Source organism: Ambystoma mexicanum, chromosome 4p, assembly GCF_040938575.1.
Source record: "Ambystoma mexicanum isolate Mex_15411 chromosome 4p, UKY_AmexF1_1, whole genome shotgun sequence".
Classification (NCBI taxonomy): Eukaryota; Metazoa; Chordata; class Amphibia; order Caudata; family Ambystomatidae; genus Ambystoma; species Ambystoma mexicanum.
This window is the reverse complement of record NC_090927.1, coordinates 147294944-147367032: the sequence shown is the minus strand read 5'-3', so window position 1 is coordinate 147367032 and position 72089 is coordinate 147294944.

Genomic DNA, 72089 nt, shown 5'->3' with positions numbered 1-72089 from the left:
ATACTCCTAATTGTAAAGGGTTAGCTTCTGCAGCAGCATGAGGCGCACATCACTCGTGTCAAGTCATTCCTGCAGTGGCCTCGGATTATTCAATGTATGCAAATATAATGCACTTCTGAGAAAGATTGACGTGCCTTTCTGATGCTTCTTAAACACTTCGGTTCTCTTGAAACATGGCAGCTTGTACCTCTAGAAATTTTAACATATAAACTTAGTTCACAAACCCACAATAGTAAATATTAGAAATCCTGTGTATTACAGCGATCCAAGGTGCCTAAAACAAATTGCATAGTCAGAAATGAGGCTTATTCATGGGAACACATTTCATGTATACTCAAGGGCAGTTTGGTACCCAGCAATTATAGACATGGAACTGTATCTGGCCCACTACTGTTAAATCTTGTCCTCCATTCAGTTTGTGTGGATAGTTTTTGTTCTTCCTTTAATACGGAAGAAATGAGGAAGCAAGAGAAGATAAGAGCTCCTATGACCTCAATTCAGCTGCAGCGCTGCTATATTGTCCACACATCTTTTACACTAGAGTAAGCTTCTGTCCATGTTGGGATTGTCGCACAAGTTTAGTTGGAATGTAGCATACGATTGGACAAATGTACATTTGAAGTTTTCACCCACAGGTAGCCTGGTTTCTGCTGACATGTGCCAGATCAGACACTGAGTTTGCCCTGATTATGGATGCAGAATCATGAGTTGCAGAATAATCAGATCACAAAATATAGGTACCGTTTAATAAACCAACTGACATCTCTTGGATTGTTTTACTTCCTCGCCGGTAGAAGAAATGCAAAATAAATCATTGAGTTGCAAACTGTTGATGTCCCTCTTGTTTTTCAGCATCTGTGGCCTTCGTAGAAATCTTGAAACCACTAGATGATTGTTTGAAACATGTATAAATGCACAGAGAGCAAATGTAAGTATCACCTGTGACGTGACAAATTAAAAATAATGAGATCATGTAATACCATATGCCTTCAAACTGTTTCTTGGCACAGTCACTAATCAAGCATTGCCTGGAAATATTGTATTTTTATTTCAGGTAGCTAAATATGAGGTTACATTCTCTTCAAGAGTTCAGAGAAAATTCTGTTTCTTGTTGATCTGCCATCTTGTTCTCTTCGACTACAGCAAATGTTCTGCCATCTTCGGTCTGATTGTTTTCTTTCCAGTAATTCATGAACTTGGAAAGTGAGACATGTATCAACATGGACCAGTGTGCCCTGGGGAACTCCAGTAGAGATGTTGGGATTTTTCAAGTATCTTTTGCTAAATGGTCACCACGAAAATAATGAACAATGATCATCTATTTATACTCGCAAGAAGGTGTTTGGCCAAGCTAGGTTTCTTCAGGTGCTTTAGAAGCAAAATTGCTTCCAAATAATACAAAACCTGTAACTGTTGCTGAGATGTCATGTCCTTGTTTCTGCTCACGTTTCCCATCACGTGGACACAATCTTTCTGCGCTACCCTCGGAATCATGGCACGTTCATTAGGACTCCTTTCTTCAGGTCTGGATCTTTTGTAGCCAGAGTATTAAACATCAATTATCAAATTAAATATGTCAAATACATTGCTAATATACTCCAGTTATGAACAGCATCATCCATATACCAAGAAAGTATTGCACAGCTAGATTTGACCAGGTCATATATTAAAATGATTCTGCCATAGTTCAGGTTATATTTACATATGTGAAGATATATATGTGTTGTTGCAGTAATAACCTAGGGGTGTTGCAGCTCATTACAATGATCATTGCCTTCTTCCCCCGCGTTTTCCGTTCCTTCATTAGTAGCCTGTCAATTCTGAAATAAAGAAATATATTTAAATTAAAGATTAAAGCAAGTAGGGATCAACAATAATCTTGCCATTGACAAACAGCCATCTGATTCAAGAAACAGACGCCAGACTCAATTGTTGGGTACACATTGTAACATTCTGAAATGTCTTGTAGAAATAGAAAAAAGTAATGTCACCAAATCTTTTGCTTACGTTTTGAAGGAGCTGTTCAGGGTTCCCAGGAATGAATAAACATCCAGCCGAGTCCAGCATATCTATAACTTACATTCTGTTCTCTTCATCAAACAGCATATTCAGGTTCTCATATGTGTAGACCCTCCCATGCAGAAGATGGGACATCATCCATTCCTCGTCATCCTTCACCACTTCACGGATTTGCTCTGCTAAGCTGCCCTTCATGCATGCTCTCATCACGTGTGCAGGCAGCCGGGAAGTATTTTTCAAGCACACTTTGCAGACAAGAGGAGTAGGTATGTACCTGGAAAAGAAGGTGCAAAGAATCGCGTTCATATTCGGAAGTAATCTAGTAGGTTCTTTTTTTTAAAAAGATCCTACAAAACAAGACTATCATGTGAAAATATGCTATTGGGAATATTGTTATGCTTGTAATTATGCAGATGGCACTAACATTGAAAAATCATCAGTGAAGCATATCGTGCACCATTTCAGCATTACTGGAGAGAAATGGCCTACTTTGTATAAGTCTACAATGCTTTTATTTTAATAAGACAGTCTTACAATTTGGGGATGAAGTGAAACATATTAACGGGTTTGTATTGTTCTCAGTAGTATGCAAATGACACTAACATAAAAATGCTCAAATTCAAAGAAATGTTAGACCTATGTTCTTCATGTAAATATCAGGCCAAAATAAAGTACTCGGTGGTGTGACAAACCTTGTTTGATAATGGCGCTGGCTTTTGGTTGTTGACCAATTGTAATCTTCCATTCGTTGGCTAGTCAGCATTTGTAGAATTAATGCAAAGGAGACTCCTGATTGGTTATCATCAGTACACATGTTAATGTTGTAACAAATATGGATCACATGTTTAGCAATATATGCTACGTGAAGGTGAAACAAAAGCCGACATGTGTTTTGATTGTGCTCTTTATCGAGGCTGTGATGGGTGAAGTGTGGGGTGATGGTTGTGAAAACTTTGACGCAGTGGTAGTGATCATCGATAATGAACTTTACAAATAGACAAGGAAATAATATATTTTCGCATTCATATTGTCATATGTCACATAGGGGTGATGTGTGGTGAATTGTGGTGGTGATGAAAATAGAAGGGCAATTGCAAAAGCAGCATTTGTGTGCAGAAAGGCAGATACATTTTGGCATTTGTAGATTTGGGCAGCACATGTGTGCAGAAAGCCAGATGCATATTAGCATTAACACATTGAGGCAGAAGCACATAAGCAGTTTGCATGAAAAACAAGAAGTACCAAGGAAGATAAACGGGAGGGGGAGGGAAGGAAAGCAAAAAGGAACAGTTTAGAATTGAGGTGAGGGTGTAGAAAAAGCTATGGTGGTGGGGATGTTGTAGTGCTTACCAGACAATTGGTAGTGGTCCTGAATTGGGAGTAGAGGCCTGGGGAGCCTCCCGCTTGGGTACTGGCATTATGTTGGATAGCCAATCGGAAGTAGGAAGGTAAAGCCAACTAGCTGTAACCTGGCGGTCCGAATGATCTACCTTAGTGGTAAAGCAGAGTGGCCGAAGGACGTGGGGATGTAGGCGTGACCTAGTTGGGTGGGAAGTGGTTATTTGCTAGCCAGTCCCCATGGCGTGCTAGTAAAATTTAATGCGTGACCATTGCGTGCTAAGCAAATTGAAGCGCTAAGGCGCTGTGATTCAGCTAATGCGGGCAACCTGTTGGTAGGGATGCCGGCGGTATCTGGCGTCTAGAAAACATGATGGAAGCGGTGAGGGGCCGTGCTGTTGCTGCGTTGAAGGCGGTCGGGGTGCCACCTGTGTCTAGAGGGAGACCCGGCCGTCAGTATGAGGTGATAGCCCCAAGTGAGGCAAAGAGCTGAGCATGGGCCCATGTTAGAGTCAGAAGGGTGCATGCAATCCACGCTTTCTGATGTTGAATTGGTATCTGTGGATGTGCGCCTGCAGTGTGATGGTCCAGTGGGGTGCGATTGGGTGTGGGGGGGCCAGGGCTATAAAAGGTCCCAACCTGGCATGAATTGGAGGCAGGTGGGGACAGTAATGAGATACAGGGTGTGAAGTTGCGAAATCGCTAGTCCCGGATCCCGGGGGATTTATGGGGGACTTCTGTGTCATTCGAGGTATGTCGGGCTCGAAGGGGGCCAGGTCGGTGACTGGAGGTCCGTAATAATTAATAGCGGGCAGCCAAGGAGAGTAACGGACGGCCCAGGAGGGGCTGGGGGAGCAAGAGACGTGAGGGCCGGTCGTGTTGGTGACTAGCGGCACCTCAGTGAGGCCCCAGAGGTACTGAACCGTACGTGCGGCTGGTGTGGCAGCCGCAGGGGCAAGGCAAGAGGTTCTTACCTGAGAACAATGTGGAGGCGCTCGACGGTGTGGTGATACAAAAGGACTGTCGAATGCAGCAGGTTCAATAACCTGCGTTCTCTGATTGGTTGAAGTAATCAACGTGCTGATAGGATCCTGATGGCGTGTCAATCAATAATGGGACTCGACAGTGGGGCGTAAAGCTTTTACGGTTGGTGAGAAGTTCAGAGCAAGGGCAATGCCAAGTTACGATGCTGGAATAAAAAAATATAATTCTATACCAGTGGAAAGTTCACCATGTGAAATAGCACAAGGTGATTCACCTGCCTGTGGGGGCTGTAAGTCAAGCAGGTTTTGTACGACTCTGCCGTGACGCAGAAGAGGGTCTCAAATCAGCTCTTATGTCAATGTGGCACAATGGAAATTAAGGTGCGGGGGTAGATATTTACATTTGGAACTAGTTTGATGGTCCACGTTAAGTGGGGGCAAGGTACATGGCCAAGGCATACATTGTGGAAGTGAGATGGCAAGGTACTAGGCTGTAGGGGGTCTCTAATGAAGTGTGGGCAAGGTAAGTAACCCAGTCGATGGGGGGGGGGGACGGGCGTGACAACCACACAGTTGTGAAGGCAGCGCTGATTGGGACGCAAGTTGCTCATCTGTGTGCTGCCAACGTAGTTTCGGTCACATATGGCATACATAACAAATTTTGATTTACAGTTGATATATTGTTTTATTCCATGTTTGCTAGTGCCATTAAAGGTGAGTGTTTTCGTGTTCCTGGCATGCTTGCACATGGAGCATGCCCCACATTTGTAGAAACTCAATGGTTTGGTACTGGTGAGCCAATTATCAGTGCCATGTAGGATGGGCTAAGGATCGCCCTGAGAGTTTTGGCCTTGGTGTAGGTCAATGCGGGCTTGTTTGGCAACCATCTCCTGATGTCTTCATCTATTTCAAGAATGTGCCAGTGTCTATTCAGAATTTTCTGAACATTATGGCTGTCGCTGCAGTACTTTGTGATGTATCTAATCTTGTCGTCCTATTCAGGGGTTCTTCTGGATCTTTCTCTTGGCATCAGTGTTGTGCGTTTTCTTTTCCGTGCCATGTCGATGGCTGAGTTAATTGCTTGCTGTGGGTAGCCGAAAATCTCTTCAAGTATGGAACATTCCTTTTTGAACTCTGCTTGCGTGCTACAATTGCGTTTTGCTCAAATGAATTCCCCCTTGGGAATGTTGACAGATTTTTGATGACAACCGGTGGCATGGAACAACTTCCGTTGGCTTTCTGTAGGTTGTGGTGATCGGCTCAGTTCCAACCAGGCTGATTGTGATGTCCAAAAAGTCAATCGAAGTTTGGCTTGATGTGCCAGTTAGCTGTAACCCAAATTTGTCATTGAGGTAGTCTTGGAAATGCCCCAGTTATTCCATTGAACCAGTCCAGATCATCAGGATATCATCGATGTAGCTGAACCATTTATGCACATGTTTGCAAAACTCATGGTTGGAGAAGGCATGTACCTGTTCATATTGGTGCATGAAGAGATTTGCTATGGACGGTGGTAGGTCGTTCCCATAGATATTCGTTTGGTTTGTCACAGGGTTTGTCAGAGAGAACTCCAGGACTTCCTTGGTTAGTTCAAGGTGTGAGCAGAAAGATGCTGATGCTGTAGCGAAGGCAAAAATCTATGGCCATAAGGGCAAGTCTGTGGTCCATGGCCGTATACAGGGCCATAACATTGAGAGTCAGTAGTATATAGTTGGTTTGCCATGTGATATCATGTAGAAGTAGTAGCGTATGCAAGGTGTCCCCTCGAAATTTTGAGATTTTTGGAGCCTCCCGAGCAAGTACATTATTGATGTATTTGCTGAAAGTTTGTTATGCATCCAATACTGCTTACAATCGGACTCCCTTCTGGGATCTTGTTGAGAAGGGGTGTAAGCACTTCAGACAGTCTATTCATGACCATTACATTCACTACACCTGATCTAAATGCAAGCCTGACCTGTAGTCCCCTAAAGGCAGTTTACATATATCCCCATTACTGTGTTTTGCAGGTGTAGGGATGTTACTCCCAAAGCCCCCGCACTGCAGATAAAGGCATGGCTTGGAAGTCATTTCCCATAAAAAGATTGGCAAAAAACTCACTAAAATGAATTGCAAGAGGAATCCAATAAACATGAAAAGAATGGTGTTCCCATTAACAATGGGAACTCCCGTCCCCTGCACACCTCTGGGTATTGGATAACAAGATCCAAACAAAATATACTTTTTTGTTGATTTTTAGCATTGCAAAGTATCAATTAAGCCACTCTTTTGTACAAATATTACATATGAGAACATGCAATGATTTGTTTCAATATACACAAGTTTCAAAAGGTCTTTATGAAGGCATGATAGTATTTTAGTACCAAATACATAATAATTGTTCGAGTTCGATTCACTCAAAAAGAATATACAATAATTCAAGAAAAAAGGAAGGAAAAGCCTTCCTAATTCAGAGCTCTACGCGCTTCGAGAGTGTGCCTCTCTTCTTCAGGAGCAATAACTTTTCAGTTTAGACACAATGTTTCTTGTCCTGTTATTAATTCACAGTCAACAAATAAATTCAAAGTACATCCATTTCATTTTTCTTTCATTTTTCTCTGTCTTTAGAACTTCAAGCATCCCTTCTTGTTGTGGAATGGTGAAAACGTCATCTAGTGAAGTAGCAATATGATGTGCTGTAAATGACAATAATATGTATATTAGCTAGTGATTTAAACGGGTAATTAAATGAATATAAACCCGTGTGGGAAACGGTATTCCTACCTGTGTTTCTTGTTCATATCCTGTGTGTTTCTCAATTCAAAGATGACCACTGTTAATGGCTGGCATCTGTGGCTTCTAATCAGCCTTCGTTCTGTCACAAATAATAATTTAATAATTTCTATCAGAATGTAGTCGCACATTATACTTTCGTATGATTCCTTAACTTAAATTCAAAAAATGACCTCAATGCCCTGTTGGTAGTGTTTGTTGTCGTGCTGAGCCCCTCGTGGTCCCGTCCCCAACTTTTCAAAAGTAACCTACGCGAAAAACATTGTGTCAATGTATGTAACTTTTCCCATTTCACTAATAGATGTTAGAACATCTCTCATTTCTTTCATACCTTATTAGTGATGTTCCTCCACTCCAACACAAAATCTGCAATCTCTGCCCGAGCCGCGCGTGTTTTCGATCCTCTCTCCCTATTCATTGTCATGTGACTTGAGGTCGTATGTCTGTGTAGATCATGTGATCGGATTAGCATTCTGGGAGTCGTAGTGTTGATTGCAAAAGCATGCTGACCGTGTGTATTTAGTTTTAATAGCCATTACCCTGTGAGATCTATTGCTTATCTGTGTGTGTCGTTTTACACTGATTACCAGACTGAAATAAAGTGTTTCCTTATTGACAACAAGCTAAATCTAGCCCCAGTGTTATGGGGGAGTTGTAGTGTCAATTTAGATAATACACAATATGTGTTTAGTGTTCAAATGGGTTCTCCAGTTCATATATCTTTATTTACCCCACTCTCGAGTGAATGTGACTTTCACCCCACTCATTAGTAAAAACGGCCACTTGACAATGCCAGGTCAACTTATAGGAGTTGTAGTCCTAGTACTGCTATTCTCAGAAATTGAGCAGCTCACTACGCTAATTCTATAGTGATGTGGTCAGGTAGGTTTTATACCAATGGTAATGTCAATTATATATGCCTATGCGTGATTTCTTGGTGATGGCTCAGCTAGATCCATGTTTAGAGTCCAGGACATAATCTATAGATTGTCTTTTCCTCATTCCACATTGGTAAGTGGGAGATAGGTTGTCAATTATATATGCCTATGCGTGATTTCTTGGTGATGGCTCAGCTAGATCCATGTTTAGAGTCCAGGACATAATCTATAGATTGTCTTTTCCTCATTCCACATTGGTAAGTGGGAGATAGGTATACATTACAATAACAACTCCAGAAATTTCTCAAGTGTGTATCGCTATATGCATGTGACAGTAGTAGAACAAAGAGATTATGAAGGCAGTTGACAATTTGTACAGGGAACATTAACATCATTATTTTTTCTTTTTTCTTTTCTTTTCACAAGAATACATCCAGGCAATACTCCTCGTTCATACCTCTAGGCTCGAGAGAGTCCAATTTGTGCACCAAAAACATCTCTCTACGAGATAGAATTTGCTGTAAATTGCCCCCTCTGGCTGGTCGTGTAATTGTTTCCAAAACTACAAATCTAAGCTGTGAGATTGTGTGTTATGCTCCCTAAAGTGACTGGTGACTTTAGGTTTCCTGTTCTTATATTAGACTTGTGTTCTGAGATACGATCCTTTACACGTCTCGATGTTTGGCCCACAAAGTATTTACCACACGGACATATAAATCCATAAATTACACATTAATTGTCACAAGTGGCAACATTTTGTAAATTAATTTTCTGGCCTGTATATGGATGTCTGATTGTTGGTCCTTTCTGAACATTATTACAATGACTGCAGTTCAAACAGGGAAATGTACCTTTCTTTGTTTTAAACAAGAATGGTTGTTGTGCCGTGTTTACCCTCTCTGCCTTGACCAGTGAGTCCCGTAGGTTTCTCACTCTGGTATAGGCCATTAATGGTGGTTTTGGGAATAAACTACTGAGTTTTGTGTCCAACCTGGTAATTTTCCAATTCTTATACAAAATCCTTTTGATTTGTGTGCTTTTGGTAGAGTTCTGTGATAAATAGATCAGCGGAGGATTGTCCTTATCCTTTATGGTCTTTTGAATTAACAGGTCTGATCTTGTCTTTTGATGGCATTTTTCTTTTGCTTCTGTAAGAATGTTTTGAGGCAATCCTCTCTCCTCAAATCGTGACATAAGATCTTTTTCTGCTTCCAAGAAAGTGTCCTCTTTTGAGACTATCCATTTGATTCTTTGTAATTGGCTCAAAGGCAAGTTATTTTTCAAGTGTTGAGGATGGTGACTCGTAAAAAATAAGCTGTTCACATCTTTGGGCTTCCTGTAAACTGTCTTCCATTTTCAGAATACATTTTTGTGTCTAAAAAGTGCACAGCTGGTGTTCCAATTTCTAATGAGAATTTGATCCGGTCATTACATGAGTTTAGATATACATGAAAGTTTTCCAGTTCTTCTTTTGTGCCACACCATATGCCAAGCACGTCATCAATGTAACGTTTCCACATCTTTAACTTCTCTGACCATCTTGGGTTGTCTAGGATGTACTGAGTTTCAAAATAAAACATAAATGTGTTGGCATATACTGGGGCCATGGCTGCCCCCATTGAAGTTCCTGCAATTTGTAAATAATATTGACCTTGAAATCTGAAATAATTATTGTAAAGGATCATTTTAGCAAGTTGGATGACAAACGTTTTGTTAGATAGAAAGAGTTCCTGTTGGAGTAACAGCCACTCTAAGGCCTCCAGTCCTTCCTCATGGGGAATTGAGGTATGCAAGGATTGTACGTCAAGTCTAAATAGTATCCAATTATCTTCTACTTCACAAAACGTGTTCAGTATATTAAGTAAGTGGGTCGTGTCTCTTAGATACGTTGATGTAGATTGGATAATGGGCTGAAGAAGTTTGTCTAAATATTTGGACAACGGGTCAAAGACACTTTCAGTTGCTGCAACTATTGGTCTGAAAGGGGGATTTCTTAAATTTTTGTGTACTTTCGGTAGTCCATAGAATACTGGGAGAATTGTATTTTTATTTAGTAGGAATTCCTTAGTTTTCTCTGTTATCCAGTCTTCTTCTGCTGCTTTGTTCACCACTTCTTCGATCATCTGTTGGGTCTCTCTTGTCGGATCATGTTGTAGAGTCATGTATGTATTGGTGTCTTCGAGTAAAGACAGACATCCTTGTTTGTACAAATTTGCATCCATAATTACAATGGCACCCCCTTTATCCGCTGGTTTGATCTCAATTGTTCTATCATTTGCTAACTCTTTGAGTATTTTGTATTGGTGTTTCCGGAGATTTTGTTGTCTCATGTCGGCAAATTTCATTGTGCGTAGATCTTTCTTCATTTTCATTTCAAACAAATCTAATGTTGAATTCTTAACATTAGGAGTAAACATACTTTTTGACTTCATTTCAAGTGATTCAAATGTTGTTGATCTTTCTTGTATTGCAGGTATGGAATCAAAAAATAGTTTTAATTTCATTTTCCTTACCAGTTTGAATAAGTTCACTTCTTCTGAAAATAGATTTGTTTGGTTTGTTGGTACAAAAGATAGGCCTAGACTCAGTAGGTCCAATTGTTGTTTATTAAGGATTTTGGTCGAAATATTGATGATCAAGTTTGAGTTTTCTTCTTGCTCCTTAGGTTTCTTCCTCCCTCTTCGCGCTCGCCGTCTTCTAAAAAATCAGGTGCGTCTAGTAAACCTTCTTCGTTCTGAGCACTTGGGATTAATCCTGTGGGTACAGTCCCTGATGTTGGTTGTTGTGTAGGAGCTAGATCTCTCCCCTCACTCGATGCGTCACTTAATGGCTCTGTGCTCTTGCTTCCTCTTCTCGGTGTTTTCTGTTGTGGCGTTCTTTGTTTTGAATTCTGGAAATGTTGATTTTGCTGCTGGTAGTACTCTTGCCACGTCTCTTGAGTAGTCCAATGTGTCACGACGGTATTTTCGAATCTTTCTCTGTTCTATGTCCTTTTTGTATGAATCAAGTTTCTCATTTGTGAAGGCCAAGATGTTTTTTAATTCATCTACTGAGGTTAGCGAGACAAGTTGCTCTTTTAATTCTGTTATTTCCGTGTCCAATTTAGATAATGATGCAGCTAATTCTTCAATCGTCAACAGAATAAGATCTAATGAACATTTGTTTAGAATTCGTTCCCACCTAGCCACAAATTCAATATTGTCCTTACAGAGTGTAGGTTTTAAATAAATTCGAAGTCCTCTGGGTATTTTTTGTGACTTGTAATATTCAGTTAGGGTTGTAGCATGCAATTTCTGTGCGATGCCTGTAGCTGCTACATTTTTTTTATTGTTATATGGCTAAAAACAACCTTTAACAATTCATGGTTAATACATATTGCACAAAACAAATCAGTCCAAAAAAGACAAGGGCATTAGTTTACATTAATAAAATCTTTCAGTCATTACAAGGATGAAAACCTAGATCAAAATTCATTGGACAAAAAAATCGTGAAAGACAAGTATAATAATTAAAAAAGTTAATTGGCAAAAGGTAAAAGACCACTTATCAGTGTGGGATAAAGAGGATAGAATGTAAATCCAATTTTTAAAATTTCACAAATCTGGTCACTGCTATCAAGTTAGGCGTCCGGCCAGTCAACATGGCCAGACTGATTCGACATCCCCCGAGGGTCAGAAAATCTTTTGAAAAAACGTCAAACCCCCCCCCACCCCCCTTCGAGGACCGTTCCACAAGATGTAAAAAGGTACTTAATGGTTTCAATCTGTCCTTGTACATTACAGAAATGGCAATTGGTAGATTCGGGTCGAAGATGACCATATTTAACCAACACTTCCCATGTGTAAAGTAAATTCAGTCTACAACGCAAAACAAATCTAACATTCCTATCAGGGTAGATTGAGAAATATGGAGCGAGTACCCCAACTCATTTATGATCACCACCCAGATGATTTAGTGATTTGTAAGTATGCATTTAGTCAACAGTAGCAAACAAATCTTGCCTGAATAACTGTAGTTTGACTTTCACGGGATTGAAGAGTCAAATCCTCCACAGATTAATTCCATTAAGCAGATAGATACAAAAATAATTACAGAACTTGGCAATAAAACTATCACATATTTTATCCTTGATAGTTTGAATATCAACAAATAGTGAATCCTTTTATGGGCATCCAATGTTCCCTAGATAATAATGCCGGTAAGCCGGCCGGATTCATATCGTACCACCGATAAGGGACTACTACTAGGAATACTTCACCAAATTAGGCTAATACCTCTAAACTATCCACAACATCTATCGGTAGGATTTCAATCTCATATAACAGTTTAGGGTGACCTTAGCTTGATAACAATTTGAAATGGGGATTAGGCTGGTCTTGCCATGTTTGGAATAAATTCTAAGTGTCTGATTCAAGAGCACAATAGTGCATGTTCTGAGCCAATCTTTCAATTGGGTCATTTGGAATTTAGCATAAATGGGGAATCCCAAATAAACAAAGTTAGTGACTTGGCAATCTCTTCACAACCCACTCGCCAAATACGATTCACTACCTTCCGCTGGTTGGTGCAATACATAACTTTTGTTTTGGCAGAATTAACGTTCAAGTGGTGAGTTGTGGCAAATTCAGAAAAGCAGTATTCCGTCTATGAAGGCCCAACCAAGAATAATCAAAAAGAAAACCATGAGCATATGCCAACCACATTGCATTTCTATTGCTGATTTTCGGTGAGGTAACTGCAGATGGCATCAAAGATTCCTCAACATACTGTCCTGCCAGTTCTCTAGATGACCCAACAGCAAGGCTGCAAAGACCTTACTGTCAGCATCCAAGATTGCTATTGGGCAATAATTTTGCAGATTCAGCCTGCGCTTAACCCTAGGGGTTTACCGAATAGTTAATTTACTAATCGGCTGAATACCGAGTAGTTGGTCCAACTATTCAGTCAGGGCCGAATAGTGAGCAGAATAGTTTTTTTTTTTTAGGCAAATATGTTATAGGGCATAATAAGCAGTATTCTTCTTCTTCTTCTTCTTCTTCAAATTATCGAATGCGTGGACGGACCACGCAGGCACTTCCCCATCCAAAAGGATGATGTGCACCTACCCCACCAATCTTACACACAGCCCTCACATTCTCATAACTCCGCCCACCGCCCGTCTGCCCCACAAACTCCAGCAGCACATTGCTCCTCTCCCTGCCTCTCACCTCGACTCCTCCCAGCAAAGCCTTCCCACTCAGTTCAGCCACTCCCAGCGCAGACAACTGAACCCTCATCAACTCTCTCTCTCTCCTCAACATGCCTCTCACACGCAAGCAGAAAATGTCCCACAGTCTCAGGCACCCCACACACCACACAGTCCTCGACTCACGCTTCCCCACTCGAAACAGACTATCATTCAGCCCCACATACCCTATCCTCAACCGGTTCAGCATCACCTCCTCCCTCCTCCTCCATTCCAGTTTCCCTGCATCCACCTTCACAGACACTTTCTCACGAACACCAAACATCCACCTGCCCTTCACCCCACTCTCCCACCTCTCCTGTCACTCATCCATAACCCGCTTCACCACCACAGCCTTTACCTCATCCACACTCAAAGGTATCCTCACATCAACCGCTCCTCTCCTCATACCCGCACCCGCCGCCAAATCCACCAAGTCATTACCCAAAATGCCACTGTGACTGGGGACCCACACCAACTCCAGATCCATCCCCCCACGCACACACCGATCAATCTTCCTCCTGATGTCCGAAATCACATCCTTCCCATCACCATCCCCTGCCACAATCGCCTGGAACCCACTCAATGAATCCGAAAACACCACCACCTTCTCAAACCCCAACTCGTACACCCTATCAATCGCCAATGCAATCGCCACCAACTCGGCCGTACAAATCGACACGTCATTCGTCAGTCGCCCCACTTTATACTCCCCAGTGCTTTCCAGATAACTCGCCATACCCAATCTCCCAGACACAGGATCCTTCGAACCATCCGTGAATACCTTATACCCTTCCTTCCATGCCACATACGCCTGACCCAAAGCCTTGATCTCACCCGCAAACCCCGCTTCTTCGACACCACACTCGACAACTCCAAACACACCTTTGGAGACCCCATCATCCACATCGGCCATCTCACCAAATCCGTACCCGTCACAGCCAATAACTCGCTCACACCCCACTGCACCCCCTTCTCCCACATGTGAAACCCCAAAGTGCCCCCCCTTCCTCCTCCACCGGTCCCTATAATAGTCAAACCTCCAATTATACAGCAAACATTCACGCACCGGATGAGCCATACTCTTCGCACTGCACTTCACCCACCACCTCATATTCAACGCATCCCTCCTCAACCCCAGCGGCATCTCCCCCACAAGCACCTGAACCGCATTCACTGGAGAGGACCTCATCACACCCGAACACACCCTCAATGCCCTTGCCTGCACCCTATCCAACCGCAGCTTCTGACTCGCCGTGAAACCCACTGCCGCCTGAAATCCAAAATCCATCACACTCAAAATCAACCCCTTATACAACATTCGTAAACGCTTCTGCTGCGCACCCCACTCTTTCCCAGACACCGCCCGCAACAAATTCAGCCTACGTTTACACTTATCCACCACACCACCCACCAGCAAATTCCAGTTCAACTTCCTATCCAAAATCACCCCCAAGTACCGAAACTCTTCCACGCTCTTCACCCTCACACCTTTCAAAACCAAGTCCAACTCCTGCTGCACTCTTCTCCTTGAGAAAACCATACTCACACTTTTATCCACAGACACCGAAAAGCCCCATTTTCCACACCACTCCTCCATATGCACTATCACAGCTTGCAGCCGACTCTGCACCAACAACAAACTCCGCCCTCTTACCCATACCACACCATCATCTGCGAAGAAATCCACCTGACACCCGATACCCGCCAAAGCCCGAATCAACCCATCCACCATCACATTAAACAGCATCGTACTAATCACACTTCCCTGCGGTGTCCCATTCTCCATCTTCCAAACCTCAGACATCACCCCCCTCACTCTCACCTGAAAGGTCCTATCAGCCAAAAACGCCCTAATGCACCGAAACATCCTCCCCTTCACACCCATCTCCAACAGTCTCATCAACAACCCACTCCTCCACACCATATCATATGCCTTCTCCAAATCCAAAAAGAACGCCCCCACCAGTTCCCCATCACACAACGCCTCCGCCACACTAGTCACCAACGGATCTGCCACCGACCGATTCCTCCTGAACCCACTCTGAAAATCACTCAAACACCCATTCGACTCCAAATAAAACCCCAACCACCATCCATTCCATAACCTTACACAGCACAACAGTCAGCGCAATCGGCCGATACGATTTACACTCTGTAGGGACTTTGCCACCCTTCAAAATCGCCACCACAATCGCTCTCTTCCACAACCTCGGCAAAACTCCACTCTTCCAGATCTCATTGAACAGTGCCAACACCTCCAACTTACATTCCACTGGCAACTTCTCCAAAAATACATACATGACCCCATCCACCCCTGGACTAGACCACTTCCCCTTCCGATCGCCCCATCCAACTCCACCATAGAAAACGGGACCTCATACTGCTCTTCCCAAGGCCCAACATCCGCCAACAACTCCCGCATCTCCTCCTCAACCACACCCATACCTAGCCTCACCACCTCTGGGAAGTTCCCTGAACTGTGCAACCCCGCAAAATATTCCCCCAACAAATTCGCCTTCTCACCATCCTCACTGACCACCTCCACCCCTTTCAACAACACAGACATACCACCCTGCAGCCTCATCAACCCGGACATCCGCTTAAACTGCTTCCAAACCTCACCCACACCAGAATTACTCCCCAAGGACCCACAATAGCCCCTCCAATATCCACGCTTCCTTTCCCTAATCACCCTCTGCACCACCGCCTTAGCCTTCTTATATGCCAACAAATCCTCCAACATTCCCGATCTCACTGCCCTGGCCCTAGCCTTCTTACGCGCCGCCACAGCCCGTGAACATTCCACCGACCACCAAGGAACCTCGACCTTCCCACCCTTCCCCTTCACAATCTCCGGAACTGCCGCCACTGACGCCGCTCTCATTCCCTGCACCAGATGCTCATTCCATTCATCCGCCCCCCCATCCCTACGCCGAGGAACAATCAATTCCTGACACAATCCCTTATACAACTCCCAATCAGCCTTCCTATAATTCAACCGACTCCCAAGCATCCGGGATCTGACCCCTACATCCCTCAGTCACCAAAATGCCAGAATGATCGCTCCCCATATCCCCATCCTCACGCACCTCCCAATCACATTCACCCGCAATCGCAGCTGACACCCAGGTCCGGTCCAAAAACGACAACTTCCCAGTCCTCCCATCCAACCGCGTGCCCAAACCATCATTCAGCAAAAACACACAATTCATCCGCCATGCCCTCCAACAGTTCCCCATTCGCATCCGTCCGGTCACTACCCCACAACATATTGGCACTGTTGAAATCACCACACAAAACGCAAGGTCCCACATGTCCCCTTATCACTCCAGACAGCACACCCACCTCCACCACCTCACACGGATTATAATAATTCAACACCAATACTTCCGATCCCCCTACCCGAATCCCTGCCCCGATAGCCTCCACTGCTCCATCCACCACAATCTCCCTTGCAACCAACCCCTTCCGCACTGCCAGAGCCACACCCCCCTCTCACCCCCCCAGGCTATCCTTACAAAACAACTCAAAACCCGGATTCACAAACCTCGGATCACCCCTTAACCACGTCTCCTGGATACAAACCACATCAACATTCAATTCCCCACACAACACCGTTTTCAACTCCTGCCCATTCCTCAACAAACTCCTTGCGTTCCACTGCAAAATCCTCAGGCCGACACCCCACTCTGCTTCCGTACTTTAGCAACCATCCTGAACACATCCTGTTCTAACACATCCACAACACTCAAAAACCTCCTCCCCGCTTCCACCACTCCTTTCGTAAGATCTGACACACTGACAGACAAATTCCCCTGAACCAGCTCCAACACGCTCACCATAAAGCGCACAAACTCAGTTTTCGGGACAACCACCATTTCTACTTGAAGTAAAGCAATGTCCATGCTTGAGTTAGATTGCTTATAAGTAATTTTACTTCCAGTTCTTCAGTTACATATCACAGGACATAAAGACATAAGATAGATACTAAGATAGATCACCGGCACCCATCACCCAGGGAGGGAGGGACCAACTGACCCATAAACAGAACACTCAGCACAGCCTTCTCTCACTCATACATCAACATTCCACTTGGTACTTGCATGACATCACAGTACCAAGTGGCTAGCTCAGCTGGCTCAGGCAGTGCCTGAAGTGTGACATAACACTACTCCTTTCACCTCACCCACCAAACTCTTCCTTTCCACAGCCTCATCCACCACCGGCTCTCTCCCACACACCTCACTCACTACCTGTACCGGTTTCACCTTTGTCACAGCCTCCGCATAAGATAAACCTTCCGCCGCCCTCACCTGCACCACCTCTCTCACCCCCCCTAAACGCAGTAGAGTGCCTCCCCCCCCCCACAATCCACACACTTCTCCGGGGTCTCCATCTTGCATTCCTTAATATCGTGATCTCCACCACACCTCCCACAGTGCCTCTCATTCCTGCATACTCTCGCCACATGTCCAAACTGCTGACACTTATAACACCTCAAAGGCAATGCTACATAAACTTTCACACGGAACCTCTGGTAACCCAACTCCACCACCTCTGGGCACGCCGCCCTCGCAAACCTCACTGCCACAGTCGTAGACACCACATCCCCTGTGCATCTCTCCTCCGCAACCTCCACGCCTCCACCACCCCCACTTCCGCCAGCTGCTCCTCCACCTCAGACATATTCACAGACACCGGCACTCCATACAGCACCCCCTTACACGACACACCACTTTGATCAAACACTCGCACTGCATGCCTACCCAGACAATGCACCTCCAAAATGTTAGCCTTACTACCAGCATCTGTCCCCTCCACCAACAACCGGCCCCCAGCCACCACTAGCACCCGAGTGACATCCCCCACAGCCGCCTTCACCCATCCAGCAATCACCATTGGATTCTCCCCCAGAAACGTCTTCACACGACTTTCAGGCTTCAACACCACCTTCCACACACTGTCGCACTGCATCTGCTCCACCCCAGACACACCGCTCTCTGAGGCCCCCAGCCCCTCCAAAACGCACTTTTCCTGGGTCTCTGACCCAGTGTTGCCCCGGTCCAGCCCCCCTCCATCATCCCTCTGTGTAGACCTGTTGCGATGCCGTCCCTCACTTCCCTCCGCCCCCCCCCCCACAGATGTAGATTTCACAGCCGAATAGTGAGCCGAATAGTTTTTTTAGGCAAATATGTTATAGGGCATAATAAACAGTATTTCAATGAATAAACTAAGGAGGCATTCTATTGCATGGGTATTCATATTTATTAATTGGACACATCTCTGTAAGCTTATGACAAAGAAAAAAATAAATACAAAACAGATCTGGGAAAAGCCCTCACTCCTAGCAAGAGTAACCTGTAAGGGGAAGGTTATATTTTAGGAAAACCAGCCGTTCAACAATTTCGGCTAAGAGGCTACTTCTGTGTTCAGAATAAATATCTCCAGCTGTACTGAACACTCTCTCCCTGTCCACACTGGTAGGAGGAGTTGGCAAGTATACATGCGCAACTTTTGCCAACCCTGGAAACCGAACACTGTTCACGTCCCACCACTCCAGTGGGTCTGCCATTTTAGGGAGCAAGGGCTCCCTCAAAAAGATAGTGAGCTCAGTGTCCAGAGAACTTATTGATTGACTCTCACCAGCCGTGGACTGCTGAACAACACTGTCCAAGAATGCCCATATGCCACATGGTGGAACACTCTTCTTGGGTGGTGGCTCGTCCCCTTGCAGAACTAGCGATTATAATTGCTTCAAACAAGCCCCCTACATCTGTGTATATGGGGTATCTGAGTCTGGATAATCAGTCCAGCACTACTTAGGACCTACTCCTAAGCCCCACACTCTGTACCCCCACACTCTGTACCCCCACACTCTGTACCCCCACACTCTGTACCCCCACACTCTGTACCCCCACACTCTGTACCCCCACACTCTGTACCCCCACACTCTGTACCCCCACACTCTGTACCCCCACACTCTGTACCCCCACACTCTGTACCCCCGCGGCCTCACCGTGCTGAAGGGGCGGGGATGGCCTGAGCAAATTTCGAAGCCGCCGGGGTGGACCAAGTGCCCCGGCAGCCTCGTGAGTCTGGGGGCCACTCCTGCACAGTGGAGTGGCCCCCGATTTATGGCAATGATGTCGGGCCACTGGCTTTGCACCGGTGGCCCGACCGACATTAATAACATTTTGGTGAGGCCGCTGAGGTTCAGGGAACCCCTGCGGCCTCACCGTGCTGAAGGGGTGGGCATGGCCTGAGCAAATTTCTAGGCCGCCAGGGAGGACAAAGTGCCCCAGCGGCCACGTGAGTCTGGGGGGGGGCTGCTCCCGGAGAGTAGAGTGGCCCCCAAAATGTTCAATAGTGGGCACTTACCTGGGGCTGATGGTGGTACTGGCATCTGCTGCACCGGACACCGTTGGCATAGGAAGCGAGGGAAGGAAGAACTGTTCTCTTCACTCACTTCCTATTTCAGCGCGTGCTGAGGCTGTTTCCTCTTTGGTCAAGCTGCAGAAGCCAATAAGCAAACAGCTTATTTGGCTTCTGCAGCCTGGACACTGTAATACTTTCTATGATTGGCTGTCATCTCCCAAACAGGGAGAAGGCGGCTAATCATAGAAAGTGGACTTCGGCTTCGAGTCACTACGCAGAAACTATTCTGCCGAAGCCGGGTAGCTGTATTTCAGCCGAAGTTTAGTACACCCCTACTTAACCCTCACAGCATCCAAATTTAAACTCTAGGACAGGGAGAAGACTACAGTGAGCTTGCAAGTCCTCCTGGACCACTAAATTCAGAGCAGACATTGGACAGATGCTGTCTGCCTGGTGGATGCTGGGCCTCAGCTCTAGCAATTCATGGCTTGGATCACCAGTGGTCCCTGCTACTCCTCCCAAGGCTCACAGTATTTGCCATTGGATAGCACAGACAACTTGCATTAGTGGTTGTAGTTATTGGGCCTGAGCAATGACAAACCTGGGCCTGTAAGGAATCCTGAACATCTAAAACGTGTCCAGTTAATGTGTGGCTGCCCATGGCATTTGGGAATGCTCTTGGGGATCATTGAACACTGCCCTGGATATGGGCATAACACTTGGGTTGGTGGAAGTAATTCAGGACCAAGGGAGCCAACATGACCCTTTAGAGCTCTAAATCAGACCATACATAACGTATGTATCCATTAGTGAGTAGGACTCCTCCCGAACAAATGGAATGCAGCTCTGGGCCCATGCTGCTACCATATAATGGTATATGGATCACTGGGCCAGGAGAATAACACAACTGGGCCTGTGTGGCTTTGTGGAGGTCAACACCAGCAAAGTACCGACAAGTACTGTTTTCTGTAGACTGTGTTCTGCTGTTGGACTCGTGATTGGAGTGCCGTGGAGTTCTGTGCTGCACTGTCCCATACTTTCCGCAGCGGCTTGGTGCATTGTGACTGTATTAGCAGCCGGAGGACGTCTGATCCTGTTACACCAAGCCTGCCTGGCTCTGACTGCCGGAAGGAGGAGGTTGCATTTTCGAAGGAGGCTCCGCCCATTCTTGTCCTGAGACGCCCCTTCTGCCTCTACTTAATCCCATTTCCCGGCGCACGTGCACCAGCAAAGTACCGACAAGTACTGTTTGCTGTAGACTGTGTTCTGCTGTTGGACTCGTGATTGGAGTGCCGTGGAGTTACGTGTTGCACTGTCCCATACTCTCTGCAGCGGCTCTTGGTGCATTGTGACTGTATTAGCAGCCGGAGGACATCTGATCCTGTTACACCAAGCCTGCCTGGCTCTGACCGCCGGAAGGCGGAGATGACTTTTTGCCCCCATTGAAGAGTTGTGCCCCCATTGGTAGCCTATATTAGTGCTATTTTGCAGGCGGTGTGCTTAACACTCCGAAAATTTCTTCTTTTACTTTTTTATTTTTAAGGTTGCATTTTCGAAGGAGGCTCTGCCCATTCTTTTCCTGAGATGCCCCTTCTGCCTCTACTTAATCCCATTTCCCGGCGCACCCGCGCCACGCACCAGCAAAGTACCGACAAGTACTGTTTGCTGTTCGCGGGTCGCCGGGTGCTTTGCTATAACTTGCTGGGTGGTTGTCTCGCTCTCCTAGCGCGTAAGTGGGGTAGTGTGGACCATTTGTTTAGTTTATTTTGAATTTATAGGTTTTTGGTGGTAATTGACGAATTTATTTACTTGTTTATTTATCTATTTGTTTATTTGTGTACTTATCTAATTGTTTATTTACTTTAATGTATTATTGCACTAAGCCACCTGCTGAATGATACACTACACCCTGACCACCAGTATGCCACCCATCTCAGAGTTACGAGCAAAACTGGATGGTCCGGGTCATAACACATCTAGAAAAGCACTCCTTCAGAGTCGGCTTACGACCCTATTACCAAGTGTTGGTCGCACAACTTCTGAGCGCTCAGTTTCAGTGTCTGATGACATTAGATTATGCCCATGCGTGAGAACAGTTCCCGAGAGTGAGAGCAATGTCGATCAGGTGTTTCATACTATCCAATCTGTCCCTTTGTTGGCAAGTATAGCAGTTCAGCCGCCTTGCATCAGTAATTCTGACCCCTCAGTCAATTGCCCCTGGTCCTACTAATATTGAAAGCAGTCTGAATGGTGCCCCAACAGACACCACGATAATGGCCGCCTGTCTTTCTGAAGACACGCGTACCTTATCATTTGATTTACCAGGTGACAAGATGCCTCAACCTGTATTATGCTCTGTTCTGGCACAACAAAAACTGAGGCAAGCTCATGCGCACTTGACCATGATAGGAGAAATTGAAGAGGAGGACATTGAACTCATGAACCTCACAAATAAAACCGATGAAGAATCTAATGAAGTGTTATATATTTGCTCGAACACTGGTGACCTAATTCAACTAGAACCAGGTAACAAAAGTTGCTCCAGTGCTAATATTGAAGCCTTATCGCCCGTACTCTCCCAGGGTGAAAAGCATGCAGTGGAGCCGATAACTTCACCCACAAATGATGCAAACCCCCCCCCCATTGAATCTATTGATGAATCAGTCTCGTTCATAGCCCCCACGCCGAGGCAACCATGCTTTGATCAGGGCGCACGGGTCTCCGACTTTTTTTTTAACCCCGTTTACAAAGATAGATGTTCTTTTCCGGAGGCCCCGGCCCTGAATAATAACCTTGCGGCCATGAATGCAGCTTTACTGGCCGTTGCGAAACTATGAGGTCCTGGACCTGAAAGTTTCTAAACAGACAGCCAATATTGAACAACTACTCTTAATACATTCAAAGATTGAATTTCAATCCAAGTCGGCCCCACAAGCTCCTAAGCCGCACAGTGACGAACTTTTAAAATCAGCTTTCACGCAAACATCTGAGACCGATTGCATTACCTCCTTGCCCATGCAGCCGAACATTAGGCCTAATAAGCACAGTTTATCGGCTGTAGAGCAAAGTACTAACATCACAGGGGAGGCCAACGCAATTGCTAATTCTCCTAAAATACCAGAGGCCATAGCCTCCGCCTCTGTAGTGGCCCCAACTTGTTCTATAGTTGTCGCTACTCCTGCGGCTACGGTGCAGTCTAAGAAAGACCGGCTCCTTCAAGCCCCCAGCTCCCACAAATATATTTGATGTATTTAGTACAGTACCTGACAAATCCAGCAACTCACAACCAAGTAAAAAACGAAAAGTGTTAGTGGCTAAATCTCAGATACCTAGCTTAAAACTACCCATCGGATCTAAACGGAAGAATTTAATGGACTCGCACCCAGATCAGTTGTGTGCAATTTCTTCTGAGTCTAAAACCAATGCTCAGGATATAGAACAGAGGGTTGTCACAACGTTGCAATACAAACCATTAGATGAGCTGACGCAGATGGTGGCAAGCATTGAAAATCAGCGAGTATCTCAGAAAATATTGTCAGAGGCAATTGCACCAATGTCCTCTGCCCCATGAACAAGAATCCATTGCTCAGGGCATACCTATCTTGGCAGCGATTCAGAACCAAAACCAAAGTTCGATTGAATCATATTTAAAGCTTCGTCCAAGTCAGTCATCACAGATGCCAATGGATGAGCAATGTGGCTCCCAACAACCAATGACTTCAGTTTTTCGGGCCTCATCCCAGAACTCAAAATCTAATACTGTGCAAAATACACATATTAATGATCTCACAGTGCAGAGCGCAGCAAACACACGAAGCTCCTCAGAAAGTAGACTGCCCTACAAATAATTTACAGGATGAGATTAGAGCTTTGGTGGAGGCCTATTTGGCACTAAATTCAAAAGTTAATCCAGCTGAAATTCATATACAACACCCGTTGTCATTGCTCCCGGCTCCAACTCCAAATCTGGTGCCAGTCTCACGACGAGATACGGGATGAAATTAAAGCGTCTATTGAAGCCTATGTCCAGCAGTCAAAGGCTATTAACCAAAATGTTGTGACGGAAAAAGGGTTCCCTTCACTCAAGCCCTTTTTAAAGGGGCCTCAACCAGCCTCATCTAGTTATCAGGAGAGGTGGGCACGGTCTCCAGTAAGATTGTCAAATCAGATAAGAGAACGATCTGCTCAGAACAAGGAAAAGAAAGATCAAACTCACCATCGCTTCATTATTAAGTGCCGAGATACGCCATTTAAAACATATGATTTAAATCGATCCAGTGTACTTAACATCTGTGCGGAAATTCCGGCCTTATCCGCTATATCATCAGTGGATATTGAGCAAATTGAATTTATAAATCACACTGATTTGTCCTCGGCCCGGTTATACATCCGCTCATCCTTGGTGGCTGAGACATTGTGGCAGGCCAGAATGTTCTTATTTGATTTGGGGTTCAGTTTAACACAAGAAACCTTAACTGATCCTCCTATGTTGCAAGGCCATATGTCCCGAATCTTCACATCGACTCGTAATAGTCTACCCCAGCAAGGTTTTTCAGATCAAGCAAGGCCTGCATAACTATGCACAGATATGAAAACCTTAAGTGTGGTTTCCTGGCACACCAGAGGGCACCGTCACCTTAATTCCACCTCCACTGGGGAACTGACTGACATCGATATCATTGCCCTCCAGGAAACTTGGCTTTTATTGCCACCTATTTGGGACTCGCATGTTATTTTGTTAACACCAGCAGAAAAAGGTTTTCTAGGTAAACCTAAGGGAGGTTTATTATTAGCGGTCAAAAAAAAGTGGTTTCCAATTGAAAATCTGTCAGTCTGCTTTGCCATCATTTCAAGTGGTTAAATTATCTACCAGTCATGTTAATGTTACTGTTATGTTAATGTTAAAGGACATTTGTACTGCGCACTATCACCACCGGAGTGGTCCTCTGGCGGCTCTGAAAGAGGAGGGGAGGTTGAGTTAGAGGGAGGAAGCAGGAAAAGTGCAAGGAAGCAGTGATGTGCTGTGGGCGGCCTCAGCCCGGAGGGTCCGTTGGCTGGGCCTGGGGTGTTTGCGGCCGGTAGTCGTCGTGTACTGTTGTGCAAGACTGTGTGTGTTTTTGTTTTGTTGTTGCGATGTAGTGAAGTTTGTGTGCTTTGTTGTGCTGTAGGTTTTGGTTGTGTTTGGGTTGGAGTTTGAGAGGTGTATGCAGAGAGGGAAGTTGTTACTAGGGTTGGTTAATTTGCGTCTCTATCCTGAATTGAGGCGCTCGGCTTGCGTGGCTTCCCCTGATGCGGCTCTGTCCTGATCTGGGTCCGACTGGTATATAAGTTTCCTTACTCCTCTGGCCCCCACCTCTAACATGCTCTCTAATAGCTCCCCTTATCCTCCCTTCATACTCCTGTGGCCAGTGCAATTGCCAATGTCAACCTTTCAGGTCATGTGGTGATTGCCAATATCTCGACAAATTCCACATCACTGTGGTGCCTGGCGGTGACTACCACATGAAACCACTTGTCATCATAAAATAGCAATTGAAAATATTTATTGGTGCTCGAACACGTTAAAATCTGAGGACTTTTTCGACCAGCTTGTGAAAATATTAGATTTCTTATCCCTAGAGGTCGGATTGATGTATATTGTAATATTAGGTGATCTTAACCTTCATCTCATTCCAGATGAGGATGTGGAATTAAAAGGTGATGAGATGATTTGGTCTACAATAATGGCAGAGTGCAACTTTCTTATGTTAAACGGCAATGTTGGGGGTGATACCCCCGCCCAGGCAACTTGTCAGAGGTGCGCTCAGCATGCTATAATAGATTATGTATACATCAATGCAAAAGTATTTAACTGCGTGCAAAAGCTGGAGGTTATACAGACTGACCTAAGTGACCATAACAAAATAAAGCTATCATTGCAGAGTAGAAAACCCCATTCAATGCTGTGGATTAATGCAAACATATCAGATGTTGTAGTTAACAACGGGGGCAATAGATTGAGATGGATTTGAGAAAAATTACAAAGCCTGGACCATAATCTTGAAAAAATGTATCAAAGCTCTGGGTTGGTGGAAAAAGATTATACACTTGCCATGCAGATGTTTAAACGAATTGACAGTGGTAACGGTTTAATTAAGCAGAAACATATTCATTTCTTTGATTCGGATATTAAGTACCAAAGAGCTGAGCTAAGTCGTGAAATTAGGCAGTTAATAAAGTCGAATGAGGTAGACTCTGAAATTAGATCTTTAAAGCAGAATTATAAAAAATGGCTTAAAACGAGAAGAGCTAAGCAATATGAATTGGATGGGGTGGCCATGCTGAAGCAGCTTGTAACAAAATCTAAGCTGGCATTTGGGCCCTGCTTAATCACACCTCTGATAAACCCCAAATCGTTACCCAAACTAATTCGATATCGGCTGAGACATGGCGGATGTATTTTCAAAATGTATATCTTTCACCCTTCCCTGACATGCGACTAAGTCTCCATTTGGACACAATAGCTCGTGGGTTCCTATTTGACATTGATGACATAAAACTCTGCATCACAAAATTGAGTTCTTCCCAAGCTGTGGGTCCTAATGGCCTACATAATGCTATGCTAAAAATGCATGTCTGCGAGTGGGCTGGCATTCTGTATCGTATCTTTGCTCAAGTCTTTAAATCTGGCTTCATTCCCGAGACTTGGAAAAAGTCCATCATCCTTCCTATTTTTAAAAAGGGTGATAGAGAGAATCCCAGGTCCTATAGACCAATAGCACTATTGGACTGCCCGGGTAAATTGTTTGCCAGGCTGCTCTTAAAGGTATTTAATACTTGGTTAAATGGTAAGAATCTCCGAGATCCATTCCAGACAGGATTCTTGCAGGGGACAGGCACTGCAATCACTATTACTCTTTCAAGCATCATTCAGAGAGCCTATCAGCAGAAACAGCCTTTGTATTTTGCATTTATTGATTTTAAAATGGCTTTTGATGCTGTCCCCAGAGAGCTCCTGTACAAAAAACTGGCTGATGCTAACTGCCCATGGGAAATTCTGAAATGGATCATTCAATTGCATACAAACACTACGATCCAGGTCAGATTGACTAAGGGCGGACTGTTAACTGCCCCAATTGAAACTGCTAGAGGCCTGAAACAGGGATGTTTACTGGCATCAGCCTTATTTAATTTCTTTATTTCAGATGTTCATCAAACCTTCACCAATCTGATCACCGATTCTCCAAAAATCATGAGGGTTCAAATTCAATGGCTACTATACGCCGACGATATGGTGTTAATGTCACACACCCTCAAAGGTTTACGGAACTTATTGGGTGCCTTGGATCAATATACCAAAGCAAATGGCATAACCATTAATATTGCTAAGACAAACATAATCCAATTTGGTACAAGAAAACAAGTCTTTCCCGGCTCCACTGGCCGTTGCAAAATTGTCAAATCACTGTTACCAATGTTTATGTGTACCTGGGCATGATTATATCGAATCAGTGTGCGCATGACCAGTATAATAAACAAGGGCTGCATAAATTGCAAATGTCTATCTCACAAGCCCGCATTATTAAAGCCAGATACTGTAAATTCTCTATCTCACCGATAATTACTTATTTCAAACTAAAAGTTCTTCCTGTTATTCTGTATGGTGCAGAGACCCAGAAAATAATGTCCTATTCTTATCGGGCCCTGAGGGAAGGTCGATTCTGGAGGCAGGTTTTAAATTTGCCGAATTCTCAACCACTGCCACTCTTAAGATATTAACTGGGCTTAATTTCGGTTTATGCAATTTATAAATGGAAATTATGTGCACTATATCGCAAATGTCTATTGAACCAATTGACAAAAGGAATTACCAACATTATTTCTACCTACTTACTGAGTTCCCTGGATAACTTTCCAAAAGCATGGCGTTTAAAAATTCAGTCTATTTTGGAAAAGGCACAGGTAGATGCAATCTTGTTAATGGAGAACCCAAATAGAGCGAAAACAAAAATCTGGGAAGCTGACTGGATATATACTCGTAAGGCTTGTGCCAATTACAAAACCTTTTTGGAATATCCGTTTGAATTGAAACGGTACAAGAGTGTGGCAGATTATATGGTGAGGTCACCCAGCCCCAGCCATCGAGATGGCTTTATGAGATTTAGGCCGAATCTATGGTTGACAAATGATGTACTGAATAGACGTAGCAATGATGGTATTGTTTTGCATTGTAGTTTCTGTAAACAATATGCAGAAACTCTTAAACATTTATGTTCTGAATGTGATGAATTGCTATTAGTCCGTTGTGTTCATTTTAAGCCTCTAGTTATGGAATAACAGGTCTTGACATCAGAGAAATTATGGGATCTGTTATTTTATACCAAAAGAAAGGCAGTGAGATACGCTGTTGTAAATTACCTTCATCAATTGAAACTAGCAAAGTATGTAACGTTGGAATGATTGTATAGAGCCCTGCTCAATTTTCAAGGTGGACACGTGGAAAATCATGATTGTTTTAGCTTTCCTTTTCTATTGATTTTATTTTTTTTCAAATTTTTTTTTTGCTTGGCTTATGGTTATTCATGACTGTATAACTGATGTCCTAATATCTTGATGATCTGGTATTCGATTTTAATTTTATAAGATTAATGTGGTTTCTTTTATTATCTTTTCTTCATTGCAATATTCTTTTTTGTGTGTATTGTCAAGTTGAAAGGTCTCGAGTTTCTCGTGACCAAAACAACTAATAAAAAGAAAAAAAAATAACAGAGATTGGATCCCTAATAATGTTGGGACATACCACTTGGCTCACTAGGCACTGCCCAGGATAGGAACAGACACTTCTTAGTGATGGCTAAAACTGTTCATCCTAGCTCAGAAAAACCTGACTTTGAATGGTTGTAGGAGGTTGTCATTTCTATTGGTTGTAAAGGAACTCTTTTCAGGGTAAGAGATGGAGCCTGGTGTGGTTGGTGGAGGTATGGGGACAGATCAATGTGCACCTGTGGCCCCACTTAAGCTTTAACTTGGAAAGGTTATAGTTTGGCTAACCAGAGGAGCCTGGGACTCCTCATAGGTACACAGAACATTACTCTGGGTAGTGACAGGCACCCTGTGTCAGCACCTTGAGCATCAGAACATGGGCAGCAAAGCAAGTGCACATGCAGGGGCCTGCACTAGCTCTAACCCTGATTAGAGCCTTGAAGCTGGGGCACAGTGTCACTTCTCCCCAAACTCCACTTTCTCTGGGGAGGTGCTCCTGAGGGGTGACCACAGCAAACAAGAGCTAGGGAGGAACCACTTAACAGTGAAGTAAGGAGGCACTAACACCCACATTCAGTAAAGAGAAGGATGTTTATTGGGCTTATTTTTTTTTTGTTCTTTCTTTCTTTCTCTTTCTTTCTCTCTTTCTTTCTCTTTCTTTGTTTCTTTCTTTCTTTCCCTGCTAATGCAGCTTCCAAGATGTTTGTAGCTGCTATCGTCCAGTGAGTTTTTCTTCCACTTAACAGGCGGCACCACCAGACATCCTCCTTTCTCAGTACAGAGGATTCGAAAGAGCGGTGTTAGATATGCTTTCCTTAGGGTGGCTGTTTCTGGGCATGTCATCAGAAAATGTCTTACTGATTCAGTTTCAGAGCTATTTTTACACAGGCGGCACAGTTTAGTTGTTGATAGGCCTCTTAGTGCTCTTATTTCATTTGTGTGGAGAAGATTAAGCCTGGCCCTTAAAGGTTTGTCTTCTGCGTCTGTCAGGAAAGCAGGTGAAGACTTGATCAATTTCGTTAAATGTTTTGATTTGTGTTGGTAAGTGGGCCAATAGTTTGTTTGCAGAGGCCTTGTTTAGTGTTTCTTTCCAGTCGAGTTTAAGTTTTTTCTTCACTCGTGTTGGATTTTGGATAAGGTCCTCCTCGTTGCATCCAATTTGCTTCAGTTGAGTTTTCTGCTTGAGAGCTCAAGTTGAAAGCATTTTGCGTTTTCCAGCAATTGTTTCTTCTTTTAACATTTTGTATTGCGGAGCTGTGTCTGTCATGGTAATTTTTCTGAAGAGGGCCATTTCGTTCCAGTCGACTGAAGCTTTTAGCGACAACAGGCCCAATTCCCTCCCAATTGCCGGTAGTGATGTTGCCTTTGGAAGTTGGAGTAGTTCTCGCCAGAAGTAGGCCTCGAGTTTGTGCCAAAGGGATGAGGGAATATTCGGCATGCCTTCTCCTCCGTAAGTCAGGGACGGAACAACTTTCCCTTTATAGTATTTTATCACGGGCATCGGGGAGAAGCGGCTGAATTTCCTGTCCAGGGCCTTTGCCTGTGAGGTAATTTTCCGGGTTTTTTTTCCCAGAAGTTTGTCTGCATGCTTGTTTCGTTTGCAGAACTGTCGATCATGACCCCTAAGTATTTGAATTCTGTTACTTGGTCGATTTTTGTAGTCTATTGTCCATTGATTTGGTTTTCTTTTTGTTTTTTTGGTTTCTCGAGAACCAGAATTTTGGTTTTTTCCTTGTTGAGCTCGAAGTTGTTTTCTGTTATGTACGTGTCCAGATTGTCCAGTTGCCGTTGAAGTCCAATCGGTGTCTGGTCAATCAAGATGTCATCTGCGTATAAAAGCCTTGGGATTTCAGTTCCTCCTAGTTTCGGTGGAAATGTTCTTAGGGATTCTCCAGAATCTTTGAAATTGCCAAGAAAATCTGTGAAGAGTGCCGGTGCCAGGGGGCAGCCCTGCTTCACTCCTCTATTTGTCGGAATTTCTTCTGACAGGGTGCCTTTTTGATTGAGTTTTATTCTATTTGATGTTTTTGAATGTAGAGGAATAATTGGTTCTAGAGTCTGCTCGGGGCATTGCCATGGTTCAGTTTTGACCATAGAAGGTCTCGGTCAATTTTGTCGAACCATTGGGTCAGGTCGACAACGGCCAGATAGACCTTTTTTCCTTGTTCTCTTGTGAGGCTTTTCATTCTGCTCAAGAGCATGATGTTCGTTGTCGTCCCAACCTTCTTAGTAAAGCCTGCTTGCAGTGGGTCGTTGCACGGCGAATGTTTGGCCCATTGTTGAAAGCTTTCGAGCAGGCAGGAGCCATAGATTTTTCCTATTGTGTCTAAGAGGGCTATCGGGCGGTAATTTGACGGGTCGGATCTTTCGACTTTCTTAAAGATTGCCACCACCGTTGCTGAGGTCCAGGAGCTAGGAATTTACTTTGAAAGACTGATTTCCTTGAATATGGTGCTGATGAATGATGCCCATGAGGCTTGATGGTTTTTCAGGTCAATGTTCGTTATCCTGTCTGCGCCTGGCGCTCTCGATTTTAAGGATCTGTATTGCTCTTTCTATATCTGCTTTATTGGAGTAATCTTTCCATGGTGTAACGCTCCGTGAGTAGGTGTGCTCAGGTTTTTCAGATGGCTTCAGAAATAGTGTTAGTGTTTTATCCAACTTTCCTCGCTCACAGCGTTAGTTGTGGAAGGACTTGTGGATTTTCCTGACCCTTTTACAAGGCTCCAGAATTCTCAGGAGTTTTTTCCGTTGACCTTTTTTAGCATCATCTCCGAGTCTTGTTGGTATAGAGTGGCTCGGTAGAATTTTAGTCAATCAGTGTATCTCTTGGCCTCCTCTTGGTAATGCCTCTTGATTGTTGGTGAGTTTGATTTGTTTGCTTGCCGTTTGAGTTTCCTGAGGCCCTGGCGTTTCTCTACCAGAAGTCTATTGTAGTGATGCCCGCACAGTGCTCTCCGTTACTAAATGGGGGCCTGCTGCTGCGTGCGTCCTTGTGCTGGATTTAGAAGCCCTTCTGAGTATCCTGAACCTTGGTTGTGCTGTGCATATTGCTTCCTCTATGTGCATGCCTCAGCACTTTTCATTGAAGCGACGTAGCTCTGGCACACGTTGTAGTGTAATACCTGGCTTGCTCATGAGTTGTCACCGAAGGCATACAGAGAAAAGTGCCTGTATCTGCTGGGCTCTCCCTTCTACCCTCCCCATGGCATCTATCAGTGTAAATGAGCCACGTTTCGATAAGAGTGAATAGTTAAGGAGAGGAGATTGAGAAAGGTAGTACATTCCTTCCCACTACATGCCCAGAGGGAACCCCACAGACATCAGATGCACCCGTAAGAGTAACTTAAACATTGAAGGTGGGCTGACTGACAGTGTTGCCTGCTGTAGGGAGATTGCAGAGTCGGGACCCGGATCTGCACTGCTATCCCCCATGATCATGGTGGTCCACCAGAGTGAAAAGCGGAGACCACCAGCATGGAATATTCTCCCTCTACCCTTTTCATCCTGGCTTTCCCCTATCCCTATACCCGCCTATCCGCCCCTGTCCCCCCCGAATGTGATTTCGCTCTGTAGTCCTGTTGAAATAACAGGGCGGATCCACATAAAAGGAACGAGGTATTTGGGTTCATACACTTCCCATGGCAACATGGGCCTTGACACACTGCTACATATGATGATCCGTTCTTGTATGAAATGTCACAATACAGTGATAGCGTAACCATATTTTTCTGAGTGTACTGATGGATAATGCTTTGTGATGCCACTTCCTGCGATGTCATGTGGGGGCGTGATCAAATGACATCACTTCCTGTGATGTCACTCTTGGGGGCATGGGAATTGTGATGTCACTTCCGCTACCTCTGGCATTTTGGTGAAATGACGTCCCTGGTAGTCTGCAACAATACTCTTCTGTGACCAAGTGCAATCTTTTTTTGTTGCCGTCTCATACACTTTCCTGGCTGGTTACAGATGGTAAATTGAACCTACAAGAATTTTTATCACACATAAATGACTTTCTCATACTATGACGAATACATTGTGTTGTAATGTCATATGGCTCATGTTGTAATGTCATATGACTCATTCATTTGGTGCTAAACTTACAGGTACAGTAGACTGCCAAACAGTGACATACATAAAGTGTTAATGATCCTGATGTGAACACACCCCATTTTAACCAGTGACATTTAGAGATCAAAGTGAAATGTGGAGGCTTGGTGAGAGCCACAATATATGGGTTTCCAGTCAACTCATGCAACCAATTCAGAAGTCCACCTGGAACTTATGATTGCTGTCACTCCAAACAAAAGGTGGGAGAAAAACATGGATGCTGGTCTATCTTTTAAGGTGCTGCCACATATTGACCATATACATACAGACCTCACATGCCTGAACTGGGGGTACTCAAATACAAGAGATTCTAATATTGCTACTTACCGCTCATGAAACCAGCTGTGATCATTTGATGGATTGTAGAATGCTTCACCCGTTGATGAAATGAAAAATGTCTCTCTTGAAACACAATCTAATGCTGCTTTTTTTCTCCATCATTATTGGTCTTACTTTCAGGAAATGTTCCTGAAACCACTGAAAAAATTAAAGATGACTCCATTATATCCCTTTCAAATCCCATCAACCATGTCTAACAATATTCAGAGGCCTTTGAACTGCCTGGTGCCCATCTCTTTAAATCTAGGAGAGCTGATGCTGTTTATGGTGGCTTTTGCAAACACACGTTTGTTTATACGTACATGCTATTCTTAAGAACTATGACAAAATTGCGCCATCTGTTGTGTTGCAGTTTTGTGCTCATTCACAGCAACAATTGCAAACTATGTGCCATCTTCATCATGATGAGCTCTTCGTTCCATTGAGTCTTCAGTCTGCAAAAGTCAGATATGTGAAAAGTTTACATGCATTGTTTCATTTCTGTGTGCACCTTGTTCTTTGAGACACATTTCTGTATCTTAGAGTCCAGATGAGAGTAAGGCATTAAGTGTCCAGACTTACTGCCATTTTGATCCTGAGCCTTCTCGTCGCATCACTTCTTTTAAACATATACAACATATATACTTGAGAGGTTCTTCACAACACCTGGTCTCTCTGAATGTCTAAGAAGCAAAATTGCCTCCCAGTAATACAACACCACGAACTGCTCCTGATAAGACAAGCCCACGTTGTTGGATATTTTCAATCGCACCCAGTAAATCGTGCTTCGCTTATTCAAAAAGGCGATACATTCACCGGGGTGGTCTTCTCTTCTTTAAATTCTTTATACCTTACAAATATTGCAAAATAACATGCTATGAAACAGCAGGGGGTCATTCCGTGGTTGGAGGTAAGGGAAAAACGATGCCGGTAAATGATTACTGGTATCGCTTACCGCTACGGGCTATTCTGACCAACCAGACCGTTATTTACGGCACCATAAAGTACGATGCCGTAAATGGCGGTCTAGGGGCACGCACGCGACACACCATGCCAATATTTGCGGCATGCCGTAAACCGGAGCTGATCCCAAGTAATGCGGACATGCAAATAACGGCCGCCTTGAGCCCGAAAATTACCTTACCGGCATGGAGTAAATACCGGCATCTCTGAGAAGGTGTTAAGAACCCTGAGCAGTGTTTCCAAGAGCCACAGGTGCACACAATCAGCACAGGTGGAGGCAATGGAGCCTGCCACAGCACAAAAGCACACCCACACACCACACCCCCTCCCTCACCAAGATGATACCAATAGTAGTAGCATTACTGGAGCTGGAGGTCCTGCTTGCAAGGCAGCAACAACAACCACAGCCCCCACCAGAGGATACACAGGAGGAGAAGGAGGGTGAGACAGGCCCAGCATGCCCCACCAGTGCAGCCACTGTTATCACGCTGGCAGCCCCCAATCCCTCGCATCAGAGCCACCCCCTTCAACCAAACACCAGAGCAGATCCACACCCCGTACCGGCTTGACCGTGACACCATATCCACCATAGTGGACCTGATACGTGACGACATAGTGAGCCTCATAGAAATATGCACCGACATCCCCCCTCCACTGAAGGTAGTGTCTGTGCTGCACTTCCTTGCAACAGGCACCTACCAGCACAGTGGGGCACATGCATGGCATATCACAACCCTTATTTACCCAGATACTGAACCAAGTGCAGGATGCCCTCCTAAAGCACACAAGGGACTACATATCCCTACCACGGATTCCCCAGGAGACAATCGACACAAGTGGCCTTCCATGCACTGGCAGGCATGCCAAATTGTATGTGCCCTTGACTGCACCCACGTGGATTTGGTGGTCCCATATGCCATGGAGGTGGTGTATCGCAACCGCAAGCAATACCACTCCATCAACGTGCAGATGTTATGCAATCCAAGCAAGATCATCACACATTGCTGTGCCCGAAATCCAGGTTAAACTCATGACTCTTTGGTCCTGCGGAACTCCACACTACCACGCTATATGGAGCGACATGCTGGACGACGTGCCTGGCTGCTTGGTGAGTTGCCTGACTGGGCCATGGCAGTGCATTAGGGTTGTGAGGTGTGTGCCTGCATACTCCACGTGGGGGGTGGGGGAGATGCATACTCCACTTGGGTTGAAATCTTGACGCCAGTGCACGATGTGCACCTCACCGAACACTGCCCCAGAGCCAGTGAAACGGCACATGACTACCAAATTCCACAGTGATGAAGTAAGGCCGACACTTAACACTACATGACTAACAGGTGACCAGGCCACATCCCACAACACATGCACCACTCATCGGCGGACCTCACACACCGTAAGGGCATCTAGCACTATGCACTGCATAGCACTGTCGCTTCCTCAAGCATATCACCACACCGGAGAGTCATCCCTGGGAGTGCATTGAACTGAGCCTAACAGGGATACCACAGCGTGGTACGAACATGCTACTGACAACAGCCAACACTCCCTACTACCAAATCTCACAGAACACAACACATGAATGATTTCACTCCAGCACTGATGCATTCATATACGATGCACAAGCAACAAGATGTGAGTGCACACCATAACCCATACTGAGGATGCTACCCACTCCATCACATTGCACAGGACACATAGCGGGGTCAGAAATGGGGCCAATGCATTCAGAGACATGTGTGTATGGGCAGAAATTACCTGCTGCCATGTAAGACTAGTACAGTTGTCCGCCATGGATGTACAAACACTTACCTTCATTCCCCTCTCATGCAGGTGATGGTGACTATCCCTTGAAGCAGTGGCTCATGACCCCTGTCCGAAACCAAGAGGAAAAATGAGGACTACAATTGTTCCCATACCCCTACACGTGTGGTGATTGAGCAGACCTTTGGCCTGTTGAAGGCACGATTTTGTTGCCTCAGCCGGTCGGGTGGGACACTCATCTACAGCCATGAGAAGGTGGCCAATATCACCATGGCATGTGTAATGCTGCACAATATGTGCATCCGTCAACGTACCCCTGCCCCCTGACATGGAGCTGTTAACACCTGATGATGATGAAGGGGAGGAGGAGGCAGGACAGCATCTTGGTGCCGATGCACAGGATGAACGTGCCGTGCGGCAATCATTGATTGGTCAATATTTTGGACACATAAGTCAACAGAGGATGTCAGGACATCGGGCACTGGGTGTGTGGATACATGTACACTATGCACTGTGAAACATTAAATGGCACATGCACAATGATGAATGTCCACTCGGTTGTTTTTTTGATAAACAACCGGTGTATTGAATCGGAAGGTTCAAAAGTGAAAAACAAACCCTTCACCCCTCCTCCCCCTCCCACCACAACAACCCCACAACAGTCCCATAAGGACAACATAGGCCACATGTGTATGTGAGCATTGTCACTCTGCGCTCCCAGAGCCAGGGGGAGGCATGTCCTAGCGACGCAATCTACGCTGTGAGCGACGGAGCTGGCTGGTCTGGCTAGAGGAGCATTCAGATGGTGTGTCCTCCTGCTGTGACTCGTGCTGGAGGTGCTGCCTCCAGGGCGTCTGCAATCCGGCCAAGGGCCCTGCAGGAGCCGGTGGTGTGGCTTGCGGGGTCTTCCTGCTTTCAGGTAGACGGCGGGCCCTGGCTTGGCCCCTGGAGGTACTGGGCCGGTTGGCTGCCTGGTCCTCACTGTCCTGCTCGCTGCCTGTGGGGGTGGAAGAGAGAGACGGCATGAGCGTTGATTTTAGATTCTGCATTTGGACATTCATACAATATCACAATGGGATTCTAGTGGGTTGTCTCCATTTGCGTGGTGAGCGGCACATTGATCCATGCTTGGATGGTAAATGCATGCATATGTCTGGGTCACTCATGTTGGCCGGGTACTGTGCTGGCTCACATGCACAATGTTTACATTACGTGCCCTGCTTGCCTCACGGAACAGACCTCTTTGTGTGGTATGTGCCATTTGGGTTACAGCCCTGCACCTGGCATTTGGCTGGGTCTCACTTGTTTCGCCATATCGCCATATTGAAAAGTGGGGGGGGGGGGGGTTGGCCAACCATGACGTGACACCTTGGCCAGCCCATGGCAGTATAGACTTTCATTACAAATGCGTTGTCAGTATTGACTTTGGACACTCACCTCCATCGACTGATGACGTTGCCCTGCACTCCATGTCGCCAACCCCTTCAATGGCTTTTGGGCCAATCATGGCCGCACACGTCTCCTCCCACGGCATCAATTTGATGGGGGAACCTGGCCCTCCTCCTGTCTCCAGGGCCTGGCTTCTGTTGGCGGAGAGAATGCTCCTCACCCACAGCCGTAGGTCGTCCCACCGTTTTCGGCAGTCCTTGGTGGTGCGGGGGGTGTTGCCCATGGCGCTCACCTTCTGTTCTACCATGTCCCAGATCTCCTTCTTTTTTACAATCGTCACCCTCCGCTTGTCACCGCTAAAAACGGTGTCTGAATGCTCGTGGAGAGTGTCCACCATGATCTGGAGCGCATCCGTGCTAAAGCGCTCCTTTCTGAGGCGGGCAGCTCCCTTTTTCTGTGCTTTCGGCATGATGGTGGTGTTGATGGTAGATGTCTGTATTCACTGGATGGCTGCGGGTCCTGTGCGGTGAGGATAGCAATGGATTGTGTTTTTAAAGATGGCCGCCGTTCTCCTTCCAGTTCATGTGCGATGACGCTGTTTCCGGTTCGGCTATTTAACGGTGACCGTAAATAGCAGTGACCGCTGATTGAGGCCACTGCTATTTACGGTCACCGCTATTGCCGCTTTACTCTATGGCGGTAGTGTTATGTACAGTGCGCTTCATGCCGGTAAGGGCTTTTTGGGGCCCTTTTGCGGCATAGCACTAGGCACATTACCGACGTGTCGCAAAGCTTGTGCCCGCAAAGTCATAATAGGCTGCTTTTAGCGGTCTATTACCAGCTCAGACACTGTATTTGCTCCATGCCGGTAATGACCGGTACTTATCTCCAAACTCGGAATGAGGCCCACGTGTACAGAGAAAGCATAATATAAACATGGCATTGGCATTAACTTTGCTATTAAACATTTGAAGATTCCAGGATTTCAAGGTTACCAACAGGTCATCTTCTTGGGAATACACATTTATATTAACATTATTTTTCTGATGAGCTTCTTACCCATTATTTCTGCCCTCTTACCTCCTTTCAGTAACTTCTTTTGAAAATCCTTTCCTACTTTCTTTTCTTGTCTTGTATCACGCATTTGAAATGTTGTGCTGAATTGAACATATGTCTGTCTATTTCCTTCAAATCTGTATCTACGATGTAGTAATGCACAAACCGCTTTATATTTTTCATGTAGTTTATGACGGTCTGGTTTACCCTTCTCTCTGAACAGGTGGAAAAAGGTATGAGGTGAGTGTCATAAAATTGAATGTTGCTTCAGAAGGATCATAAAGTAAGAATCTGGAAATGTTCCACCTTTTTAGAAAGAAAACCATTGTTACTAGTAATATGTGTATTGAATTATTGTTACTATTACCATGATTAGATTTTCTGGTTAGTTATTCAGGTTGATAGGAAATGCTTAGCAACAGATGGTTATCTAGATTATCTGGGGGTGGGGGGGTCATGAATGTTTATAATTAACCCCTCCCTAAGATGTCTTACACTATGCTGTGCAAAAGCTGGACACATAACACCTCTACTCATTCATGCGTGACTAGTCTGCCCTTCCAGGAATCATTTGACTGCCAGGTGTATGAGAGGGAATATCACCTAATTGCAAGAATTTACAAACATTTTTGCAACCGTGTTTGAAGTTTGTTTTTAAAATTGATGTTGTATAAATTGTTCTGCTGTGGGGATTTTATTGTAATTGTTCAAGCTCAATAAAATACAATGTTGCATTACCTCTTGCTTACAGTTGTTGGCAACCAGATCTTCCTTTAAATATCTCTGGAATCCAATAAGATCACAGTCCAGTGGATGTGTGTTATAAATCCTAGCTTCAGCAACCCTTTTCAGTCTGGTGCTCTGCCATTTCTACTTGGTCTGTTGAATTTAATAAGAACACACAGCTATTTGTTTAGCATGAATGAATCGGGACAGATTTTAAAACCTGTGGATGCTGTCTTCTTCAAGAATTCCTGTCTGCATTATTGTGCCAGAATGTTGCACAGGTCTGAAATGAAGACAGGTTAATGGTCAAAGGAAGTGACGTATCTGGATAGATTTGTTTACTTTTGACGTCATGTGCAAGGCGACGCACAACGTCATCGCATTCTAGATGCCATTTTGTCAAATCTCTGCGGTTCTGTATCTCGAAAACCAGCCGAGAGGCACACTTGTTACGGATATCGCCCATATATACTTTTTGGAGGGATTAATCCCGTTCCAGTAGGTATTGTTGTTTATTATTTCTCCCATTTGGGTGTACAGCCGTAATATCATTTGACTTTCATGGGGGTTTATAATTCCAATCTCACTGGGGTCCTCTTTTGAACTGACGCCATTCATCTCTGGTTAAATACAATGGACGTAGTAATATAGTATCAGCGAATTAATGATTTGTGATTATATACTCAGTCTTTCGGTATGATGTCAATATGCTAATTTTGTTGAGCAATTTGGATTTTGTGGTAATTTACCAATATCAATATTCTTAATAGGGCACGCAATTCGCAGAAACCAGTATTAGAAACTTCAAACGAGGTTTCCTAGTACTAATCCGGTTATCTAAACCATATAACAAAAGATAAATTAGAAGGTAACATCTTTGTCATTGCATCCATATAATTTGAATGCTCTTATCTCAGTGAGAATACTATTTCTCTAATATCTTAGAGTCTGAACAATTTGACTTTATTCAGTCACTCTCTTTGGAATTGGTGCTTTAAATACCACATGTGAGAATCTTCCGGCCCATTTAAGGGGTTATGATTTCTGGAAACCGTACAGGGTGAGCAACAATGTATCCCCTACTATCCTTATCAATTTTTCTAACTCTGTTTTTCATGCACACTTGAATAAGATTAATCACCAAACTCAATAGATCACATTAATCACACTATGAACCATCTCGCCTTGAGGGTGCTGATAGTAACAAGGACATGTTAGTAGGTTACTCACTAAATATTTAATGAGTGTGACTTTGTTTTCACAGTCCAAAAATAAATAATTGGCAAAAATCAATAATCATATACAAACCAACATTTGTTGAAATATATATGTTTGCATGTTTCAAGAACCACAATTTGTGGTTCTCCCTTTACCCCCTTCTTTCATGATCTCTCTCCAAACCAAGCAGTCACCATTTGACTCCATTCCTCCGTCCCTGACCTGAGACACATGGTATGTTTTTCAATTATTTAATAATGATGATACTTTGACTCTTATTTTTTTTTTGCCATGGGACAAATGTTTAATAACATTTGGTTTGATTTTTTTATGTGTAATTATTTTGTATTTCATTTTACTTACCACAGCCTTGACAACGACCAGGGGGTCGAAACACGTGTCGGCTGTCTCCATTGTGAAGAATACACTTCATCTATTCCACTATCTGAATCTGATAGACTACTTGATACTGGTGGACTTTCCAAAATGTAGGGGTGTTGAGTGCGAGATACCTTCCCTAACCGCAATCCATTGTATTCTCAAAGGTGGCTTGCACATTTCTTGGGGACGAGTTGGAAGCCCAAAAGATGCACTGGCCGGCCCCCGTCCATACATTAGTGGAAGGAGAATGCGTTTGACACTAGTGGAGGACAGGATTCCATCCCATCGTGCCTTGAAACACTTGTGTATAGGCGCGTTATAAATGCCATATCAGATCATCACCTATTTGGTACATTTCACAGTGACGGACCCTTAAAGGGCACATCGCTGTGAAATGTAAACCAAAAATAAGCATGTACATCCCTGTTTGGTGGCTGGAAATGCAAGTATGAAAGCCATGGTTTAAACTGTGGCTGTCACACTTAAAGAAAAATGCTTGATAGGGTGACAAATGCAATGTCATGATTTGCGCTTCCCCAGCGCCTGTTTCCAACCGGCACAGGGGCTTGTTCTCATTTTCTGTTCCCAACTGGCACAGGGGCGTTTTTCCCCCATTTCTGTGCATTTAAAAGCACATCCCATTAGTGAATTCTGGATGTGCTTTTAAATGCACAGAAACATTGCCTGATTTGTGCAGATGTACAAAGCAATGGAAATGGTCATCGAATGGTCGTATATAAGATGCACCCATTCAGGTGGCCTTTGTTAATTGGTATGCTCCTTTCTGGCACAAGTGATGAGATTGAACGGGATGAGATGTGCTAGCGCATTTAATCACTTGGGCCAACAAAATGTTTTAAGAATCTGGCACTTTATCACAATGTGTTCGAAATGATTTGATAAATAGTACAAACACATCTTTTGAAATGCCAATTAAGATAAAAAACAGTGGTTTTAACAATGCAAAAAAAATATACTAAAGACACAAGAAATAATGTAAATATAAAAAGGACATGCAAAGAGATCTTGCAAAACAAGTCTAGTAAGGTAAAACAATTATTAGTCAATAGGAAAACGGCTGTGTCTCTCTTCAGCCCTCCTATTTGGCTGATTGCTCGGTCCTTTGCTTGTCCTATGCAAGTTCCTGTGCCGGTAGTCAGCTTGTAAACGAACACCAGCAATTGTTTTCCTACTCTTATTACACAAGGCACTGAAGACTTGGCTGAAACAGATTGTAACACCTAGGAGGGAACTTTCGGGCCGTCCAGCCAAGATGGTTGGAGGGTTCTCTTTCTTTGATCTGTGGTGCATGGTTTCACATACTTTGGCGACTGCAGGTAGTCCCTCCATTGATCGCCAGGTCCTCCCCCTTCCATCTGTATCCTTTAAAACAAACCTAAAATAACTGGATGGTTGCCTATGCCTTCTAATTTCTGCTCCCCAGTTTTCTTGTACTTACTTTGGATTCGTCTCGCATCGCTTGGAACCAGTGAAATGTGCTTTAACCTTTTTAAAGGGATATTGGTTTTAACCAGGTTTATTTCGTCCCTTTCATAGAATGCCGCGAAAGGGCCTCGGAAGTCACCTGAATACTGAAAACTCCAACAATGATAAACACATTATGAAAGAAACCATAGATGATTTAATTAATGAAAATCAACCTATGGACAAAAATATCATTGCTGTCCCGCAGGCTCATGAGGAAATATGTATCCGGCTGCCAAGAAGACCTTCTAGTGGCAACCTTAATTCATAATTTAGGGGAAGATATCCCAACCCTGCTGGAATGGAGTTGTCTGGATTTGATGGTTCCACGTTGGGTGCGCCTAGTGTCGGCATGTCACACTGGGAGGAACAAAAGACAAGCAAAAAAGAAATTGAATCAATTAACACTCTTTTTTCCAGAATTCCCAGGCAGAGGATTGACGTTTTTGGCAAACAAACCTGCACAAGCACTGAAATTAAATCAATAATCCTGGTGAGGGGGAATGCTAGCCTGGAACACTCTATGATGAGCGAGGACATACGGATGCCAAGAGACACCAAACTTCATTACCTGAGCATCATAAAGTTTGCCGACCGCGCAGGGAAAAATAATGGAATCAATAACTTAGATTCAGTAACGCATAGTGTTGTACAGCAGACATGTGATGCATCAATTGGTGGGTCTCCTACGAAGTGACTCAGAGAAGGGGGGTCTCATCCTGAAGGCTAATGATGAACACCAGGACTATGAAAAGGCAGCCGTTCACCATACCCTCAGGGATTTAGATGATAGAATTCGTTTGACGCAGCCTACAGCTTCAGCACTGAACATAGTTCTTAGTTCATCTGTTAATTAATATGATGATATATGGGCCGAAGTGAGAACACATACTAAATTAATAACAGAAATCTATAAAAGACTGGAAGGCCTGGAAAAGAGTTGTACGTCAGTAGTGACACAAAGGACTTGGGTGGTAGGTGGAGCTCTCCTAATGGGGAGGAGGGGGAGAATAAGCCTGATGATGTGGTAAAATGAAATTTAGAAATTGAGGTAATGAATTCTATTGAGTGTCCCTCTGTAAACTTAAATTGTACATGATTATTGTGTTGCTAGTGCTGAACCTGATATTCAGGATCTGACTACAGATGATGCCCTCAAGCGGGAGGATCGGTATAATACAAATGGAAAAGGGTATAAATCCAAGAAATCAATCATTAAAAACATCAAAAAAATGTAATACCTACTCTCGTAAATATTTCTGCAATCTCACCATACCAGAGTCAATGGCTAGGCAAAGTAACAGAATTAATGGCTCACGTAGATTGATAACACCAGTTCTGGAAAAAAGCATTAGGTGAGTGCTTTCGATGTGTTTGAACCATGGAAATGTATTAATCTTCTCAGAGATCCCAGATGTAAGCCTTTTATCCTCTTGTGACCTAAACATGGTTCAATTCCCAGATCGGCATAAGTGGGGAAGATGTAATATTCCCAACTAGTCCTGAATTTGGTAAATGCTGAAAGTGAAAGACTGAAAACAAAAAATGGGTTTCGAGGTGAAATCACTGGAGGTCGATCAGAATTCCACACAGGGATTACAACTATGGTGGGAACCTGAAGGGAGATTTTCAACCAGATAGACCAAGTCAGAGGCGAGTGAGGCCCAATTATAGAGGCTTCAGTAGACAAAATGAAGATTAGGCCCAAGTTAAAGCTGCCTTATGGAACTGATCCCCCTTAGTTGGCATGGATCCCAAAGGTTCGACTGAGGAGGATATATATCTGAAACTCCTCTCATGGAATTCGATGGGGAATGTCCATTTGTTAACTAATCCTGAAACTACTAATCCTGAAACTACAGCCAGGTTGATGGAGAGTAATTGTATATTTTTGCACGAAACATTGTTGGTGGAAAACGTATCTGTTCACGGTTATGAGACGTTTGTTCAATCTGCCAATCAAAATAAGGTGGGGAGACCATCAAGGGCTCTGATGATTGCTTTAAAGAGTACTCTGGGTTTTCCATCATCTCTTATGCCTGACCTCCCATTTGGGATTATGGCAGTGAGGGTACTTTCCTCTGTGGTTGCCCTGAAAATGTCTATTGGCACAAGGGGGGTGGCGGATATGAATGACTTCCTGGAAACAATTACCAATCTAATCTGGGACTGGCAGGGGGCAGCCTCGAATGGAACGGTAATATTGGCAGGAGTATTTAATTCAGACTGCTGCTTGTTGAATATGGATAATGAACCATGGAAGACTTTGCCAGGCATGGTTAAGGAAAACCAGAAGCAAAAATGGGGGAGAAAGTGGATACTGTTGCTTGAGTCTACAGGTCTTCTTTGTTTGAATGGGGAACCGGATGCGTCAGATACACTGATTGCAACCTAGACAAAAGGGGCTAGTAAGTCAACAATAGACTAGATCTTTGACGCTCTTTCCTTGAATTCGACTGCGTTTTAAGATCTTACCTAACACATGGAGTGACCATAGCATCTTGAAAGTGGACTTCGATATTTTCATTAATAAGTCTGTCAGAGGCGACTTAATAAAACTTGGAACAATGGGACAGGGTAAAGCGAGTCAATGGTCTACCCAGAACATTGGGATATTGAACACAGAACTAGAGTCCCTGATGAACTCCAGCCCCTTGGAATGGAAACTCCACACGTTTAATTTAAGGAGGTTTGATATATTGTCGAGCAAAAATGTGGGCGGTTCTCTATCAAATCCTCGGTCTGCTTTTATGAAGGAAAGGCAGTTTCTAAACTCATCTATGGGATGGAGCTGTTTCATCATGAGATGGAGAATTTCTGGGGAACGCTAAAGGGAGGGTTGTGGAGACGGACACTTAAGTTACCTAATTATATCCCGGCCTCGGCTATTAGGTTTGAACTGGGAATAGCCTCCTTGGAGGCCCTGGGTGTCATGGAGACTAATTTCCCTTTTTCAAAGTCTGATCGATCCTCTGCCGAATACACTCTATGATGAGTTGGATAAATTGCTCGATAAGTTTGGACTAGCACATGATTCTAATGTGCTTTTGGTTAAAATTCGAGACACATGGTATCAGACATTGAGAGATCTCTGTCTGGATTGGGTGACTCTGCTCACTGACCCAGTTAAGGTTAAAAGAGTGCTTCGTACCCATCCTTGAGAGGGTTAACTCAGCCCTTCTCTTACAATTCCCCAACCAATATTATCGGACCATTTTGTGAAAATTCAACTGGAACATCTTGCCTAACCGTGAGGTGTTATTGCGAAGGAAAATGGTCAACACAAAGCATGCAATCTGTAGATTTTATAAGATGGAGGGAGACGTTGAAACAGTGAGGCATCTTGTATTGGCCTGTCCGACACTTTGTCCTGAAAGGTTGGTCTATATGGCCAAATTTGCCAAATGGGAGTCAATGGGAATGATGAGTACATATGGTCCTGCTGTATCAATATTCAGAAAACATCAGAGGGCATTGTGTTTGCGTCATTTGTTAAGTCGATGGACTTATACAATGAACGTGAAATGCCATAATTTGGGCTTCTTTTATAAATGCTGCATAATGTTCACCTGTTCTTGATAATGAAATTTATAATCGATGAAATATATATTTTAGATAACGAAATGATGCACTGTTTTTTTTTAACGGTACAAATTGTAGTAGTTTGTGCTGTTTAGATGAATTGATATGTATTTAATGGTTTTGTAACTTGCTCTTGTTTAGTGATTCATCATGTGATATTGTGTTGGGTTTTAACTTTGATTGTTAATGTTTTTTTGTAAACCATATACAAATACACAAATTAATCAATAGTCATAATGTCATTTTCATAATTCAACAAAATATTATTAGATGCTGGAGAATTAAGCTAGGACCCATAGCTGAAGAATTGATAAGGAAGAGACCTATAGAAAAAAGGATAGGGGAAGCAAGTAGAATGAAAACTAATGAAGCAAATAGATAAGAACGAGACATGGCAAAGGAAAGAAAAGGAGTTGTATGATCACAAATGAGGCAACAAATTGTAATCTTTGGAGAAATAGCCTGGAAAAGGGCTGGAAGGATAAACTACCCTTTCAAGATAGAAAACGGGACTGAACGCTAAAAGCTGATTGCAGTACATAGGGTTATACGGGAAATTGAGGAAATGGCAATAGAAGGATCTGGCAAGCTAAATAAGGAAAAACAGGAGGAAGAACATTTGCAAGACTACTGTTGACCAAAGATCATGGGTATTGTGGATTGGAACTTGAATTGAAAACAGTGTTCAGGAATCATCGTTTGTTTTTTGATAATCCTGTTAATCATTCCTGTCCAGCACCTCTCCTCTGTGTGATTTTGTGGACAGACTGTAATCTGCAATGTCTTGTCTTGCAACAAACACAAATTGGTTGTACCCATGTATGTCCAGTGTCTGTACAACTATTATTTTAAAGAAACTGTGTTTTTCAGTTGGTGCTCGGCATGAAAAATGTTCTGCAATTAAAAGGAAGGAAAAAAAGTTAATACTCAACTCAAAACGCTATACTTGCAAACATAGTTCTTTTACAAACAGAAAAGAATGCTTTCTCAATGTTACCTCCTTTCTCAGGAGTTGCTGCATGACCCTCTATGCATCGTAAAATTGACGGTCATGCTGCCCAGCCAGTGCACCACGCTGCTTCTTGTTTGGCGGCTTCCTGCTGGCTCACTGGGAATGCCTATTAAAAATTACCTTGTAATCAATCAAAAAGGAGGCTGTTTAATTCCTCAGGGGCCTCTTTGGGCATTGATTGCTGAAAATATGGCCAGTAAAAATCAAGTAGTCCTTATCTGGGCATGTACTCATTGACAGGTTGGCAGGTCATGAGAAATACAAATGTCAATTATCAGCTGTTTACTAATACATTGGAGTTTTGCATTTGTTAGAGTCAGAAATGTTGCTTAGAACAAGGGAATGCTTTTGAACATCGTTCTGCGGATGATGCAGCATTAACTAATTAACATACCATTTATATCCAGCAGCAGATGTTGTTCCCTTGCAGTCAAGCACTTGATTGTCAGTTACAAAGAAATAAGAACAACATTAGTGTTTGCATAAAATAAATGTCAATTGTTGCTTATTGTTTAGCAATTATTAATGCAAAAAACAATGTTTCTTACCTTGGCTCAGCTCTTGTTATCTTTGCTGCAGCACATATATTCTCTTCTATGGGCATTCCATAATGTTTCTCTGCAGTTCGAGTGGAGGACGAGTTAGTCGGCAACAATACTCTTGTGCGTCAGTGCAATTTTTTTTTTTTTTCTTTTTGGTTGCCGTCTCATGCAATCTCCCGGCTTGTTGACTGGTGACAGATGGTATTTTGTACCTACAAGAATTTTTATCACACTTACATGACTTTCTCATAGTATGACTAATGTTGTAATATCATATGACTCATTTAGTGCCAAACTTACAGGTAAGTAAACGGTCAAATAGTGACACTTAGAGATCAAAGTGACATGTGGAGCCTTGGTATGGTGGCCACAATATATGGGTTTTCAGTCAACTCCTTCCACACGCCACCAATTCAGAAGTCCACCTGAAACTTAAGATTGCCTGTCACTCCAAACAAAAGGTGAGATAAAACATTCTGATATGTATTGGAGGATGCTGGTCTATCTTTTAAGGTGCAGCCACATACTTACCACTTAACACATACCTCTGAAAAACCTGATGGTATCCTCTGCTCAGGTGGCCAGGGAAAGGCCATCCCTCTTGGATCCTGACACTGGGGATGGAGGGGCGGAGAAGCGATGGAGGATCCACCTGGGTGGAGGATATGCAGAGATTGGAAGTGGGGCGCATGCAGGTGAGACATGGTAACTAACCCCCTTTCCCTATTGTTGACCAACGTAACCCTGCACCAAACATTATGGGCTATTGCAAGATCTCTACCTTCAGTCCCCACAGTTAACATTTGAAAGTACCGAGACGAGGAAGAGGAGATTAGGAGTAATGAACACTAATCCTACATTTTACCATTCTGGTACTGGGGCGCGGAAGATTCCTGCTGAGTATGATGAGTCAGGCATGTCCTCTTAATCATAGTCCAGCAAACCTAATGAGGGGTCTAGACCTGCAACTTGTTGGGTGGTTGCAGGTTTATAAAATGAGCCAGAAAACGATAAAGGGAGGAGAAACGGGGAGGCATGTGGGGGGAGAGACCAGCAGGGGACCCTTTCCAGGTGAAGGCAACCATGGTGGGACCTGTGGAGGAGCCAGGACATCGGCCAGAAGCCCAGACAGGGAGCCTCTGTGTTGTGCAAATTTGCAGGAGGAAGGATGCCGTCCACGTCCCCATCGAGGCAGCAGAGCTAAGAGTGTGTGAGGCAGGCCTACTGTGCGAGCGGGGGCTTGCAGGAGCTAGTTCGCTGACCTGCAAGGAGGAAAGAAACCGTGGGAGCCGCTGAGGAACAATGCAGAGTACTGGTGAGTGCAGGGGAGAGGCACTTGATAACCGGTGATTTCCTAGTGGGCTGCGAGTAGGTAATGCATGCCTGTTAATTACTCATTTGCACAGACAGTTGAAAATAAGCACAATGAATACTTATTAAATACTAAACTGGAGACCAACTTGAACTGAAAATACACTGAGTGCATATTGAACATTAAATTGAAGGAAAACTTGAAATGAAGCATAACGAATGAACTTTGAATATTGGAAGTTTATAAATAAGTAAAGTGAATATTTGTTGGGTGTCAAACTGAATGAAACCTTGCAATTTCACTTATTGAATATGGAACTAAGTAATACTTTTTATGGGCAAAGTAATGGACAGCCAAAGAGAAAGTGCCCATGTGAAAACAGCGCACAGGAGAGAGCGCTAATGTGAAAGAGTGTTACAGGAAGGTGAGGCATGAGAAAGACCACCATAAAGGTAACTTTACAAATAACTGCAGTGTGGCAAGGCCAAAGACAAGAGGTGTGTGTCACTTTGTGGCAGAGCCAAGATGCTAACCAGGAGTAGCCAGAGGAGTGTGAATACTGCACATAAGTCGAGAGCTAAACAAAGAGACTTAAAGAACGTGACTCTGTACACCGGGACACACCTGAAAAAATACCTGTGTAGGCTGAGGGGCCTGGGATCCTGGTTGCTCGACCTCTGATGGGTGGACCGTGTGGTCTGAAACTGCTTCCGAAGAATCATTAAAAAAATCAGAATCCGGAAACATTTTCCACCTTTAGAAAGAAACATACTACCAGTAATATTTGTACTGAATTGTTAAATATCACGATTACATTTTCTGGAAAGCCTGTGCTACGTTTATGGAGGTATTCAGGTTCATAGGAAATGCTTAGCAAAATATATTTATCTGGATTATCTTGGAGAGGGTCATGAATGTTTATAATTAACCCCTCCCTAAGATATCTTATACTATGCTGTGCCAAAGCTGGACAAATAACACCTTGACCCATGCATTTGTGACTATTCTGCCCTTCCATAAATCATTTCACTGCCAGGTGTATTAGAGGGAATATCACCTAGTTCCAAAAACGTACAACAAAGTGTGTTTGAAAAAATGTTTTAATTGGTGTTGAATACATGGTTCTGCTTCTGTGGGGATTTTATCGTAATTGTTCAAGTTCAGTAAACTTGACAATAAAATGTTGCATTAACTCTTGCCTACAATTGTTGACTCTCAGATCTTCCTTTAACTATCTCTGGAATCCAATTAAGTTGCTCGTGAGAAGTGCTTTGGAAGTGTACAGTGGTTTGGTGGGAGGGTGAGCTTCTCTGCAGTCTATTATATTTGAAGATTATGCATTGTGCTAATTCAGCAGTGCTGTAAGGCTGAATATTTGTATCTAGACTTTTGGATCAGCCAATAATGGTGACCAGATCGAAGTCTAGGAAAGCAAAATACAACCTACGTATGAATGAGAATGAGGATATTCAGCAAAAAGGAGCAGGTGCTACAAGCATCGAAAAGCTAGCTGAGAGAACTGTGTGCATGCATAGCAAGCCTGAAAGTGCGAATGTGACTAAAGGGGAAAGGAAAATCACATCTTATTTTTCTGTGGATAAACAACAAGCGTGCGCATGAAAAACCTACCAATACACAAATGGCGAATGCTCAAGATACAGCACATTCATTGGACATATACAATAACCTGTTGCTTAATCTGTGCTATTCGCTTCAGACTGAAATTGCTGCTGAAGTATCTGTGCCCCCCATTACAGACATCGGTCCCAAGTATTTTATCCAACAAAGCCGTAATACCTGTTGTGAAAGAGGCTACAGTGCCTAGATTCAGTGTGTCAAAAGTACTTTATCCAGAGTCTGTTCAAGAGACCAACTTGAGTGTAAATACAGCTCACAAGTTTTCCCTGGATATGATGTTGACAATTTCTACGATGCAATTTGCGTTGAAAATCCTATTGTAATTAGCAGGCCAACTGAATGAAGAAATGGCCCTAGCAAGAATTGAATCTAAATTGTCACAGACAAGCGTAAATCTCCAATCTGGTGATCAGGCATTATTTGATATAATGCTGAAGATATCCATAATACAATGGATTGAAGAGATTGCAAGCCCCAGTCATATCTCACCATTGCAATAGGGACACTTTTAGGAAGGTTGAGAACTCTTTCCAAAAGGAACCCTCTAAGGTGTCCCAGCATTACCATGATAGATTAGTACATAAAAAAGGGGATGACTTTCTGTTTATAAAAAATGTGACATGGTCAATTTACAGTATATCTTCTTAATCAACAATGCTTGTGATGAAGAGCTCTTGCATTTTAATATAGACACCCATTCACTTTCATTGATATTACAACTAATGGGCACTCCCAAATAAATGATGGACTGGACTTTCTCCAGATTTGGATTACCAATAAGCCATCTCTCATGTTTGTTTGTTTGTTTATTTATTTAGTATGGCGCACAAAACCCAGGGGTAACAGGGCGCAACAGAGATCAGGAAGGTAAGATTACATAAAAACTTGGTTAGGATAAGGCATACATGAATAAGAGGCATAACATTATATTGCGTGGACTGTACATATATATATATATATATATATATATATATATATATATATATATATATATATAGAAAATAGATAGCTTACATATTTACATATTTGATGCTGTACATAGCGGCGGTCAGGTTGGATTGGGGGCGTAGTCATGTGGGCAGGCTTAGTCAAAGGAATCATTGGACCATAACCAGCTGAGGGTGTTTCTCCTGAAGCAGTAATAAGATTGGTCTGTCCTAATGTTGAGTGGGAGGGCATTCCAGTGTTGGGCTGCCAAGACAGGGAAACTACTGACACCGGTTTTCTTTTGTTTGAATTTGGGTACCTGCAGGCAGTGGGAGTTAATCGATCTGGTGGGGCGGGTGGAGGTTTTTTTTGCTATTCTGGCTGCTAGAAAGGGGGGGGGGCTGCATTATTTAAACATTTGAAAGTTAGTGATGCTGTTTTGAGAGAGATGCGGTCAGAGATTTTGAGCCATTTGTTTTCTCTTCTTTTGTTGGATATGTGTTCCTTGGATGGTAGGTTAAGGGCTGTTCTGAGTGTGTTGTTTTGTAGTGTCTGTAGTTTGTTGATTATGCATTTGTTGGCTCCTAGGTACATGGCATTACAATAGTCGAGTCTGGATAGTATTAGGGCATTGGCGATGATGATGCAGCTAGCTTGGGTGAGGAAGGCTCTGCTTGCCCTGATCAGCTTGCACGTGTAGGCGGTAGAGGATGATAGTGAGTTGGCTTGTTTTTTTAGTGACATGGTTGTGTCTAGGTAAAAGCCTAACGTTTTCACTGTTTTGGCCACTGTGATGGTATTGCCATCAATGTTGAAGGCCTTATAGTTGGAGTTAGAACCGAGGAGCAGGATTTCAGTTTTCTCATCATTCAGGCATAAGCCGTGTGTGGCCATCCATGCCTGAACGATGAGGTAAATTTTGTTTACCAGGGCCGTATCTGAGTCTAAATTGCCCGAAAGGGGTATGAGGATCTGGGTGTCATCTGCATAGTTTGTGTAGGAAACACCCAGTCTGCCCAACTTGTCAAATAGGGGCTTGGTAAAGATGTTGTAGGGGGGGGGGAGATGCAGGAGCCCTGGGGTACCCCGCAGGTTATTTTGATGGGGTCTGCTGAGGCTAGAGTGGAGAAGACCCTCATAGTTCGATTGTCCAAGAATGATTGGATCCAGGCTATGGCCTCTTTCGAGAAGTGGGCAGCTGAGGCCAGGTGTTTGCACAGGACTGCGTGATCCACCAGGTCGAACGCTGCCGACAGGTCGAGGAGGAGTAGCATGGCGGTGTTCCCTTTGTCGTTGATCTCGTTGATCTGGGTTTTAAGATCGATTAGGGCTGTCTCAGTGCCGTGCTGAGGTCTGAAGCCCGATTGACGGGCGCCTAGTAGTTTGTGGGTTTCAAGATATTGCTGAATTTGCAGGTATGCTACTCTGCCTATCTTTAATAGGAACGGCACCGTGGTGATGGGCCTGTAATTGGTGGGAATAGCAGGGTCTAGGGTTTGCTTCTTGAGGAGAGGCAGGACCCAAGATTCTTTGAGGTTACTTGGTATGGTGTTGGAGGAGAAGGATGCGTTGATCAGTTTGGTTATAAAAGGGGCTAGATCCCTGGCCGTATCCTTGATTATCTGAGGGGGGCAGTTGTCGCCTTTGCAGTTTGATGGTTTAAGAGGCTATAACTCTTACTGTTTCTGGGATAGATATTTTGATGAATTTGAAGGGATACGGGGCTAGGGGTTAGTTGCTTTAGCTTGGTTGCTGGGAGATGCTTCGTTGGTGGTGAGGGAGTCTTTTTTTTTTTTTTTTGCAATTTTGATTTGGAGAGTTTTGATTTTGTTGGTGAGGGCGTTTTGGACGCTGGTGCACCATACTTTGTCCTTGATTATGTTGTCTGGTGCGGGTATGGGGAATTCTAATTCCCTTAGTATGGCAAATAGTTCCCTGGTGTTGGAGCTAGATTTTTCGATTCTTTCGTTGAAGAAATTCTTTTTAGTGAGAAGGATTTCTTTTTTGTATTTGGTCACAAAGAGTTTAAGTAGTGATTTGTTCTCTTCTGTGGGGGAGTTGCGCCATTGCGTTTGTAGTTTCCTTTTGCGCAATCTGAGTTCTTTCAGATGGGGGGTGAACCAGGCGTTCAGGTGGGCTTTCTGTTTGCTCTTTTGCAGTTTAAGAGGGGCGATGATGTCTAGTCCTTTCTTCATGGCATTATTGTAGGTTTCTACTAGACATTCTGGATTTAAGTTGTCGGGAAGAGCATTGAGCGTAGGTAGTAGTAATGGTAGGAAGTTGTCAGGGGGTATGTTTTTTTTAGCTCTAGTGGGCAGTGGTGTTGCCATGATTTTTTCTTTGACTTCTTTGTTGAGTGATAGTGTGAAGTCAATGAGGTGGTGGTCTGTCCAGTGTTGGGGAGATGTTTTGGTGATGATGGTGTCGCAGTTCAGGGTGGCGATCCAGTCCAAGGTCCTGCCTTTGTTGTGGGTAGGGGTAAGCACTCTTTGGATTAGGCCGTGTTCCTCTAGCATATTGGCTATAGCTTGTGCTGATTTGTCATCAGGGTCATTTAGCCCTAGGTTCAGGTCGCCTAGCAGTAATATTTGGGAGGTGTCTTTTGTGTTGTTGGCTAGGATGCTGGAAAGGTCTGCTTCGGATGAGCCAATGGGGCCAGGTGGCCTGTATATTAGATAAATGGTTGGGTGCGGCATTTAGAGATGGGCAGTTTGGCTGCGAGTAGCTCGCAGGATTTTAGAGATGCATGAGGCAGTGGTCTAAGCTCCAGGTTTGTTTTGGCTATGATGGCTAGGCCTCCTCCTCTGTTGTTGGGCCTGTCCATTCTGATTATTTGGTAGTTTTCTGGGATGGCTATTGAAAGTGCTGGCCTGCTGCTTCGTGCAGCCATGATTCGGTGATTGCTAGGAGGTCGAGGTTGGTTGTGGATAAGGTGTCTGCTATTTCTGTGGCGTGGGCTACTAGCGATCTAGCGTTGATTAAGGCTCCGGATATAGTGGCAGTGTTGGGGGTGTTTTGGGTTGTTATAGGTATAAGTTTTGGTTGGGTGCTGTTGTGGCAGGCTGGGGTTTGGTTGGGGTGTTGCGAGGTGGGTCTCTTGTTATGGTAGATGTGCTCTTAGAGGCGGGGTAGTCTGGCTCGTAGCCTGATGTTCCTTTCTGTGGTTGGACAAGGTGCTTTTTCAGCAGGGTACATAGTTGTGACAGCAGTGTAAGTGGCTATGTGTAATATAGGTATGAGGAGGTACAGTGGGGTGGCTATTTGGTTCTTGCCTAGGTGCATTGTTCAATTTTTGATTGGGGGTAACCACAATGATGTGGTGCGACTATTATATGGCAGGGCTGTTCTGGCTGCAGTGATAGTGGGAGGGTGCAGCGACTTGTATTAGGTAGGGTCTGGCGGTTACTGTGGCAGCCGAAATGGTGGTTTGGTGCCAGTTAGTATAGGGCAATATCAAGTCAGGCACAACAGTTGGTAGTTGATGAGCTGGCAGAAATACTCTAAGCTCTAAACATTGATGATACTGGCATGCTGAGGCTAAAATGGCAAGGCAGCTAAATTCGATTTTGGTGCAGGTTCACAAAAACGCTAAACATTGAGGAAACTGGCATGCTGAGGCTAAAATGGCAAGGCAACTAAATTCGATTTTGGTGCAAGTTCACAAAAACGCTAAACATTGAGGAAACTGGCACGCTGAGGCTAAAATGGCAAGGCAGCTAAATTCGATTTTGGTACAGGTTTACAAAAAACTCTAGCTAGGTTGTGCTCAGTGCAAGCATCTGTTATAGTTGTCACATTACTTAGGTCAGAAGGAGGGCTGATAGATCTGTGAGTAGGGTATTCTATGCTGGTGCAGGGTTACGGGCACAAATATACTTTGTCTGTAGTTGGCTCGCAGAAGGTTGCTATTCCATGCAGGAGGCAGGGACGTACAGTAGAGTACCGGCAAGTAAGTGAACCATAAGGCAAGCTATATGTAGGTGTCCGAGCCAGATTTACGCAGGCAGTGGTATGTGGGAGTTCCAGTGTAACAACTTAGGCTGGCATGTGGGTACAGTTGAATGACAACAGTATGTGGTATACGTCTTGATAATAATAATAGTTAGAGTGGTACAGTCCAGGCTGTGCATGCAGGTGGGCTTAGTGGTGAGCAAGGTTGAGATAACATACACAATTATGCAGTACCTTAGGGTGTGAGGCCCCTGTGTTCATGTAGTCCCTTTTGAGTGATCCTTGTGTGGGTAGTTCAACTTGCAGAGTAACCGGCCGACGGCTGGGAAGGCGTGGACAAGCAGGGACAGGATAGTAAGCCTTTGTGCAAGCCTTGGTGCAGAAGCCGGCTACGCCTCGCGGCTTGCGGATTGGCTTCTAATAAGGCAGCTGAGCCAATTAGGCAGGGCGGCAGTCTGGAGGTGCTTGTTGCAGGAAATGGGTCGGCTGATGGTGTTGGTCGGCCATCTTGGAATGGCGGCAGCAGGGTAACGAAATATGGGGATGATTCAAATCCAGCAAGGTAACGCTGGGTGGCGAGCGTTGTGGATCGAAAGGGAGAAATCTTGCGGTTTGTCATGCAGTGCGCATTAAAGAGGCGCTTTTGTTTCGAATTGCGGCAAATTCTTGGATGAGGGTGAGCCCACGGGCTTACCTCTGTAAGTGGGGAGAAGCTCCTACTTCTCACCCATGGGGCTTTGCTTTGCTAATGTGCGTTAATTAGCACCATTATTTTTGTCTTCTTGATGTTTACTCGCAATTCATTGGTTTCCATATATCTAATAAGCTAATGATTCTCTGCTGTAGTCCTACTGTTGTCTGATCCAGGATGACAGGATCATCAGCATATAGGACCCATGTTGGTTGAATTCAACTAATTTTGGGAGGGAATGTTCTAACTGTGGTTTGGCTGTCACCCATGTCTGACAGATAGATGTTGAATAGTGCAGAGGCTAGTGGGTAGCCTTGCTTAAGGCCTCTGAAGGTTTTGATTAAATGTCCCATCTTTTGACAGCCTCACCTTGATGGAAGTGTCTGTATAAAGGGCCTTGATTGCTTCCAGCAGATCTGGTGGGCATCCCCAAGTGTGCATCTTGTTCCACAAACCTCTCTCTGCTGACACTATCGAAGGCCTGTGCCAAGGCCACAAATGCAGTTTAGATGTTGCTTTTGGTTCTAATTGCTTTTGAAGGCACACCCGTAAAACCTCTCGCCAGAAAAATAGAACCCGCTAGGAAAAAAAGCGCAAGAGATTTCTTGCCAGGATAACAAGTTTTAATAGCACAAAAAAAGGATGCCAGCAAAGAGCTCTGCTGCATGAGAACAAATGGTGCAAGCAGAACGTTACAAGGCAACACATTGTCATAACTATGTCATAGATACAGTAAAGACCTACGTGGCTGGTTGGTGAGACCCTATACATGTGTCTGCTCCATAGGGGGTGCCAGGCTGCAATTGGCCCCACCCCCCTCTGTCCATCTTCCATCACATGGGGTCAGCTGGTCTCATCTCTACAGGGACTGAAGGTTGCGTTCCTCATTAGTTACTATTTTAAGACAATGCTACTCTATCATTATGTTGTGCACATGGAAAACTCAGGAACTGGCACAGAGGGAAGCTCATGCTGACCCACACATTCTTCACTCGTTCCTGTTTCACTGTCTGCACCCAAGGTTTCCACCCTTGTTTTGGAATATAATGCATTCCTCCCTGTACCTCGTATTAGAAAGTGTCATTATGAAATAAAGTGAAATGGTAGTGTTCTTTCAGATCTTTTGTTACCACTGACTTTATGGTAGGTGGTCTCAGGTCACCTACTATTGTGGAATTCAGGGGTCTTGGACTGGGTCAGTTATGGGTGTCCTAACTCTTGGTGGGCTGGGTGGTAGTTGGAGGTCTGCTCTTAGGACTGGGGGCATGGAGTTCTAATGTTTAGCAGCTAGTACCAGGAAACAGTTATCCCCTGCTTTTTGTAGTTTGAATCTGGGGCTCTTTAGTAAGTGTGCAAATATAGAAAGGGTAGGTCCATTTGTTTGATTTATTTTTTCTTAAATATATTAGCTAGGTATTTTGGGGCTTTATTTGAGAGGCACATGTGTCAACTATAGTGTTTTGATGGCAATTCTATCCTAGATAGGGAGCCAATGGGCATTTCTTCTTGCTGACGTGAAGTGGTAGGCTCTCGGTATATTGAGTGTCGCTCTTAAGGCATTATTTTGTTGCACTTGCAGTTTTTTTTACATTAACTTGTCTAGTAAAGGTAAGAGCTGAGGGAAGGTATATACCTAAGGTTTTCACTTCTTTTGAAACTTTGATAGTGGTGCTGTCAATAAAGGATTTGAAGTAGTCATATAATTTGTTTAGTTTGTTCTGGGATACGATAAGGAGCTGCTCAGTTTTATCATCGTGAAGACATAAGCTGTGGATAGCCATCCACGCTTGTATAGTTTGGTATATTGTGTTAAGTAGTTTGGGGTCTGTGTTGTAGAAGCCTGTAATAGGTATGAGGATTTGGGTGTCATCTGCATAATTTGTGTAGGTGACATCCAGGTCATCCAAGTGGTCAAAAAGAGGCTCAGTAAATGTTATAAAGTGTAGGGGAAAGGTTCCACAGGCGCAGTCGGGTGAATACCCTCATTGTTCTGTCCAAGAGGAAGCACTGTATCTATAGAGATGCCTTTGTAGAGAAGTGGGCCGCTGTAGTCTTTTGTTTGCAAAGGACTTGATGATTGACCAAATCAAAGGCCGCTGATAGGTCAAGTAGAAAGAGGAGTGCTCGGTTGCCATTGTCTTTTAGTTCATCCATTTGGATCTATAAGTGCTGATTCAGTACCCCAACCTGGTCTGAAACCTGATTGTCGAAGGCCCAAGAGATTGTTGGATTCGAAATTACTTTGAATTTGCAAGTACGCAGATGGTACAGTTCTTATTGGTCGATAGTTGGTCGGGATGTTGGGCTCTAAGGTGGGATTTTCAAGTAATGGGAGGGCCCAGGCATCTTTCAAGTTGGTTGGGACAATGCTCGTTTGAAAGGAGGCGTTTATTATAGAGGTGATGAAGGGAGCACGCTCATCCAACACCTCTTTAATGACTGAAGCTGGACAGATGTTGCCTTGACAACATCATGCCATCTGTTGTGTTGCCGTTTTGTGTTCCTTCACAGCAACAATTGCAAACTACGTGCCATCTTCATTGTGATGAGCTCTTCCTTCCATCCATTCTTCAGCCTGCAAAAGTCAGATATATACAGTTTACATGCATTGTTTCATTACTGTGTGCACCTTATTCTTAGAAGTGTTCCTAATTCGTGGTTCACTCACGGTGTGCTCTTTCAAGAGAGCTACATACATTTTGTTGATTTTTTTTTTCTGTTTCTTGCTTTTTCAAAAAGCGCATTCAAACACAACTTTCTCTCGTTTTATGGTAAAATAGTTCCAGAGTTTAATCAGAAAGCAGTGTGCATTTCCAGATCAGTGTCATGGCACAATGCACCAATGCATTTTGGAAAAGGTTCCATCATCGGGGCTGTGTGACACACATCTGGTATCTTTCAGAAACCGGGCTCTGGAACTTCATTACATTGGAAAAGACATAAGGGAGTGTTAGGCAAAATCCTGTGCAGTTCCCTTGGGGAACACTGCAAAAAGATTAAAGGATAGTTCCGGGACTTTTTTTTTATTGTCCCTACGGTTCGGCCATGTGTTTTTAAGCATAAATCGGTAGATCGTAGAAAACTTTCCTATGGACCTTACCCGACTTTTCGTCCATTAACGCACTCGAAATCAGCCGCCATTTTGCGATAATCCTATCATTTCTCCCCATCTACCTGGCTCACCTGCCTTTGCGGCACTAAATCAAATCCCCCGCCCCTGAAACAGACTTTATCAAAACATTCATATTCCCTGCCTCGATCAGTGACGTGACGGTGCTGCGTAGGCAAACGCGCCCAGGCGTCTTCTACGCGACTCCACACAGAACCCGGAAACCAACACAGATCAGCTCACAACACAGCGCGCCACAATTCGGAATATGAAACTGTACTTTTAAATCAAACCGCAAGATTGTAAATTTGGGAAAGTACATTTATTTAACATCAAATGTTTAGAGAATATTCAGCGATTTGCATTTTTATTTGCTCACGTTCCAAAAAGTTCGTTTTGAGGAACGCGATGTTCCTTTGCTGTACACAGGGTCTTAGATCATCTCACAATACAGCGCCACAATTCGGAAAATGAAACTGTGGTTTAAAAGCAAACGGCAAGATTGTACATTTGGCAAAGTACATTTATTGGACATCAAATGTTTAGAGAATATTCAGCGATTTGCATTTTTCTTTGCTCTCGATCCAAAATAGTTCGTCTTGAGGGAAGCGATGTTCGTGTGCAGTACACAGGGTGTTGGTTTCCGATAAAATAAGCTCTTCGGTCGCACTGATAATCGCATGGCTGTTCCAACAACGAGGCACTAGGCCACCACAATGGTATGTATGTTGCATCTAGCCGTTAGTACCGCGTAAGGGCATACTTGTACTTGGCGATCGTCCCATAAAATGGTCAGGGTGGTAACGTTGTTCACGCGGAGAAGCAACTGGCGGTTGTAGAAGCCATTCGCCGGTGTCTGGTACTCGTGACACAGACAATGAAGGATGTACCTGTTTTAAAAACATAAAAAATGAAATTAGTCTCACCATCAGATCTTTATTAAAATTATTCATTTTATATATTAGGTCGGGAAATTATTTCATAGCTAGGACAGTGCAACTGGGTATTATACGTCATTTCCAGTAACCCACCCCCTCTCCTCCGCCTTTTTCAGAGCCGCCTGAGCGCCAGTGGACCACTTCGTCACTGATATGATATAATATGGCATTTGCAACGCGCCTATACACAAGTGTTTCAAGGCGTGGCGAGGCAGGGAACAAGGAGAAGACAGACAACGATCCTACTAGGCCAGGTGTCATTCAGATCGCGCAGGGATAGGGGGGGAAGGTAAAAGTGCAAGGGGAAGGGGAGGGGGGAAGTGGAGTACAAGGTAAGTAGCATAAAATAATAAATACATAGGGCCAGCTGGTGGCAAGTGCAAGGTAAGTGCAGAACAAGTGCTGGGAATTGCGGTATAAACTCATCTAAAGAGTTACTTACATTATATTTGCATTTTCCATTGTGTCTGTTTGTAGGGCAGCCCCGAAATACCACTCCTTCTATGCAGATGTTATTTCTTCTAATGAACGAACATTAAATGGCTTTCGTTTCTGAAATTTTATTCATTATCGTTTCTTACGTTATTGCACCACACCCCCAAAAAGAAGTCTTTCGGGATGGTCCCGGCCTGTCAAGGTCAAATAACAATAGAACCTTATACTGAGTCGTGGGCCATTCCGGCACCCGAGCAAAAAATCAAAGCAGCTGACCTTCACTTTAAACGAGCACACATTCCTAGTTAGCTACATTCAGTGTAAGGCCATCTCACAGGACTTGAAATTTCCACTCCCTCTTTGCATTTTGTCTGCGCGCTTTGCAGCCCCAGAGAAACATAAATATTTTTTGAAAAATTATTTATATTACTGTTTGTTTTAATTTAATGCGCAAATGAACAAGGTTGGATAGACACATTGCATGTACACTGAGCAATCACTTTCATTTACACAATACATAGCTATATTCAATGGGCCTGCGACATGAGGAGACTCGAGAGCAAAGTCACAGGTGACACCCGGGTGGTTCGCACTACTGCACGGTGAAGGGAGGGGCAAGGGTGGAGAGACACATTGCATGTACACTGAGCAATCACTTTTATTTACACATTACATAGATACACATATTCAATGGGCCTGCGACATGAGGAGACTCGAGAGAACAGATAATCAAATTACAATCATTTAAACCGTGATGTGTATTTCTCAATGAGCTCTGCTCAGAGACAATGTTGGGTGGCAATGCAGTTGTCCCCTGCACAGGTTTGTTCACAACTCCATGTATATGCCTATCTATGACATCAACAATAAGTCTCTCAATAAACTCATATTGCATATCCTCAAACACTGGATTGATCACCCATTGTTTACTTCTTTTAGTGAAGGCCTTATTGTAGCGAAGCGTCCCTAAAGTTCCGGTCGTCCTACTTTGTTGACGGCCAACATTATGGTTATGTGCCAAGACCGCTAGAAGAGTCCGATTTATCATGCCCTCCATGCCAAAATGCAATCGTTTTGGCCTGTACTTTAGGCACATATTGTGGAACACCTCCAAATCTCCTGTGTGGCAGAATTCCGTGAGTCCCCTCAAATCTCTTGTTATAGTTTTATCAAATACAATCTTTTCAATGGCTTTGTGAGTGGGTGATGAAGGAATCAACCACTTCTTCTTCCGTGCCTCCTCTGTGGACAAATGGCCATGTTCACAATTGTGGAAATGTTGGTTTGTGGACCAGCGGTGAACGTTGCTACAGTGTAGCATTACTGACCGCCATTTTTCCAGTAGAATTTCCAACGACCCTTCACATGTTTTTGAGCTCCACCAAAGATGGTTGCTGATTGACTTGGACCACTGTGAAATACCTTGCATATCTTTTTTTTTACCTGCAGCCGACATTTTTTTATTGATTGTTTTTCAACACGGTCCGTGAGAGGCAGGCTTCCCTGAACTCTGGCAGCTCGGTGATGCATTGCGGACTTTGCTCGCCTTCCGAAATGTAGGCCAAGCACCCGGAATTTTCACGGCAGCAGCAGTTCTCCTCCTCAGTTGGCATTAGCTCGCACTGATTACACGTGCACCAGGTGGAGACGCCGTCCATGTGACATGGTCCAGGCTCTTCATCCGTTGACTGGTCCTCCCAACTGCCGTCCGAATCCCCATCGTTTTCGCGTGCTTGCCTTTCCAGTAGTTCCTCCTCGGTGTACTCTGGCTCGTACATATACGGCATTATTGTAGCCATTGTGTGGTAAAGAAAGTAAAATAATTTACAGAGAAGGTACAGGTGTTCACAAGGCCTAGAAGCGGCGAAGGTAGCTGACCAGAGCACAGAAACTAGTCACAGAATACTCAAAGTAACACAGCGAGAGTAATGGAATCGAAAATCTGCTGCTGTGTGTTGTGAAACGGTGTGTTTATACTCATTGAGGAAAGAGGCGTCCTGCCATTTCCATGGAGACACTTCATTAGCTGAGGCGCAGCGATTGTTGACACGAAACGTGCTTTGGCGTTGGGAAATGGGCGGTACGCGTCTGCTGATGTCAGGCTCAGGGGCGGGGGATTTGATTTAGTGCCGCAAAGGCAGGTGAGCCAGGTAGATGGGGAGAAATGTTAGGATTATCGCAAAATGGCGGCTGATTTCGAGTGCGTTAATGGACGAAAAGTCGGGTAAGGTCCATAGGAAAGTTTTCTACGATCTACCGATTTATGCTTAAAAACACATGGCCGAACCGTAGGGACAATAAAAAAAGTGTCCCGGAACTATCCTTTAAGACTACAGGAGTAAGCAGTAAACCCAATTGGTAGCAGTCTGCACCACCCAGATTGCTCAGACTTCTCTCAAGAAGAGTAAGGCAGTATATAGAGTATACAGAATAGGGCTAAAAACACTGTATAAAAAGTATATCATTATTTAATAATTATTTAAAACACACTTTAGGCAATATACTAGCACTCCAAATCAAAAGCAAGTTCAAACACTGTCAGTTATCAAGGGAGGTGTGTCTACTTTACCTATCAGACAAGTCAGAGTTAAAACAGAGTTAAAACACCACGATTTGTTAAAACGGGTGTGAGCGCATAACCTGATGGCACTCCAATAGTTCAATTAAAGGGAGAGAAAAAGGCAGAGTATAGAAATAAAACAGATCCCAACACTTTTAGGAGTTCTCAGCAAGAGAAGAAAGGCAGTATATACTGTAGAGCCAAAGTTCATAGGCCAGGCCCACTTTAAATGGAGCAAAGCGAAATGTGCCCAGGATCACACGGTTTAAAATGCACTAAAAGTCTTTGCAGAATGTTCAAAAGAGGTTGGGGCAATTCAAGAAGGTGAAGTTAGAAGGTCTGGGGCCAACCCAGTTAGAAAGCCAAGGATTTAAGGGTCACCTTGGGCAAAACGAAGAAAGGGAGGCCAGGCAGGACACAGTACCTTAAACAGAGAGGAAGCTCCAGCGGTGGCAGTTGTTCCTGGCAGTGGTTGCAGTTTGTTGTTTCGACCATGGGAAGAGAGGATCTCGTTGAGGAGGAAACATGGAGTCCTTTCACTGCACAGGGATGAAACCAGCCACAGAGTTCATCGATAAAAGGTACGTTCCTTTTATTCGCGGTCAAAGTGGTGAAGTTTGGCTATCCAGCAGCCAGGGTGCTTGGCACGGGGGATTCGGCCAAGAGACGTCTTTGGAAAGCAAAAAGGGCAAAATGGTTGGTCCCACCAGCTCAGAGGAATAAAACTCGTCCAGCAGAAGATCTTCTCTTGTCGTTGGGAAAGTGGTGAGTTTGTTGCAGCAGAGCTCCACCGGTGGTGTCGTTGTTGCAGATGGCTCAGCTTCTTCCCTCTTCGGATTCTTAGGTCCTATGGCGACTTCTGAAGTTCCAGTCCCAAAGGCCCTGCTTTTATGCAGAAAAACCCCCATTCAACAGCCTAGCTGTCACTCAAACATGCTAAGTCACCACTGGCCCAATCAGAACAGAGTGCGACTTGAGTTGCTAAGGCAATGCAGTCCAGGGTGTCAATTCCCCTCCCCACCCATCCTGTGGAAACCAGACAGAGTGGCACCATTTGGAGGGCTTCTGTGGATAAGCCCGCCAAAAAGTGGAACAAAGGGCTCGACCTTGGTCATAGTTACAGAGACGGACACGAAACGCCATTTTAGAAAAGAGATCTGGCAAAAAAGACCCAACCGTCAATTTAATATTAAATAAATAAACCGGCGGTATCTTTAACATTGCACCAAAAAGTGGTGCATTTAAAATCAATGGGAAAATCCCATAGGAAATATTCCGGTGGAATATTTTGCGTGGTAACCACTGCCACCAGCCAGAAACTCGACAAGGGGGGACTGGACAGTGCCCCCTTGAAAACAGACCCAGGGGCAATATAATTAACCCCTTCCCGTACTTCCACAATATGATGGTTTGTACTGGTTCTGTTCACAATTTAAGACTAGTAAAGTCAATGGTGACGTTACATGCCCTGGGAGACAGTAGTCAGTCCCAGGGTATGGAGTCTATTTTTGGGGGTCACTATGACACCCCTGTGTTACTGCACTGAGGGTGCTGTGTAATACATACACAAAAAACAGGTGACACCCTATGAAGTAAGACCCCATAGCCCAAAATCACACAAACAGTCAGACATGCCTCAAATCATGCCTAAGAGTGGGAGTAAAAGAGTCTCACTCTTAGCAGGAGAAATAAACAAACCCCAAAAATCCAGCAGAGCTGTTGGGGGACTCACTAGGTTTGGGAAATTAGCCTTATTAGAGAATTCTCCCTAACAGGGAGCGGTCCTGCAGCTGTCAAAGAAGAATCAAATAAGTAGTGCCCACCCTCATCTCTCCACCTTATTCTTTGAGACATATTTCTGTATGTTCTCTAGTAAGAGTGCAGATGAGAGTAAAGCATTAGGTTTCCAATTATATACACTTACCGAGAGGTTCTTCACAACACATGGTCTCTGTAAGTGCCTAAGAAGCAACATTTACTCCGAGTAATACAATACCAAGAGCTGCTCCTGATAAGTCAAGCACACACTGTTAAAGATCATTTCCATCATACCCAGTAAGTCGTCTTTCGGTTGATCCAAAATGGCGATATAATCACCGGGGGTGGTCTTCTCTTCTCAAATTAATTATACCGTACAAATATTATAAAATGTTATGAAACAGTGAATTTGTACAAAGAAAAATTAATATAAACATCGAATCAGCATCAACTTTGCTATCAAGCATTTGAACACTTTAGGATTTCAAGGTTACAACAGGTCATCTTTTTGGGCCTCCACTCATTTATATTCTTGACATTATTTTTCTGATATGCTTCTTTCCCATTATTTCTGTCCTCTTACCTCCTTGGAGTGGCTTCTTTTGAAACTCCTTTACTGACTTTCTTTTGCATGCTTTGTATCATGCATTTGAAATGTTGCGCTAGATTGAACATATGTGCATCTATTTACTTCAGATCTATAGCCACGATGTGGTTATGCACAAACCGCGTTATATTTTTCATGTAGTTCATGACGGTCTGTTCTGATAACCCTGTATCTCTGAGCAAGTTAAAAAAAGGCACGAGTTGCGTTCATCACAAAATAAAATGTTGCTTCAGAAGGATTATAAAAAGAAACCAAGTAGTACTAGTAATATCATTGGTATTGAATTATTGTTACTATTATCATGATTAGATTTTGTGGAAAGCCTGTGCTACATTTATGCAGGTATTCGGGTTGATAGGAGATGCTTAGCAAAAGATAGTTATCTGGATTATATGGGGGGGTGGTGAGGTCATGAATGTTAATAATTAACCCCTCCCTCAGAAGTTTACACTATGCTGTGCCAAAGCTGGACAAGTAACACCTCCACCCGTTCATTTGTGACTAGTCTCCCCTTCCATAAATCATTTGACTGCCAGGTGTATGAGAGATGGACACATAATTGCAAGAACTTACAAAAAATGCTTGCCAAGTGTTTCTAAAAATGTTTTAAAATTGATGCGATATCAATTGTACTACTTCTGTGGATTATATTGTAATTGTTCTGTTTAGTACAATTTGATAATAAAGAATTATCTCTTACAATTTTTGACACCCATATCTTGGTACGAAATCAAAGCTTCTGCAACCGTTTTCCGTATGGAGCTCTGCGGTCTGAATTTAATAACATGCTTAATGATTAGATTTTTGTTTAACATGCATGAACCAGGACAGATTATAAACTGTGGATGCATAGCACATGTGATAACTTACTATACATGTAAAATGTCAAGGTCCTTGCTGTATTCTTCTTCAAGATTTCCTGCCTGTATTTTTGTGCCAGAATGTTGCACTGGTCTGAAATGGAGACATACAATAATTAAAGCATTAATTGAGGAAGGATCATGGAACATATAAGGACATTTTGCTCATAGGCAAGAGTGGATGCATAAAATGTGCTTCAGGCCAGTGCTCTGTTATGGGCATATAAAGTAATAGTAAAATGGCAAATAGAAGAACAGATGGAATAAATGGTGCATGTGAAGATGCAATAGACTGCAAATACAGACAGACCAAGCAGTCCAGTTGCCAGGCACATTTAATGATCAAATAGTAAGCATATCATAAAGAGCAATTTTGCCTAAGCAGGGTTATTATACTTACGTTGGAAGTAGATCCACAGGTTTTACAGAAATAAAAGATCCATGCATTTCTAGCGAAGCAATAACCTTTCATTTTTCATCATCCAACAGCCCTCCAGTTGTTTCACATGTATAGATTCTTCCGTTTCGCAGATGAGAATTCATTGATCCCCTGGCTTCTTGAAGAGCTGCTGCAACCCCTCATACAGGCACTGGTCAGGCGTATGACAGCTTTGGGAAACTTTTCACACATTTGATGCAAACAAGTGGAACACAATTGGGTTTGTTGCAAAAAAACAAAATTAAATATTGCAGCACAAAGACAATAAACAACTTTATCCATTTGCACTTCTAGGAATTGTGCTTAATACTGTGTTTTAGTTATTAAAATATGTTTATATTTATGCAACTCTTAAAATGTGTGTTACAATATTTGGGGAAGGATTGCATTTGAGAAGCAGGTGTTCACCTGACAGGAGTTCTCACGATTTTTCTTAGTTTAGGTTAAATTTCTCTATGAAGATGTTGCACCAGTGCACAGTTCATCCTCTATATTGGATTCCTTTTAGGTATGGGTTCCTTGTGTGTGGATATATTTATCATTCCCTAATGGGTTTTTCTAATGTTCTCCCATCAGCGCGATTGCTTCTTCTCCTTGGTGCAACATCTTCATTGAGAAATTGAACCCCACAACAGTGGCTGTTACTCACCAGAGCAAGGACCACAGAAATGTGTTCATCTATGAACCAATATACAAGACTAAGCAACGGATAATCAAGGATCACTGAGAAGAAATGTATATCTGATGTTAAACTGAAAATTGAATGTGTGTATTTTTTTTAATCAAACTGAAATTAACAAACTCTAAATTCTAAGTGCCTTGGCAAAGCCCAAGAAGGGGTGAAACAAATGCACATGCATCCTAGGGGAGTTAAGTTGGCACAATTTCATTATGTATGTATAAACACAATTTCATTAATGTATACACACTGCAACAATTGAATTAAAACTACTACTTCACTCACTTAACAGTGAGTAGCAGCAAATTATTGCAAAAAAAATGATCATGCGATTAACGTATAGACAAATGCGCAAAGATCTACATAACCAAACCATAATCATTCAAGGGATACACTGTAGGAATGTGGACATATGAAAATTCCCTTCAGGGGAGTAATTGTCAGGCTTGCATGTAGATCAAGTTTCGTGAATCTAATGGACATGTATTAGCATAAGAATAATAAACCAGGGAAACATGTTAATACTGACAGGTGGACAGGCAGAGGAACCCTTGAGAGGAATTCCTTCTCAAGCAAGGAATGCAAGTTTGGGCAGCAAAAAGACAAGGATGACCTTCAGTACCCTGCAGAACAGCTGTAATGAAGTCAGGATTTGCTCTGCTATTTATGCAGTCAATGAGGTGAATGGGAGGCGATACTGTTTATGAAAGCTGGCCCTAATTGTCTGATTTGACAGCAAGAATCAACCTGAATGACAGCACCCACTTTCTGTTTTGCCAGAGCTGAGCGCCTCCACCTTCTAAAGATTCTTGCCTTCGTTATTAGCCCATCAGCTTTTCCAAACAATCTCCCTCCACACCTATGAATGTTTGCAAAAATAGCAGCGCAAACCCTAATTTCATTTCAGTGCTAAACATAAAGCTGTTGAGCACTCAAGGATATTGGAGGCCATCCTTATCTTGCCGCTCATCGAGCATACTTAGCCATTAGAATGAAACCGGAAACGCTTCACAAAATTGGCTATAATTTTGTGAATGATGAAATCAATTACACAATTATTGCTTCTAAGTGCCTTAAAGTATGTGTAACCCATACAAATTGAGAGTGTATTTAATAAATACTTAACACATGACTTTTGGTAATTTTTCCTAAACTGATTCCAAAAACCCTGCATCACATATGCTGCTTTTAGTATTGACCTGAAAAGAAAAATTAAGTGAAAAAACACACATTTTTTTTTCTTTTTGTTCAAGAAGCCTGATGTTAAGATGTTTACATTCCGAAAAATATCTTTTTTTTAAAAAGGCACTGTTAACAATATTTTAAAAATAGCTTACAATATTTTAAAAATAGCTTATAACCAATGGGGTTTACATGCTATCTGGATGATTGTTTCTGCTTGATGTTCCTTAAAATGGGAATATATAAGTTGTGGAACATTTGCCTCAGAAACCATCTCTGAAGTAGGTCTTATTTTAGACATTCTCAGCCCTCATTATAAAAGGTGTATCATATCTTATGCCGGAAGTAAACCTTACACTTTTAATCTCCTATACGTTAGTGAATAAAGCAGATAATCTTAAAAAAAAAGTGTTTCTCTGGCCTAATGTTTAGGGCTTCTAAACAAGAACTTTTTTGTAAAAAAAAAGTCAAATGTCTGAGTTTACTAGGAATTTTGTTTTTATGTGCAAAAAGTGAAAACATCTGAGTTGGTATGATTTGTTCACCAGACTTAGTTTTTTTTTTTGCTTAGAATCATGTTAAGCTATGTTTTTATGATTTTCATCTATCATAAGAAAAATCCGTTTTGGGGCTATGAAAAATGCTATGAGTCGAAAGTCAGGCGATGCTTTCCTGCAGCAATGTGGCAGTCTGCAAAATAACACAGCAAGAATAATTGCTTTCTTGCAGGTCTCCTTCGACAGTGTCCTCTGTAGATACTCTTGTGTGAAGAAATGGACACTTGGTATTTTCTGCATCCAAGTTGACCTTTAAGCACATGCTGTTGGGTCTATAGCTCACTTCTATTCATGCTCTCTTGTGCCAGAGGCACTTTTTGCCTTTTACCCTACAGTGCCTTGAAACACTTGTGTATAGGCGCGTTTACAAATGCCTTATCATATCATATCAGCACCGCCATTGGAGCAGGGTGAAGGATGCTGAACAACGGCTTCATGAGGGTCTCTTCAGTTCTTTTCAGGCTGCAGGGGGGGTGCTCAGCAAAGGGGGGGTAGCCTCTGTAACCTTTAGCTGAGTGTCCGTGGAGCACATGCTTTCAGAGTTTGTGTTCCTGTGTAGGATGTCGGTTGATGGCCTGCTTTATCACTGCTGAGGCTGGTGTGGGATGCAGTTTTCAGTTGTGTTTGTTGTCTTGTTGGATTTAAGGTCCACTATTCATAACCAACATTGCATTTACAGTCCTGGCCTCAGAATCACCAGAAAGTTGGAATTCTGCAAAGTAGCATATACACACCAATTAACATACGCTGAATTATGTGGCCTGAGGCAGTGCTGTGTTGAGAGATTTCTCCGATATGTGCACCCCTTTTTCACCAAACACCAAAGACTACATAGCAGAATGTCACAGACAGCTCAATGATCACACAGTATATGTCGGAATAGATCACGACCCCACTGAAGAAATATGCAGGAATTTAGAATCCTTACTTACAAGAGCAGAAGAGATGGGAATGATCACGAAAAAACTAAAGCATTTCTACAAAATTCACGACCAGTTACTCCGCACTTTTACCTGCTACCAACAATACACAAGATCCTCACCAAGACCCCAGGAAGACCTATAGTAGCAGCGACCAGAGAAATATTACGCATATTCCTCATACATCGATTATTTTTTACAGCCAATTATTCAAAAGACATGCACATATGTGAAAGATAGCACTCACTACTTGAACATTCTAGAGAACATCCAACTAACATAAGGAGACATCTTATTCACTATTGACGTAAATAGCTTGTACACTAGCATTCCACATGACCTTGGAGCAGTCAAGGAGTTCTTACTATCTTTACTCACCTTCATTGCAACTAACTCGTACTTCACGTACAATAAAGAATATTACCTCCAAGTATGGGGAACCGCCATAGGGGCTACCGTGGCGCCATTATTTTGCAAATGCATTTATGCACCGTTTTAACACCATTCACATCTTGGAAAAGACACAATGGAAAGATAAATTGACAATATTTTCGGCATTTGGCAAGGCTCAAGAGAATCACTCAACCAATTTCTCCTATATATAAACAGCATAGATCAACGTATACAATTCACTGCCTGCTGAAATAGGTAATCCCGGAATCCACTATCTAGATGTCAAGGTTAATGTGAATAACCAACAGATCACCTCACTATACGTCAAACCGACCGACAAATAACTTGTTTTTTATCCTCAGAATACTCTTCGCAACTTACCTTATGGCCAAATGATCCGTTTGAAGAGTATTATAAGCGATCAAGAAGAATTTGAAAAGGAACTGGCACAATTGCCACAATTGCACAGAAAATTGGGTTATCCAACAGAAGACTTGCAGAAAGAATCCTACACAGGATCTATCAAAACAAGAGCAAGCACTCTGGCACCCAACCCAAAAACTGAAGCACCCCAGATTGTATATGTATCAAACCTTTCAACTCCGAGCTTGCAGATAAAAAGATACATCAACAAGTACTGGCCAATTCTTACGAATGACGACAGGACCGAAGACCTGTTTATGACTAAACCTGTGTTTGCTTATCAAAGGACTAGCAATTTAAGAGACCTACTGGTCAACACCAGAGATGACAGACAGAAGACCATCAAACCTAAACAAATGGGCACATACCCATACCTTAATTGCAGTAACTGCAATAATGTCATCAAAGGAGGAATAGTATTGCATCCGTACACAGGAGAAAAAATCATTGTGAAATGTTTCGCAACCTGCAATATTGAAAATAGCATATATTGCATAACTGGCCGGAAATTAAGAGTGAGAATTAATGAACGAACGTAAGTATAAGAAACAAAAATGTCAATTCATCTGTGGCAAGACATTTCTGGGAAAAATCACACCGTGGCACAGTTTAGATTTCAGGTCTTAGAAGTGACCAAGGTTCCCAAACAAAGGATCGACATGAAAAAAAGAAGGCAGCAGAGAGGAGCCTTTTGGATTGATCGTCTTGACACATTCGTCCCAGGAGGGATGAACGAAGAATGGGACCTCAACTGCTTCCTATAGTTATGTACTGACAAGAGACATGGCTTGTACCAAAGTAGACGTTGTGCTTATACCTGACGGAGGGAACTTGCAGATGCTTTGTCCTCAAGAGTTAACTGAAAAAATTGAAGTCATTTTCTGACTGAACAAAGATGTCTGGTATACTAGGGTTTGCTTCCCATTATCAAAGGGAACGCCCCTTTTATTTATAGGGCACACAGCGGAGTGCAACGTCACTGCGCTGCGTGCTATTCCCTTAAAGGGGCACCACACTCCTCCTTTTTCATGAGGACAAAGAATAACAAAATACTTGGCATGACTACGGTGAAACTCTACAACTCAATAACACGCTTAACCCAAACAACTAGATCCCCCAATGAGCCACCCCCCTCCACCGCTGGACAGGCACGTCCGGGTCGGTCTCCGTCACGGCTCCAAGACAAAGTCACTGAAGCGAGCAGGTTTCCCTCGCCCTGTCCTCAAGGGGTACCTCCTGCTCGCCTTGGGGGTAGGAGTCCCGCTGTCAGCTGGTGCTCTCACGGGAAACCCCTGCCCTTGTCAGGTATGTCCGCAATGTCCTGGTCTAGGGGGGCCTTGTTCCTGGGCTCCCCCAGTTTTTTGAAGAAACTGACGTTCCTTGTGACCGAAGCTCGGCCGTCTGACGCAGTCACCATGGAACCCCTGACTGCTATCACGTCCAGCGGCTCTGGTTCATATGTTAGCGACAGTTTCCCGCGTGGGGTGCCTGTTTCTTATTAGCACCTTGTCCCTGGGCACAAGTTGTCAAAGGCGGAGACCCCTGCTTTCGTTCTCTTGCTCAGTACGTAGTTGCCGCTCCATCTCCACCTGTTGTGTCGATGACCCCGGCTCCTTTTCCCCCACGTCCGGCAGCTACCCTCTCGTGCACTGCTTGAAGAGGGCTTTGGCCGAGGCCATGCCCGTTGAGGTGTGCGGGGTTGTTCGATAGACCCGCAAGAACTGGTAGAGGGCCCTCTCCAAACACTGTCCTTGACCTTGCACAATCCGAAAGACTTTGTTTAACGTGCGCATCATCCTTTCGGCCTCTCCATTGGCCCTTGGCCACAGG